Raw genomic sequence first — 65311 nt, forward strand, 5'->3', positions numbered from 1 at the left:
CCTTTACATGCTGGCAATAACAAGAAGCCACAGTTGTACTCATAACATTTACCCAACAAAATCAGCCCTTCTCACCCTTTGTACTGCTTCTACCAGGAGTGCTCAGGGTTTAGATAATTTACAGGCAAACCACTGTTGAGTTATCTACTCATTATAGATTTTTTTTTTCAAGTCTGAGCTCAGTATTACCCATTGCTTTGAAACAGGACACATGGGCTTGCTATCCCTTTATATGTGCCTTCCCTGGTGCATGTTTCAGGTCTGGTACGTATGTTAGGCTTTCTTATGGTCTTCATAAACCCTCTTCTTTTTACATGCTTTTTTACACATTAGGTAATCTAATGTTGACTTCATCTTCGGTGTCTCGGTTTCCACCCACTGAGACAATAGAACAGTTTGCACTTCAAAGCTGTTCTTTGTAATAAATATAAACTGTGGAATAACTGACAAGTGCGTGCAAGTCATCCATTCTGGTTTCAGTGGAGAGGAAATAATGGTGAAAAAGATAACAACCACCTGTTTTCTTCACAAAAGCAATTAAAAGAAAAATCTGGTCCTCTCATACCACTTCCTCTGAATGACTACCTCTCTCGGTGGGAGAGTTGTGTCTGTGGTAGATCTGCAGGTGAGGACAAAAGAATCCTTGCCGTTGGGCACTGGGAGGACTGCAGGTATGCACGGTGGAGGGGAGAGATGGAAAACTGGAGCTAAGTAATTTGTAGTACAGCATATGGGGGAACACACATTTTATTATATAGGAAGGGAATATTAGATATCAGGCCACTGCAGGAAAGCAAGGACTAGCAGCCAGAGAGAAATAGCAGTAGTTTAATTCTCTAGACAGGCTCACTGGGGTGAGAGGAGAGCCAGCTGATCTCCCTTTTGCTGTGCTGTATATCTGCAGCCTAAGAGATGGAAACACTTTGGAAAGGGTAAGGTGAGAAAAGAATCTGTATAAAGTGCAATAGAATTGTTGTGAGGAAAGACGAGTTCCTACAAAAATAGTTTCTGTTATTGCCGCAGTGGTGCATTGTTTGCTAATACAAAACATACCGTAGAAAATTCTGTCATCTTTGGTTTGGCTTTAACGCTCTGTTCAGCAATACAGAAATCACTGCAGTTTGCTGAAGCGTAATTTCTCAGCCTGGAATTTGACTAGGAAATTGGTTGCAACTTTATATAGGTAAGACGCCATACTGACCATCATGCAAAATCCTTCATCTTCCAAGTACTCCATCAGAAAAATAAAGGAAATTACGCTTATCCCAACTGAGAAAGTTGAAACAACTATTTCTTGTTTATGGCATGGACACATTAATGAAGCAATAGTCAAAAAATGCTGATAACTTAGGTAGGCTGCCTCGTTCATGAGAAACAATTATCTCTGTCAGCTTTTCTGTAACTTCATTTTCCAACATTGAGGTTTAATTTGAAACCATAATACAAAACTTCAGTATTAGATTAGTCATCCACTAAAGGAACAAAAGAAAGTTCCAGGTCATACTAATGAGAAATAACTATTTTTCAAAGTACTTGATTTTGCATGAAGTAATAAACAGTTCCTGGTTTGGGGCTTTCCCTTTTAGATAACTGCTATCACACAGATACTTTAAATGAAGCCCCCCTGAATACCTCTGAAGGCTTTATGAAATGGCTTCATTAGAATGTGGAACTGTGTATGAGGAAAGAAACAAACCAGTTACAAACGAAAAAGAAGAGAGAAATGCGGGCAAGCTGACAGGAAAGAAACAAGTTCTTCAGAATGATACTTCAGGAACTAAGAGTTTCTTGCCATTGAAATCCAAAAATTACTTTCCTAGGCGGTATGATACTCTACCAATGTAAGTAATTAATAAACATAATAATTTGGTATTAAATGTTTTTATATTTCTGTAGACTGTGTATTTTATAAAGATATTTATGTAAAATATATTTAATACCAAATTTTGTATTTTATTTCAGTATTTTATATTGATATAGACTGTTCTTTTTAGCAAATCTTATTGGATATATCTGATGGCGCTGGATATGCCTGTGTCCCGCTGGCTCTGGACTTGCCCTAAACCTGTACCTTGATTCTGTATCGTGTAATGAACCAGGCTCACTTAGTCCTCTCTCTCTCTCTCTCTACTCACCAGTAATTTCCTGGGAAGGGAAACCCCAGGCTAAGAGGTGCTGCACCGTATTCCAGCAGGTCTGCTCAGGGAATCCTGAACTTCTACCAAAGTTCCAGTTAACTGTCTTTAGGAAGTCTTAATTAACATGAAGATTTTTTTTTGTCTGGTGTCAATGAAAATCAGCTGTGACTATTATAGTAGTTTCCTCAGATAATTTTATTTTTTTTTTATCTTTTGCTGGTTTAGATAAATAGTTGTTTTCGTGAGTTTCATTTTGGAATTTGAACTATCAGGGAAATCTTTTTCTCCCTCTTCTCCCCCAGCACTTTTTCTTCTTTAATTTTAAACTTCCACTGGGTGGCATAGTTTCTCCCATATAAAATCCAGTACATGTGATTCTGCGGTAAATTTGGAGCTTTGAGCTTCCCTACCTCTTGTACAACTATGGTTATCACACTAATGGCATAGATGGTAAGGGAACGCTCCCTCTGTAGTATGTTCCTTCTGTTTATGGCAGTCTGCAGATGGTCTGTGCCTTGAGTTTTTCAAGACTGTGCTGAGAAGAATTGCTAGGTAGGTTTCTTTTGTTTTCTCCTTTTATATCCCAGATATCTGGGGAAAACAGCACACCTCAACATAACTTTATCTGTGTAAGACAGATTGTATTTATGAAGCTTCCTCTGGAGATGACAGTATTAGTGAAAATGGAAACAAAGAAATCTTGGGGGAAACAAATGTAAGAATTGTGCCGTACAAGGACCAAACAATAGACATTTGACTCTCTTTCTAATAGAATCACAGATCACAGCTGGTTGCAGAATGCAATAAAAAAACCTTGCAGCCATGCTGGAAGAATTTTTAGAATCTCAAATGGGAAGTAAAGTCTTTAATCATCACCCACAGAAAGAATATTCACAAAAGAAAAAAAATTTAAATTTAACTAAGTGAGTAGCAAGGGTCTTCTGCCTTGAATTGTCTGTAGAACTTGAAACTAAATTCTGCAAATGTATCTGTCGCTTCATCAATTAGAGCAAGTAACCTTCTGTACCTAAATCTAGCTTTTGTGAATATTCTTAACCTGAGAATTAAGAATTGATCCTAACTTTATGCCTAACTTTCTACAAAGTAACGAGGCAATCTTTTTGACATGAAGTTCCTACCCAGGCACAAAAATGTTGGTGAGAAGCAACTGAAATTTTTAAAAGTCCCCTGTTAGCATGTGCCAGTGTGGCATGCTGTCTGTCATGGGACACGTACTGTCCTAACTCTCTTCAAAAGCCAACAATTGTCTAAAAGTTGTTTGAGTGTCAAATGTTCCTCTAAATTCATCAGTGGAAACTAGTGAAGTGATACTTGACATTGTGCACAGCTAGGAATCTGATATTTCCTGGTTTGCTTCCAGGTCTTTGGATGCCTCACTTGCCAAACTCTTTTAACACACAAGACGGCAATTCCTGGCATGGAGTTTTTGAGTGGCATCCATCATCTCATTTCTAATTATTAATGATCCTTTCTTTCTCCGTACTTTCTGGTTAGTAGTGACATGCTCTGTGTCCACTCCCCCTCTTCTCCCCGAGTGTTTCCAGTGTTTTATCCAAATTTATTGTACGGGCAACAAGTCCCTTTCTCCAAACCAAGAGATGTAAATATTCAGACAATGTAAAAAAAAAAGACAAAACCAAAACAAAGACAAAACAAAAACAAAAACAAAAACAAAAACAAACCCAAAACTCTTGCGAATTTTCTTTATTACATATAGCACCATTCTGCCTGAAAATCAGAAGGAACTAAGTTTTAATTTGATATATACTTCCCAATTGATACATCCTTTAGACTGTAGCTGTTTATGTCTCGATGAGATGGGTAGAAAAACAATGAACCTTTGTTAAACATTAGCTGCTTGGAAACTAAATTAGTCCTTAAGTGTTGCACAGTGATGATGTCAAATAGCCATTTTATTTCCAAATAATTAGGTTGTATCTTTGAGCTGAAAACTTCTTAAGAAACAATCTATTTAGTGGATAACTTCTTTATCTATCTTCTACAATTAAGCAGAAAATGCAGCAGGATTTGCAGAAAAATGCCACAATATGCAAAACAACTCTGAAACTTGATGAAATGTTGCTGAAACTTGAAAGCCATTTAGACCTTTTAAGAACTGTCAAAGATTTCCCCCTAAATTTAGCTGATTAGGAAGACAATGTGTTTGTCTCCTTTAACACGCAGTGCCAAAATTGTGAGGAAACAAATATGCCAAGTTTCACTGTATGGATGTCAGTCTTTGGAGGGAAAAAAAATGAAGCTCGCTTCTGATTTCTGAAGAAGTCTGTAGGACCTGCAGGTGCTCGTCATTTTTAAAATCCAGACAAGTTTATGTAACAAATCCGTGGATGATAAACATGTTTGCTAAGCATTTTTATTGAATGAATGATTTAGAAATGTGGTGGTACTTCTGAGGACAGTAAACAATGATTATATTATAGGACCCAGGAAGGAACATTGATGTGATACATAAAGAATATGAAAAGCGTAGTAAATTAGTCTAAATTTCATTCATGTATAATATTACAGTGATAAAAGGTTAGCAGAAGGGATTGCTCCACAAAACACCTAGATTATTTTTAACACATTAGTACAAAATGAAATGCTGAATTTGTGGAACAGAGATCTGAAGGACATCCCAAATTTAGGCACAGGCTGAATTTTTGAAGTGACTGGATAATGTGCTGACTAGAAAGCCTTGTAACTAGGTAAATTAATGTTGAGGAGATAAATTTTTGCTTCTCCCTGAAGTACTAGATGTCAACTACTCTCAAAAGAAGGAATTGTGGTGAATAAATCCATAGGTCTTGCCCAGCCCAGAAGTTACATTTTGCTTGCTAAATCATTGTTCCATAGTAAAGTCAGAAAGTATATGTTTATTCCATTTCAGGTCATCATCTGTGGGTCATGGAAGTGAATGGAACAGGTAAAACTATGTAAATTAAGCTGATCACACATAAATGATGCTGTGATACCTTGCCAACTGTTATATAAATGTCCATACAATCTGTTCTTTCTATCTTATTATTACAATGAAACATATTCAGGAATCAGGCTGTGAACCTTCTACCCTTCTCTGAGAGAGTGTCGTCATGACTCAGCTGTTAAAGCTGTGGGGTTTTTTTCTTTTTATGTATTTTTCTTTCCTCTTGCAATGTAGCTAAATGGAATACTTATGGGTGATTTTCAAAATTAGCCTTAGGAAAGTTTTGCCAATAAAAGGAATTGACTGGCTAACCAGGCCTCAGTTTTATAATTTGAAAAACCTGTATTGTATTGCTTTAATTTTTTATCAACTGCCTCATGTATCTCAAGGTTTTTATGTACTTTCAGCTGGTTTTGTTTCAAAGAGGGTGAATCTTCCAAGTGGATATGGTCATTCTCTAACATGTTGAATTTTACTTGTGTCAGTCTTTGACAAGATTTTTTTTTTTCTGCTCGCCTAGATTGCTATAAGTTTTCATGACATTTTAGTTTTGATGTCTTGCCAATGTGTTGTATGCATAATAAACTCTATTCTGTTTCATACAGTATTTCCTCAATAACTAATTGTTCTGTCTAGTTAAGTTAAAATGAGAAAACCAGTTGTTTCGTGACAGTTCATCACAACTTTGTCTGGTCAGCACTGTTTTCAGGGGCCTTATCAAAAATTTTGTTAGCTTGTAAAATTGTAGTTGAAGAACATGTCTGTCTGAATCCAAGGACTTGAATGAAGATGCTGAACTGGTGCTCAAAGGGTCTTAAAATTGAAAGACATATTCTTCTCTCTTTATTGTTTTCATAGTGAACTCTTCCTTGCATTTAACTGAGTTTAACTAACTCTCTCTGCCAGCTAAAATCCAAAACACCAATTGAAATATAGATAGTTGCATTAGGCTATGCTCCAGTCCAAGTCAAATATATTCTGTTTAAAGTTTTCCACTAATGATTCTTTGGGATTTGAATGTGTGACTTCACAGACCTTCACAGAATGAACCTTCACAGGTTCAGAAAAATCCTGAATATGTAACCGATCTTTGAACATATGGCCCATGATATCATTTTGTTGCAGCAATAAAAGGATGCTGCTTATGATATATTTCGTTCAGAGAGATAGAACTGTTCTTTCCTTTAGCTGAATTATTTATCATTTCGCTCTGGCTTTTCTGAATTTCGGGCATATAGCTAGTCATCCTCACCTTCATCATGCTGTTCAACTGCAATATCCTGCAGTCTTCTCAGGAATTTGGACCACAGTTGGGCCATCTTATGGATACTGAGAACTGTCTCCTTTTTGAAACACTTTCTTGCCATTCGATATGGCCATAGTTATCAAACAGAGGTGCAGAAATCATTTACCCTTAATGCTACTCCTGATCCCCAGTCTAAATCTGCATAAGTCTAAACCTGAATTAAGACAATCAGCCAGGATGTCAGTGGTCCCCTCCTTCTGCACTCTTTTCAGCCCATTGGACTGTTTTCTGCACTTGTGTGTCTTCACTTTATTTCACAATATCAGCCCAACAGTTCTGACGTCTGTGGCAGAGCTCCCTGAACCGGGGAATGCAGCTGGTTGCACTTGAGTGTTCTGCCCTGGGCTGGACCCTTCAGCTGTTTTCCTGTGACAAATAACTTTGTTCTAGGAATCTTTCTTAGGATTTCTAGGATACAAATATCCAATATTGTATAACTATCCCTAATCTTTAAAATCCTGAATACCCAGGAACATATTTATCTCGTTAGTTTGTTAGCCGAGACAAGCTGGAAAGCTCTTCTTCTGGGTCCCATGGCTAAAAGCTCCAAAGCCTTTATGAAGGCCTGAACACCTAGAACTTTTTCTTGGTCATTTCATCAGAAGCAATTTAGTTTTATTATTGTAAAAGCCTTTTCCGTACTTATTTGGATTAGTCTTTGTAGAGTTTAGTTCTGATAGATTGAATTTGATGCATAAAATGGTGGTTTTAATGCTGCCAGTTGGGTGGTTTCGCATAATTAAAATCTGTTGGCTTTTTAATTTAAATAGTTGCTATTATGTAATCATTATAGACAATGTGGGGAAAAAAAAAAGATTTTTTTTTCCTACCTTTCTTGCTGGAATCTGGAAAATTGCGTAGCACAATTCTGAACAGCTGGTTCTGAATATGTCAAGTTTTGGTTGATTGAATTACTGTTAAATAATATTGAAATAAAAGGCTTATCTCAAAGAAACAAAGCAATAAAATGCCTTATTTGGTAAACAGTCTTGAGACTTTGAAAGCTAGAATTAGATTCAGCCTTAAAATAAATATTTAAGACTCCAACAGCATTTTTAATTATTTTAGTTTTAGAATATGCTCAGAGCTCTCATGCTGATTCTTTTGTTTGAAGACCACTAGCTCTAGCTTCATGCATAAGTGCTGTGGCATGTCTCTTCTGCTTTTTGCTAAACAAGGACAATCTAGAATTGATAGACAATACATTAATATCCAAAAATAACTTTTCCTTGTCATTACGTAGGATTTTGAATTGATCTATATTAGGCAAGGCGTTTCTTTATGTTTTAAAAAGCTTAATACATTTTAACTGATAAAAATCTGATCAAGTTCAGCCTATCAGTTTTCCTGAATCTGTGCCAGTTGTGTGAACTGAATAATTCTATTTTGAGTTATTCCCAAATAAATAACTGGCAACAGCATTTAGATTTAGTTGGATAAGTAAGCCAGTGAAAGTGCTTTAGAAAGACATTAATACATCGCTCTTCAAAGCTCCACTTAAGACTCATAGTTTATGTCACTAAAGAGAGAGCAGCATGTGTGAATGGATGAAAGGTAGGAAAAGACGCAAAAAAAAAACAAACCTTGAAATTTTCACTCCCAAGTTTAGAATGTGAGGGAGGGAATACCCAAGATGGATGATCTTTGGGGAAAGTGTATTTAGATGATGATCTCGTGACAAACCATCCTGAACTGCTTTGGTTTGGTCTTCATGGGTGTAGGGAAAGACATCAGCTTGTGTGTCCCTAATAAGGGTTTTCTGTTTGCTTTAAATGAAAATTATTTCGTTGTAAAAAAAATTTTTAAAGAACTGTTGGCCTTCCATTTGAATCAAATATTACTTGAAATATTTTTGAATCCTATAGGGAAAAAGGATTAAAAAATATGGAGTTTCTTTTTCATTGCTTTGCAGTTTCTTTCCTCCTACTATTTTTGGGGTTTTTTTTAATAAGCAAAATAACACACTTCTACCTGGTTATCCTTTGTTGCCTGTCTTTCACTTTCTTCCATCATAACTGTTTTCTGTCAGGGTCATTTTTTTCCTTTCCATCTACTGATATGTATTGTTCATATACAATAGCTAGGTAAAGTCTGTCTTACAAGCTCTCATTAAATGAAACTTCTTGCAAAGAACAGTATGGGGCAATAGCAGGATATTGTCTTGTCTCTGGAGCTCCAGGGATTAACCTGTTGAAAACCTGCCCTAGCAGCAGCATAGCCATGCTAATACACTTCTGTCCTTAGTTAATAAATCCTGGTAGCTTCAACGAGTCTGGCACTTGTCTATGGTAGAGTTAATCTACAACCCAGAGAGACTACTCAAAGATAATTAAGAGGTGACTTGACATATATATTCATTCTTTCTTGCCATACCTGTATAGAGCTGACCTCACTGTGCCTTGCTTTTGCAGATGACACTTGGTGGTCTCTCCTAGAACATGCAAGTCTTGAGTTCTTTTGGCTTTGTACATTTTGCACGCATAAACTTCAGTGAAACACCAGTAATATTTTAAAGCTCATCATAAAAAAATATGCAGTACTCATCGCTAAACTCAGCCTTCAGTTGTCAAGGTTATTTGTGGTACAGATTTTAACCATGTCCCATATGCAGAGACGGTGTCATTAAGAGCCAGCCTACTTCTGGCCGTGCTTAATGGTGCAGCACTCACATGAACTAATATAGTTTTTTGTCTTTCAGCACCATTGTGGTTACAAATTTAGCCTAGCTGTCCCTTGAGCTGGTTCCATACACAGCCATAGAAGAAAACTGCAAGAGGCAGGCTTTATCAGTGCCAAAAGGTTCTGCATGAGTCCAGTTTGGTTGCGCTGGGCTGTAACAGGTCAGTCTCAGCATCACCCCTGCTGGACTTTCAGGTGAGAGTCATTCTGCAAGAGATCTCTGTGCTCATCTCCTTTGGTCTTTACGTTCCCAGCATAAACCAATAAATCTTCCCTGGAGTACTGGGGAGCACGAGATAGAGCCAGCAGGGCTTCTGTACATCTACTCCCAAGTGGCAATGTTAAGCCAGAGATAACGCTAAAAAGATCAGCTCAGCTTGAAACACCTCCAGCAGAGCTACTCAGAGGCATTCATGTCCTGCTATCCATAACCTCTCTCTTGGATACCATATTTGCCTTATTACTTTAGATGCCCAGTGGTCATTGTACGTCTCAGTACAAAAATGTCAAATTTGCCATTTTTTAGGAGTATTTTGTAAATACGGAATATTTCCTGTGTAAAGTAATGCAGTTTTTAAAAGAAAACACTGAATCAGCAAAAGGAGTTAACCTGATTCCACTGAGGGAGAATCTGCCTGTGAGAAATCTCTACAGCAGACTGAAATCTAGCTGCTGTTAGTTTATTTGCTGGAAGAAAACCAGACCATCATTTTGCCCGCTTCCCAGAAGAGACTGTCTGTGTGTGTTCTCTTTTCTTTCTCACCAGTAATAGACGAAATCTTGCAATAAGACCTGACTGCTAGAAAGGCTACCTCAAGCAAACTATTGTCATGGAAAACACTGACATCAGTCCAAGATCTCTGTTGTTGCTCTTGCACCCTTCCTGTGGCGCAACATTGGTAAAGAATCAGTTGCTTATTTCTTGGAACAAGACATACAGCAAGAATTACTTAAGCTAGCTCTAATGCTTTGCTGGATTGTTTTGCTTGCTTAGAGCCTTCTTTATCCTAACCTCTAATTACATTTCTCTTGTGTAAATATGGATAGGAGGAAAAAAATGTTTACAAATACTGAGATCTCCAGGAACATGTGGTGTGAAGATGATGGGAAGTGGCTTCTCCTACTTGTTCTTGTGTGTCCCAAAATAAAGTATTCCTCTGTTTTGGAAAGAGGCGTTTACAATGTATATTATTGCTTTATCCCATAGGACAGGGAGCCAGCAGAGACCGCACAGCACTGTGGTCTCGCGTGCTAAAGGAAACCTGGATTCATGAGTCTTTGTAACATTCATTATAGTAGCTGGATAACTGACATTAGCAAGTAAATGCATTCTGTTCCCATCTTTGGACTGTTATGAATCCATTAAGAAAAAAAAACACAATCTAAACTGGGTTTCTATTCCCTCTACAGTTCATTCTGCTTCCTACAGGTAGAAAAGGCCAACTTCAAAGGATCATTGCGATAAATCCTTGGGAAGTTGTCCACTTTCAGCTTTTAGTTGGTTTTCACTGCCCACCATCTGGAGCATCTGGAGGTCACTGTCTCTGCAGGTTCCTACAAAAGTAGGTGTAAGAGTGCTCCTTACTCCCCTGGCAAAGTCAAGTAGGTTAGCTGAAACCACCTTCGCTGATGGATTAAACAGAACTGGTCCACTTTGCCTGAAAGTGATAAAGGTTTACTTACTTCTTTGTATCAGCAGACTTAGGAGGTTGGTGACAAATACTAGTGTACCACTATTTTCATCTGCCCCAATGTCACAAAGCAGTTATCCTTCTGGGTACTTTGATACAACCTTACCCCTCCATCCGTGAAGGCTGTGTTCCTAAAAAGTGCAGTGGTTAGCAAGTCAGCAGACAGCAAAGCAATTTTTCCTGCAAGAATGAATGTAATAGAAGGGAGATGCATACAGGGACTTAAGTACAAGTTAAATACACAAGGACAGTGTATATGGGGTGGAAGGTGAAGAGTCAGAAGCAGGATCATCAACTGGAGGAGATGCTGGATTTCTGGCAGCTGAGATGTTTCGGTATGATCTGGCACAGATTGCTAACTGTCACCATCACCTCCTTTTTCCTTCCTTCGTCCTTAATAGATAACTCAAATTCACTCAAGTTAGAGAAAGATGATGGCAATGATGAAAATGTAACCACTCAGAAAAAGGCAGCAAGAAGGCAGAGAAGATTAAGGTCAGGCTTTCAGCCTCATAAAAGCAACCAAATTTGACAGACACAAAGCCATGAATGCTAGCCCCCAGAAAGCCAGCATCTCCTCCAGCTGACAAGCCTGATGATCTTACTGCCTCCTTTTGAATAGTTATGCTTTCATCACTGTCATCATCTTCCTCAGATGAATTAAGGCCATTAAAGCATGAAGGATGGAAAAACGACTGGGGAAATGGTGGTGAGCAGGGAAGGCTGTTAAACAATTAGTGATGTGACTCTGAAATGACAGCCAAAAAGGCGACAGCGCGGGGTGTTGCTGTGCTGTATATTGAGGAAGTGGTATGAGACTCTGGGGCTGCTCTGCATTCAGCAGAAAGGCAAAAACTTTCCTGATGATAACAGTGGTGGGAAGTTTATGTCTAGCTTAAGCTCTCCATAATGTAACTAATGCTAGAGTTTATATCATGGAAATCATGTTCTTTCTTCACTGACCCTTAGAATAAGCCATAGTGTCATTGTATTGTCACAGGCTTTTTATTCAGCAGCACCCCTGCCTCCTTCGGTGCATCAGATGACCGATGCTCACTTAATGAACAGCAATTCAGTACTGTTTTCCCTTTGTTACTCAGTGTGTGGCCCTCAAAGTGATTTATTACATATTGTTCTGAAGACAGAGCTATGAATTCTCCTAGGAGTTTTCCTCATTACAGTGCATGCATGTGTCTCACAAAGTAAGTTGTTTTACTGTTGTTGTAGATGAGGGGCTGCTCCACACAGAGAGTACATTTCAAATGCTTGATGATTTTGGTTGCCTAATCTGAGGCATTCTGGACCTAATTTGTTCAAAATACTTGTAACGAATAGTCTTTCATATGCAAAACTGCAGATCCCATCACTCTTAATGTGAGTTCTCAAGGCTTTTGCAAGTAATAGCCTGAGATCTCTAGCCAGGCACATAGAAAATTAGGAAACATGCAGTTGCAACCATTTAAACTCAGTGGAATTAAATTCTTCACAGTAGTACAAACTGAGACCTCTTTTCTCTCCCAGCATCCCTGTATCTTACTCACGGTAATTAAACTTCAGCAGTAAACCACATAGTGATTCTGAAAACAAAAGTGTCCTTGCCTACACAAACTCTGTTCATTCCTAGAGGCAAGGGCTATGAACAGACTAGAGGGATGAGAAGACACAGGAAAAAGGAGCAGGAGGCCACACAGCAGAAATCTGAGGTCCCTTTGACACACAATGCCAAGCCACTACATGTAGTCATGTAATGAAGACTAACACAGTTGCAATCAAGCTATATTTGTGAGGCGACTGTCTAAAGTCATGTGCATAATGCGATCTGTCTCCCTAGTATGGGAAGTTGAAGCTATGTGATGCATTTGTGAGAAGCCCACCTCCGGACAGAACTTGGAAGGAGGATGCAGTCATACAGGTCCCAGGCTGCAAAGAGTGCTGGGTGCTCCTCCCTGACAACACAGCTGGGGCTACAGCAGTGTCACCTTCTGGAAATGGGCCCTGGTCAAGTCACGAGGTGATTGACCAGCTGAAGGAACAACAGAGGAGCTGAGCATATAGTAGCATCAGAGAGGATGAACAGAAAATAGGACCTTTGCAAAGAGAGACAAAAGTCCAGGCTGCACATTGTGCGGAAAGAGGCATAAGCTATGCTTCTGGTAGAAGATGGGATGAATTCTGGTGACTTCCACAGCAAGAAGCTGTGGTGGCCGGTCACCAGTGGTGTCGCTCAGGGGTCAGTTTTGGGGCCAGTTTTGTTTAATATCTTTATCACTGATGTGGATGAGGGGACTGAATGCACCCTCAGTAAGTTTGCAGATGACACCAAACTAGGTGGGAGTGTTGATCTGCTCGAGGGTAGGAAGGCTCTACAGAGGGACCTGGACAGGCTGGATCGATGGGCCAAGGCCAACTGTATGCGGTTTAATAAGGCCAAGTGCTGGGTCCTTCATTTTGGTCACAACAACCCCAAGCAACGCTACAGGCTTGGGGAAGAGTGGCTGGAAAGCTGCCCGGCAGAAAAGGACCTGGGGGTGCTGGTGGACGGCCAGCTTAACATGAGCCAGCAGTGTGCCCACGTGGCCAAGAAGGCCAACAGCATTCTGATTTGTATCAGGAATAGTGTGGCCAGCAGGAGCAGGGAAGTGATCGTGCCTCTGTACTGGGCACTGGTGAGGCCTCACCTCGAGTCCTGTGTTCGGTTCTGGGCCCCTCTGTACAAGAGGGACATTGAAGTGCTGGAGCGTGTCCAGAGGAGAGCTACCAGGCTGGTGAGGGGTCTGGAGACCAAGTCGTATGAGGAGAGGCTGAGGGAGCTGGGCATGTTTAGCCTGGAGAAGAGGAGGCTGAGGGGAGACCTCATTGCCCTCTACAACTACCTGAAAGGAGGTTGCAGAGAGGTGGGTGTTGGCCTCTTCTCCCAGGTGAATAATGACAGGACCAGAGGAAATGGTCTGAAGTTGCAGCAGGGGAGGTTTAGATTAGATGTTGTGAAGAATGACTTTACTGAAAGAGTGGTCAGGCACTGGAACAGCCTGCCCAGGGAGGTGGTTGAGTCACCATCCCTAGAGGTATTTAAGAAACGTCTAGATTTGGCACTTCAGGGCATGCTCTAGTGACAGAGATTGTAGGGGGTTTTTTGTGTGTGTATGGTTGGACTCGATGATCTCAAAGGTCCTTTCCAACCATGAAGATTCTATGATAGAGCTCTTTTTCCAGCTGCAGCTGTTCAGTTGGAGAGCAATGACAGGGCCCTGAGAAGAGGAGGACCAAACTCTGACAGAAGAGGCACCTGGGCCAGCCATGACTGACTGACAGATGGGAACCAAGGTTAAAAAGGGAAGCAATGGATGATAGTGCTTGGAGATTGCCTTCTGTGGGAGACAGAAGCACCCATCTGTTGCATGGAGCTGCTGTCTCAAGAGGGTTGCTGCTTGCCCAGCACCCGGATTTGGGACACTGTGGATAAATTGCTGAGTAATCTGGTCTTTGGGATATTATGCTTTGCTGCTATTCCACATGGGCACTAATGGTACTATACTACTAGTGCAGACCTTGAGGAGACTACTACAGTCCTCTGGGAGCAAGGGTGAAGGGTATGGAGCTCCAGATGGCATTCCTCTCGACCCTGATGATCAAGGGGAACAGTTAAGCCATGAGTGGAAATGCAGCTTAGTATCTGTCTGCTCAGCCAGTCTCATCAGAAGAGTTTTGACCTCTATGTCCATGAGTCTGAAGAACGAAAAATGCCAAAGAAAGACAGGATCCACCTGAAAAAGTGGGGCAAGGACATATTTGCCAACAGACCTGCTACCCTAATGAGGAGGGCTTTAAACTAGACTTAAGAAGCATTTCTTCAGAAAAAGATGCTAGGGTCCTGCATAAGCCCACCAGTGTGTTCTTGCAGTGGTGAAGGCTAGTTGCGTACTCACCTATGTTAGCTACAACATGGCAAGTAGACTGAAGAAACGGATTATTTCCCTCTATCTAACGCTGGTGAAGCTACATCTGGAGTACCATGTCCGGTTTTGGGCCTCCCAAGAGATATGTCAAAACTGAGAAAATCTAGTGGCCAGTAAGGTATGAGGGGGATGGCACATATGTGGTGAGAGACTGAAGGAACTGGGTTTGTTTAGCCTGGAGAAAAGAAGGCTAAAGGAGAAGAGAGAGAGGATCAAATTGCAATCTTGAAATACCTAAATGGAGTTTAGAGAGAAGATGGAACCAGACTCCATCATGATGGAGGTGCACAGCAAGAGGAACAATAGGCAACTGCCATAAGCTGAAAGAGGGAAAATTAGTTACATGAGAGTAATTGCATATAATGAAGAAAGGCTGTAGCATCTCCATCCCTGGAGAATTTCAAAACTCAAGGGACAAGGCTCTGAGCAGCCTGACCTAACTTTGAAGTTACTGTACTTTGAGCAGGTGATTGACTTCAAGAGTTCCCTTCCAACCTATTTTTTTTTTCATTATTCATCTCTATTAGTTATCCAAGTTCACATTTACTTTAAAGTTAGCTCCTTGACACTAGAGAGAACACTTTTCTGTTCACATAAATCACATTTCATTGTTGCTCTGAGGCTAGAGATAAAGTTCCACTATTCGACGTTTCACTATGAATGTTTATCTGGCTCTTGGTGCTTTGCCAGGGATCATAGAGGAATATCGTGGTAAAACTAGAGCTGCCACGTCACCTAGTGCAGTTATCCGCATTGAACAGCAGATAATGGCAAAGACACTCTCTGCATACATTAACCAGATTTACCTCATTCTCTCTTTGCAGGTCCCTACGATAGGAATAAATCACTGAAGCAGAGTGTAGGCTTATTACCTTGACAGAGTTCCCATAATTGCTTTCGTATTTTTTGTCTAATGGACACCTTTCATCAGCAACAGACTGAGCACAGACAGTTCCTGCCCTGCAACTGAGTCTGCAGAGAGATGGACACACTTGCTGCTCTTCCATCAGCCACGTTACTAGTCAGTATCATCTACTAATTGGGGCAAAAAGTTTCTGGGTCACTCAGCATGAGTATTGCTGTCTGAAAAGTGGAGTTATCTCATGCAATGAAGTCAGAAATAAAATGGTGTTGGATCTTTGACCGAGAAACCAAGGGTTACTTGTAGTCTCTGCAAGAGCCATTGCTGAGGATCAGTTGCAGCATCACAGGGGCAGTTACCATGAATTACTGCAAGCTTGGTTCCATGCAAGGTAATGCTCAGGGTTCTCAACTTGCTTCACTGGGTATTCTGCAGTACCTGTGATTACAGTCACTGCTGGGATCTTATCCTTTCGCCAAGGTAGAAGGCAATTGTGAGGCCGGGAGCATCCACACGACACCATGAGCTCTAAGCAGTTGTTCAGGGACAGTGCAGAAAGCTGTATTTTTGAGAGCTGTAGTCTTCTCTTAGTCTTAACACGGTATGGCACAAACTCATGATCTCACTACATTTTGTTACAGGATTGGCTGGAAAGGTGTTGTTCTACCGAGCAGCTACCTTCAGCTCCAGTGAGACAGCAGGATAGAGGAGGTTCTGTGCTAAAAAGGACCTTGATAGCTCATAAAGTTGGTTTTAATTTGATCCATATTGACATAGATGCTTTTCTACTCTTCCAGATAACAGCAGTTACCATTGTGAGTCTGTGAAACCACACGTTTCTATAAGGTTGTATGAAGGGAAAATGAAAGCAAAAGCAACTTCAGTCTCTCTACTACGATATGGTCTACATTATGGAAATAATTAGGAATAACATATAAAACTAATCAAGGGTTATTTTTACTCAGTGTTATAATTGCACTCTGCAATTTCTTTTCTCAAGGAAAAGAAGGATTTCAAGCATTGGTCTATCCCAAACTATCAATAAGCACTTCAGGCAACAGCGTTGTTGGGATCCTTAAACCTGTGCATATAACACAGCTGGCAAGTGCTTTTCTAAAACAGCGGGCAGGTAAATGACTGGCAAACCAGACATAAATACATAATACACGCCAAATACATAAATACACACCAAACACATAAATACACACCATAAATACAGCACCGAAAGGGAGCACGTGTGACTGGCACTCTTCAATGTTGACAATTCAGGAAATCATTAATGTTAAGGTAGATATTGGAGGATGCACCATGAGATTGTTATACTGATTTTGTATATGTAATGGATGCACAGGTGCAGATTTACTCCAAGTTAGGGGATTCTAGCATTCCGTTAGCCATTAATGTGTAATAAAATGCCCCAATAGGCAATTGTTTACACTAGGAGCACTGCAATTCTTCAGGCTTTAAACCCTAAAATAAACTCAGTAAGGAACCTCAGTGGTTTTCAGGTGGATATAAAGATCTGTTATGGAATTAGATGTTTTCTCATAGCTGCAGTAGAAAACCTTCAGGTTATTTCTTTGTCTGCAAAACTCATACATTAGATCTGTTTTGGCTCCATCTAGAGATTAATTTACAAATTGACTGTGGTACAGTCATCTGCCGTGTCCCTACAGGCTTTATATAAGACACCAAAAGGTACATGAAGTTGAGTACGTACAACTATTCTTAATGCTTAGATGACTACTGGTTCTAAAGCATGTGCCCTGTCTTTCCCAGCCATTCCTAGAATGTGGACCCCACAAAGCATGCATGCTTAAAAGGGACTCTTTTTGTCTAAGTGAACTTTCAGAAAGTGACCAAAACTTTCTACAGAAATTAAAGCCTGATGTGCGCTCTGACACAACCTACTTCATAGGTACTAAGCAGCATCCAAACCCATAAACTGATTGCAGGAACTGTACTTCACTTGTGAAGGCTCCAGCTGGATAATGGGCGGCTTTTGGACTGGGAGCTATTTTCTCTTCCCATCCGAAGTCTGCTGTGGATGCAATTCTAATGAAATCTCATGTAACTAATAGTAGTATTGTTGGATCTCAGTCTAAGCACAATTGCTCGAAATAAACCAGTTTCAACATACTAGAGCAATTGACTCTTTGTAGCCTTCAGCTATGTGTAGCTTTGTACAGGGGTGTTACCAGGAGGAACATCTCCACAGCATGTTACTGCAGCAGGAGCCTTTCTGTCTGATAGAGCTGTCAGCGCCATTAACTTTGGCATCTTGATAGGATCCTGAAGGTCTTAAAGACCCAGAAGCTGCTCATAGTACTTCTGTACCACGACTACACAGGTTTAAGTTCAGCACTTCAAGAGGAGACACTGCAGATGGTTAAGTAACGGGAGTCCTTGGGAAAAATAATCTGTGGAGGGAGAACTTCATCATCCTGATTCCCAGCTGGAGAAAAGCCCTGCTTATCTTCAGGGATACACAGACTTTTCCTACAGATTTCCTTCCCTTTCCCATGTAGAAGAACTGCTACCCACACACATTTATCTATACTGTTAAAAAACATCATATAAAAAATAGGAAGAAAAATTTAGTATCTTCACTTTTTTTTCAGAAGTGACAGCTTATCATTGAAAAAAAAAAATCTATATTCACTTGGAAAGGTCAGCTTCTAAACAAAAAGTTAAGAGAAGTTTATTCCCATTTTGAAATCTTGGTTCAGGAACACTCAGATTAGATACACTTTAAGAAACTAAATACTAGAATCTAAATTTGCATTCTGAAAAGCATAATTCAGGCAGAAATAGCCCCTTCTGCTCAAGCACATATGTTTTGTGGGATCTAATTTCTAAGAAAAGAAAGAGACAAGGGCACGACCAAAAGCAATAATAAAGCAGGCATTTAATAAAAAGTACACTTAAATCTAACTACACATCAATGTTTTCAGTGTAACATGGTTCACTAAGATTATATTTTAAATCATATTATATGTATGTGCCATCACTTGATTTACAGGCTCTATTCATTTTAGTGTATAGATTCCTCAGGACAACAGCAGCCTTCCAGAAAATGCTAGTACAGCATCCAGAATGCAAACTCAAAATTTATCTCAGGTCTCGGCTCGCTACTCCAACACGACTGATTACTAATCTAGGTTACCTGTACAGTGGAGAATCAGTGGGTTTGGAGAAAAGAAGCATGTTAAGGGAAGGGACAGAAATTGAAGTGTTGCTGCATTCTCATTCCCTGTTTTTTCACAGCTTCAGTTTTCACAGAACCCAGGCATAAAAAAATGTAAGAAGCCAATTTAAATGAAAAGACACCAGTTGTGAACAACTGTCAAAAGAGGGCCTTGCTTATTTGAATATATGAAAAAGAGCAGACCTCAGAGGGTGTGGTCCAAGGATGTTGCCCCTCTGCCGGTCCAGCCAACCCTCACTCCATCTGAAAACTCTGCTGGCTCAGACCTGGCTCGGGACCCAGCTCCCTTTGCAGATAGGCACCCATACTGGTATTTAAAGCATACGTACAAGCTTGGTCCTGCAGGACTACAGGAGCCAAAATTGTCTCCTAAAATTCTCCTACTGTGGCTATCCAGAGTAATGAACATTTTGGCAGGACAAAGAATCTCTGTATTTATATCAAGTCTAAATTTATTTAACATCCACGATAGATGTCTACAGACCAAAAGATACTTGAGCCAGTAGGATAACTCAGACCATATGTACCGCTGAGTTCAAAAGAAAGCACAGCCATTACTCAGAAAAACTCAGTTTCTAAAAAGTGTAGGTCATTTTTGCTGCAGACTGATAGTCGTGAATTTGAACCCATCTTAGTCACAGAAGATTACTGAGTACACACAGACAACCTCTTCCCAGGTAAGCGTGCTAGACTAAACTGCTAGAAAGAGCACAGACTATTACTACCTTTCCAGGTACCTCTGAAAACCTGAGTCAGGGATTGATGTTCAAGAAGACAAAATCCAGGAGAGGATTCTGGACAGGAGTCCCAGTCCTGCCTGCAAGGATAGCTCAGCTGGGGAGCTGTGGGGAGGGAGACAGCAATCACAGTTTTGTAACTAGTTTCTCAGGTACATCTCCCCCCATTTGTGAGTGTAGCGACCTGGCTTCAGAGCGTTCCCTGGTCACAGCACACCGGCTGGCACAAATCCTATTCCCAGCCACAGCCACCGCCTCCCTGACACCGCTCAGAGGCTTCCTTCCAGGCTGTAGCTTCCCCTCCCCTTCCTGCGGGCTAGGCCTTGGCTCGGCTACCAGTCTGCCAGGTAAACCTTGGCAAGTCCTGTTCGTGTCAGTCTGTTCTCCCAGCAGAAAGAAAAGTGTAGCACTGATGTCAGCGGTGAAAATACTTCAAAGTCTGCTAAGAAGAATGCTGTTACACAAAGGCTTCAGAAATGGAAGCTGTAGAACAGTAGTTAGAAATGTTTAGCCCTCATTTGGGAAAGGCAGGGATTGCAATCCAAGAGAGGAAAAATGAACACCATTGACAGCAGAAAGCCACATGTCAGGACAGAGAGGCTAGAAGGCAATTAACTCAGTCCTTCTTCACAAGGTACTGGAAACAAGCTAGCCTGGAAGTACTGTTCAAAATACATATTCCCTGGAGTCATTCATTCACTTCATTCTACATTGAGCCAGCTAAATTTTAGTTTTATACAGTAAGTAAAAGCAAATAAAGGATTAAAGGAGTGTTGTGGGGTTTTTTTCTAAGACTTTTGTCTACCAAGTTCCATGTCCTCAAAACACTTACTTGAGTGCAAAAGTTTCAGAGATAGCCACGAGAAGTAAACCAGCAAAGATCATGCAGAAGCTTCAAAGAACAACCGGGCTCTAAACTGACAAAGCAATCATCAAAACTAAGCCAGAATAATAATAAAAGTAACATCATCTACCAGTTAAGACTGTACTCAAGTCAGAGCTAAACCTCCCTCACCTTCAACACTTTGGGTTATAAATAAATGCAACATTTACACCCTGGCTGCTTTAGTCTTCTAGAGTAAAGAATCTTATAGAGCCAGACACTAGTACATAATTACTCTAATTTCCTCTTAACACATAATTAACACTTCCTATGCCTAACTAAAACCAACTAAACCCGTCACCCACTATGCTGCTTACAATCCCGATGGCCTCTCTCATAAGGGCGGATGCCTGTATATTAGTAGACCATTTGTATAAAGAAAAGCTTCAGCCAATTTTTCTTTCTACTTTCACAAAAATGTATTTCAGTAGTAGGAGGGAATAGCAAAGAAAAAAAAATCAGGTTAAGAAAAGGTTGTTAAAATTATAAAATCAGGATTGGCACAAAAAAGCGCCAGTATTAAATCTACTAAACTTATTCTCTTACAGTCCAGATGCGTTAAATAATACCTGGCAAAAGAAGTTAAACAAAAAAAAAGAGTCTATCTGTTTCTCAAACTAAAACTAGAGATGCTTAGAGCCTTCTTTGAATCCCATTTTCCTACTTGCCTTGACTCACTGTGTCTTATTTCTTTCTATCTTGGAGGCCTCATTATAATGATGTGTGATATACAGTATTACTATCAAAAATTTAAACATGCATTGTGCTGAAATTATTAGGTACTACTGTGATATTCTATACATGAGATATTCAGAGTCACCCGGACTTGAAAACTTCAACTTGATTTTATTGTGCAATAAAAAAAAAAAAAAAGAGCATAAAATTGTGGATAAACAGACACCATCAGATATGTCGGAGTGTGGAAATCCTCGCATCGCTCCTAACAATGTGCAGCGGGAGTGGAAATGTCCCTGAGGCGGCTGCAGGGCCTGGGCAGCACACGTTCACCCACCGACGGCCAGCACTCCAGGCAGACTCCAAAGCCTAGTTAAATGGTACAGAACCCCTCTGGCTGCCGGAGCAACCGGGGACAGGAAGCATGCAAAGCATGTGGCATGCTGGCTAGTGAAACTGGATTTACAGCCTCTCGGCGCTGCCAAAACAGTGCTAAGCAAGTGAAGAGTAACACTGCTGCTTACACCTCCCGCTGCTCCCTTCCCCTCCTCTACCCTAGATTTTACTTTGCATGTGGCTTATTCCCCACATACACCCCACGGCCCTACGACTGTACACTCCCTAATTTCTCATCTTCCTCCAACCAAGCACCTACTTATTTCATAATAAAAGATATTTGGTGCAATGAGCATGAAGAAATACTTAGCAGATAAAAAACTGCTTTTGTGGAGTTTTTTTATCTTCGGAAAAATAATTCAGGGAAAATTTCTTACAGCTCTGAACTTTAAAAATTTGCTTTTATTTGCAGTATGACCAAGGTCACAAGTACTTCAAACAAGAAGTTACCTGAAAACAATCATGGATAAAGCTGGTGTGATCACTTACATACAGACTGGAAAATGATGGGAGCTTTGTGCAGAAAACGGTTTCTGAATGTCCTTGTTCTTTCCTAGCACTTGCAATTCATGAGCTTAGTACTTGATTTTTCAGACTCTTCAGTCACGAAAAACTGCACCATGTAAGAGCCTCCTCACATCTAAACCCATAATTAGGCAGGGTGAAAATATTTTCGGCATCCTAGATGCCTGCAGTAGTCTGGTATGGTACAAAAGCTTTTAGGAAAAACAAGTATGCAAAGAAGAGTGTGAACTTCACCAAAGAGAACTGGCACAATCACGTTAAAAGATCCCTGAAGACAAAGAAATTACCACTGTAACTTAACAGCTAATGAAACTAGTTGAGCCGAACATTTTGACTGGGATTTGGGAAATTAAAATTTTGTTTGCTTCTAAGCTTAACTGTTTTCAGATTCCTATTCCCTGTCTGCTCTGCAGTTTCCTAATCTAAACTAAAATCGGGATCTTCTCCCTGCCTTAGACTTTGGCACAGCTTCAGTAAGGAGCAACGTGCAGAGATTTTCTCACCTACAGTTCTGTGAAAAGGAGAGTCTTCGGGAAACGCGAGATGAAAGGAACAGTTTGAACAAAACCCGTGCATCCAGCTCCCTAGGCATGAGCAAACCAGTTGTGCAAAGCAGGGATACCACTTTGCTCAGAACTGACAGTAAGCCCTACCTAATTATACAAAAAACACATGGGTCCCAGTCCTCAGGAGAGCTGAGATCCAGATGCCAAACAGGCAGAAGCAGTGGAGTCCACAAAAGGTGTGTGAAGTCCTACCATCCCTCTACCTGAGCACTTTTTCTGCTAAGGTTAGGTGACTTGCCATTTCGTGTGCTGCATTAGTCCAAGTTCCCTTGTGAAACACATAACACCCACCAACACCATTCTCAATTTCACTCTGGGTGGCCAGATGTCTTTAAACAAGGCGTACCTGAAGCGCCTGCATGTAGTAACTTCTGCTGAGTTACAGAGGCTCCAGAACTGCCCTCAACAAATCTCTCACACAGTACAGCATATGCTTTAAAGGAAGAAAAAACCCCAAACCTCAATTTAGAAATGACCACTGACAAAGAATCTGGCACACCACTGGTTAAATATTCCAGTGTCTAATTATCTTCTATTAAAATTGTTTGCTTAAAGCCAAAATTTATCTGGCTTCAATTTCAAGACACTTCATCCTATTATAGCTTTCTTAGATCAAAGAATTCTCTATTATCAAACTACATTTCTCCATGGAGGTAATTATAGGTAGATACTAATTTCGTAACCATGTCTGCCTTTAAACTGAGTAAGTTACGCTCTCTGAGTATTATAAGGCATGTGCTTGATTTTTGGCACGAGAACTGGATACTGCATTTGGCACTAGTGTAAGCACTACTGGAACAAAAGTAGTATTACCTCCCCCATACCATTTGATATTCCCTTTTTAATGCATCCAAGAATTGCATTTGGCCAAGTGGGAGCTTATGTTCAGCTCAGCTGACCATCCATCACGTCTCCTAACTTTCTCTCAAAACACTGACTCTTGGGATAGGCTCCCATTCCCTTTCCAGATGTATGACTTTACACTTGGTGACAGTGAAACAGGCTGTATGAGCAAAAAAACGGAATACCAATTAACTGTAAAGCCTATAAACCTTAGCATGCCTGAAAACTTGTTAGCGTTTCAAAGCATCTCCTGTTGCTTCTCCAATAGCTATTAGGTAAAGCTTCTGGCTGCAGTTCTGAGGAAAAAAAGGAAGATGTTGGTCATTCTGAAAGAGGATAAGAGTTCATAGAAATTTTGTTCCAGCATGTGTCAGCAGCTGGCAGTTATGGACAGTAAGAAAATAACAGCATGTTTGCAAAAACCTGAACTTTATCATAGAATGTTGACAAAGGATCTGCATTATTTATTGTTTAGAGACCAACTGATTGTCTTCATCAGTACATTTTTAACTCAAATTACCTCATAAATGCTCCAGAATGTACTATTCATTTATTGAATAAATGGATCGTGCCTCTTTTCCAGTGCAAATTTTGACCCTAACTATCAGATCATGAGCTGTTTCTGTAATTGCCTACTATGGGACACGCCTGAAGAGCGTGTGTGACTGTGAAGAGCGTGTGCGAGAGTGAAGAGCAAATCCTGAAAGCTATGTTTAGTATAGAAGGTGACCAACTACGCAGAATTACCAGCTTAAACACAGCTACACTTCAATATTAGTTGGCACACTATGTATTAACATCTTGCAGCTGTTATCTGAAAGTATTTCAGAGGCAGGTAAGACAAGTACCATGAAAACCAAATTAACTAAATTCTCCTCACTAACACTTTAGTGCATGTATTCCTTTAAACAGAATCTGTGACTTTTGGGGCATCCTTATCAGATAAAAAAGGTCCTAAGCACTAATTACCTTCATGAGTTAATCTTTTATTCTCTATACCTACCATAGAAAGTTTGCTATCCATTTGCACGGCTTCATTATACACAACATGCTTTTCTGTTAAGAATATACTAGAACATGCGTATGAACCAATAACCGAAAACCTTGTAGCAAAGTAATGGAAGAACTCTACCAATGGAAAAAAAAAAACAAACCAGGATACTTAAGTCAACAAAACTCTCCTCACGTACGTCCCCCTGATATCTGAATTTCATTGCCCACTGGTGGTTTTAAACTGAAAAGAGTCAGATTGTACTCTTACAAGATCAGGAACTGAGGTTTCCCATTAATAGTGCAAAGTGATTATTATAATTTTCACCATAGGATTTTTTTCCTTTCCATCCAGCAACTTTATGAAAAATTCTTTTTCCTTGAAAATCATACTGCTTATCACTTTACAAAGATGCCTAACAAATGAAGTACGTTTATGGTTTTCACCTCATTCACTCATTAAACCCTTTTCAAGCATGTATCAGTAGTCTAATTACTTGCACTGAACAGCTGTAAAGAACTGCTAAGCTCTTCTGATTTAGTGCAGTTATTAGCTTAAATGGACAAAGGTGTTGGTACTTTCATATTTACACATAAGAAGCTGTGTTACTAGGTTTTGGAGCTCAATGTACAATAGGGGAATTGCCACTTTAGGTTTCAGAACTCTGGAAACATGGACCAATCTGACACTCGGCTCTTTTGCCAATGTCCTAACCCATGAACAAACAAAAGCACACAACAATTTTCCATTAAGCCATTATCATAATTTCCTGAGTTATTTAAAAACAAAACTAGTTTTTGATAAACTAGCATCGCTGTTAAAAAGTTGTTTTAAACTAAAGTCCAGAAATAAGCTTTTGTACAAATTGGAAAAAAAATAATCAATGCCAGTGATTTTTAAATGGTGAAGTTGGTGACGTATGTAAACACAGCTTGCCTGTTACAGAGAAAGGCATTTCAGTCAGAGCAGATGTGACTTGATCTATTGTGCCAAATGTCTCAGCAGGCTAAGGCTCCTTCAGTGAAGTGCTCGCAAGACAAGTCGACAATCTGAAGGTAAGCTGAGTTACGCATTTTACCAGTCCCTGGGCTTCTAATCTGTGCTCTGCTAGACCTACACATTATCAACAATTGTTCACATCCTCATGAATCCTGTGGTCTCCACTTCTATAAGTATCTGAAATAGAACACTGCAAACAAATTACACAGAGCTGAGTAGTTATCTAGAATGTGGAAAACAATTTGCTATTTTGTGAAGTATTTCATGTTTCCTTTGGTAAAAAGTACCTGAAGGTGTTCAGAGCTGGAAGTAATTATTATGATTTTCAAACGAGGATCTTAAAATGTTAAGAACCAATTTACCCTTATCTCTTCTTTACACAGAAAAATCTCCTCACACAGCTTTCTGGTGCGCTACAACTGAGTTGGAATCCTGTCATTCAACAGCATACAGCTCAGTTTGTCATTTACTGTCCCTTTAATCACAACAAAAACAAATAATTATTGCCACTCAAAAACTAATCTGCTACCTGCACGAATCCTTCCAAACGTTCTTCCTCCAACTGAAGGTGAAACAGTGTTATATATATGCTGCTATTTCAAACTATACATGGGTCTTTCAAACAGGTTACTCCAAAGTTAACTTGACAACCACCACCACTAGAGAAGAGGACCCCAAAGAGACCAATTGAGATGACACACTGTTTTGTGCAAGACGGCTTTATTACCAGACCAGAGTTTGAAAGATTGCAGCTGAGCATCTGAATCTGAAAGAGGAAAAAAAAAAGAGTATCATTAGCTAGGTGTAGATCTGAAACTTTGGCCACCCAAAGAATTAATATATTCCTACAGTTTATTATTTGGGTTGCAAATACTAATATTTTACTTCAGCAGATTTAAGACTTCAGTAGTCTTGCACACAATAATTAGCTTCTATATTAACATCTCTTTACTCAAAACACAGATTTAAAGTGCAGATTTAACTGGATAAACATTTCTACATTGAACTATTGGCACCTATTTTCCTATTTGTCTAAAAGTGTATTGGGGAAAGCTTCACGTTTAAAGACATACTGAGCCATTGTGCACATTCTAAGTTTTGCTGTAGTAACTCTATTTTCAGCACATTTCAGGGACTGTTTACAAAAATGAGAGCAAAAAGAAGACTTGAGACCAGTTTTACAGTTCCTGTAAAATTTGCTTGAGAGCTAGTGAAATTCAGTATCTTGCCAATACTGAATTGTCAAAATGCAATATTGAGTACTATGCTCTTTTCCCCCAATCTATACATGAAGGAATCGGTACTGGAAGTCTTTTTTTTTTTTTTTTCAAAAATTTATTTGAGATTACCACTTAAGTAATAAGAAATAAAGACAAATGGTAGGAAACCTATATATAGGGAAGAGGAATAAATATTAATCTTCAGATACACAGCCCTTCAGAATGACAGGACTTAAAGAGTACTGCCAATATCTCACCTGAACTCACTGCTCTAGTAGCCCATTACTTCAGCAGAAACTTCAACATTATTCTATTTTCTACACGTAGGTTACTTGCATTTTAAACATGCACTCTATTCAGAGCAGTAGGAAAGCAGCAGAAATAAAAAGTGCAGGAGATGAGAACAATCAGTTATTTTAGCTTTACACCAGAGGTTTGTTTGAAGTCCAAGCAGAATAACTAACTGCTTATAAGCATAAAATAAGAAACTAGAAGGTCAATTCCTAAACTGAAAGATGGAGTAAAGTCCTGACGTCTGCTACCTACATGGGATGCTGAGCTAGAAGTCCCATGAAAAACACGAGCAACCAGCTGAATACTCCTAGTTTCTCTGCCAATATACAACTCCTCACAGGCATTTATAGCCACTGCAACAGTGAACTGGAAGCTTCTCTTCTGTAGGATGGCTCCTGAAAACTCAAGACCACCAGTATGCTTCTAATGTTTGTCAGTGAAGATGGAGGAGAAAGGATCTCCACTGACAGCAAAGCTGCAGGTTTTCAATTAAAAACAGCAGTTTCCATCTTATGCTCAGAAACCAGATTGGAGCATAAAATAAAAGTAGTTCTGTTTAATCTTGGTTATGAAGCCTTATGCACTAACTTAAGGGGAACATCTGCCAGTACTGAACCTGTAACAGTTTGTGCCATGAGCAGCAAAATTTCTACAAGAATGCTAGTATATTATAACATCACCCCAGGCACCAAACATTACCGCAATTTTGCTCCTGAAAGTTAACCACTTCTTCCCATAGCTGGGCTAAAAAGCTTTAGAACACTGTCCTCGGTATGCAATGATTTTCCTAAAGTGCATGTTTCCACATGCCAATGCTTTAAAACTCCGCTGCTTCACAGCTGAAGACAACACAGCAACATGCAAGAAGTTTGGAGGAGTGGAAACTGAGGAAGAACAGCCTACAAAAAAGCTTCAAGAAAATAAAGCTGTCAGTCAAATGGAAAGATATTTCATAGGTCTCCTTTAGCTCCTTGGACAGACAGCAGAGCTCCACGAGCTCAACTTACTCTGCCTTCTTGGCTATAAAACATTTTTACAAGGTTTAAAAAAAAAAAAAAAAAAGAGAGACTTCTCTCCCTCCAGAAAGTTCATAAAGTCACATCACTACTCACTATTTTTTTTATGAACCAATCCTCTGAAAGTTAGGAATTCCTACGTAAAGCACACATACGATTACTTAAAAAAAAAAACAGAAAAAAATAAACCCAACAAAAAACCCGAAACAGACAAACCAAAAAAACCTTCTTGTCTTTGGAGGAATCAGTTTGGGGAAAACTGGGTCTTTGCCTGTTATTCTTTCCAAGCACCCTAACGCAATGAAGTTTTCTAAAATTCCGGCATATTTATCATACCAAAAAGGCATTTATCCTTGACTGAAAAGAAGATACAGGCAACACCAAAGCTAGTTTAGTGTGTAAAAAAGGTGAAAAATGCAATGGGAAGTACAACTACTCTGAAAAAACAGTTTTGGCTTTAAATGGCAGAGACTTCTCATCAAAGCAGAAACAGCAGAGTAACTACAACAGATGATAAAACAGATTGTCTGAACTAAGATACTAACTTCAGGGCACAGCTGTCACTGACAAACTGCTTTAAGTGTTAATAAAGTTTCCCATTTCTAAAGGATGGACTATTCAAATGGGCAAAGCAGTCTTTCAGAGTTACCATCTTGGTCATGTTAATGTTAAAATGGTCTAAATTGATAATTTAGTTTCTCACAATCCTAAACAGGCTTTTATAGCAGAAATCAGACAATCTGAAAAAACACTGCACTTGCAATCACAAGACTTTGATCATACTGAGAATTCATTTATAAGGGCTGAAAATTTTAACCAAGATCTCAGCTCTTCCCATCATAAAACCCAAATAAGGTTTTAAAACAAGTTATTGGTAAATTCAAAATAAGTTATCGATAAATGTTTATACTTCCTAAACATATTAGCTATAATTAAGATTTAATTTCTTCACAAACATTTTAGTTTTAGTAAGACCTTAAAAATAAAATCAGAACACTGTATTGTCCGAGTAGCTTAATACTGTAGGCATCACCCGAGCATGAGTGAATATATATTAAACATGAAAGTTCAACCAATAATGGCAGCGGCCTACATAGCAGAGAGAGAACAGCGCACAGTATTAACTGATGGTAATATCTCACCATTAGTTCATTCTCCTTATGAGCCTGTTGATCTGATCTTCCCTGTTACCAGCATCCCCACCTTCCACAAAGTGGATTGTTTTCTTCTTCATTCCACCTCGAGGAGAGGATAACTTGAAAGGCCAGAGGAAGTTGTTCACAACTTTGAAGTTCTTGCCAACAGTGTAAATTTCATGGATCACATCTTCCATGCAGATGATGCCAAACTTTCCTAAAATTCAGAAATGTTTTCAGAAGGGCTACAGAGCCACTGGTCAATGAGAAGCTAAAAATTATCAAGTTATTATTGTCATACCTACTAATTTTGATAAACTGAGGGAAGTCAGAAAGCACCCACTCTGTCACGACAGCCAATGACTGTCTTTTTCAATTAAAATGGATTAGCTGCAGATAACTCAACATTATTTAGGTGTTACATCTGACAACAGGAATCAGTTTCGGATGTTGAATATTTGTAGCCAGTAATGACGAACAATAAAAAAAACCCAAATCCCACTTAGTGAATCTTAGGAAATAGACAGTGTTCTCTGAAGAAAAGCTAGGCTAAATAAACTTAAAACCTAGTTATGTGTAGCTCAGGGAAATTCACTGTATTTATGCTGCTATGACTGGAAAAGGAGGAGCCTCCTAGAACAGTGTATTTCCTCCCAGCTGACCACCACGCTTTGTTTTCACTAAACACACTAACAGCTTTTAATAGCTAGTTCTTCTGACAGGAAGTTTAAAACTATGTACAATAAGCTTCTTTCCTGATGCAGCACCTTTTCATTACGGAAAAAATCTACTGACACATTAAAGATCAAGGAGTTTACATTTAAAATTACAAATTTAAAATGCTCAAATTTTACTCTTTACACTGGTGTTCAATACTTTATAACGGAAGTTACTTCCACCTTGCTTTGTATTAAGCTATTAAAACAGAAGTAGAGATTATTAACCAATCACTACTATTCTCCAGACACAAATAAGGATAGCTGTCCAGCTTAGCATTAACCATCCAAATGCAACAAGTTGGTTTCTTGTTTTGTTACGCAGAGCAGTATTTACCAAGGCGTTTCTCAATCAGGGAATTATCAGTAAGAGCAATGCGCTGCTTGTTGATCTTGCCATAACCACGCTTGTAGATCAACTCATGCACAGACTTCAGATTGGGATAACTGAAATAGTCAAGTAAAAAAAAAAATAAAAATAAATGAGTCTTTGCACGCCACATTCCAAGTTAACATCACGAAATGAAACTTCCATAACAAACAATTTCAGGTCATTTCAGCACATCCCAACTGTAAATACAAAAGCAACCGAGAAGCAAATCATACCGAGTTCCCAGCAACACTAATATGAGAATGCCATCATATCTAGCAAGTATCGCCTTTTAAAGCGCTGCCTTAATCATGTTTTCAGTTCAAAGTAGGGAAAGCACACAGAAGATAGAAAAACATTTTTAACACAAAGGAAACCTCTAAGTCTAGTGTAGCAAAACACACTCAATGTTTTCAACTGGATTTGCTAAAACTGGCCATTTCACTCACCCCCATGCAATATAGGGTTCAACAATCCGCAACATGTTGATAGAAGCTTTGTTGAGTTTTACAAACGTGCCATTAAAAATCTGACGCAGGCGAAGAAGCTGCAACACCTTGCGGACCTTAGGGCTGACACCATTGGTACTAGAAAACACAGGAAAAAAGCCTCAATTATCTACATCCCAGAAAACACTGAGTATCAACTAAAAAAACCCCACATAGTATTATTCCCATATGAAATGCATCATTATTTTACCAATTACACAATGCAAGCTTAATAAATTATTTACTATATATTTTAGTATTAAGTTAAAACAGATCTATTTCCATGAAAATAACTGAAATAAGTATTATACTGAGACAATGCTTCCAATCACACCTTTCATTAGTTTTCTATAGCACTTTACAAAAGGAGTGTTAAACAAACATTTCAAATAAAGCTTAGTCAAATGTCAGGGAATACTGGCACATAATTTTATCGAGATTAAGGTGAAACAGAACAACTGTCTACACGTATTTGTAGCCTTGCCACCTTCTTCACAGGAGAGGGCTGGAGCACCTCTCCTACGAAGACAGGCAGAGAGGGTTGGGGTTGTTCAGCCTGGAGAAGAGAAGGCTCCAGGGAGACCTTATAGCAGCTTTTCAGTACCTAAAGAGGACCTACAGGAAAGACGGTGACTCTATGAGGCAGTATAGTGACGGGATGAGGAGTAATGGTTTTAAACTGAAAGAGGGGAAATTTAGATTAGATATGAGGAAGAAATTATGTCCTCTGAGGGTGGTGAGACACTGGAGCAGGTTGCTCAGGCAAGCTGTGGATGCCCCATCCCTCGAAGTGTTCAAGACCAGGCTGGATGGGGCTTTGGTCTAGTGGGAACTTTCCCTACCCATGGCACGGGGGTTGGAACTAGACGATCTTTAAAGTGCCTTCCAACCCAAACCATTCTATGATTGTTAGAAAACAGGGATTCCTAAAGACAGCAGACACAGCCAGCAAAATGATTTTGCGCTACATTAAATAAGCCTCTGGTGGATGTACAACATTACTATCAACAACTTTGCAAGACAACAGCGGAAGGCTTAATTTTATTTATATACTTAAGCTTTAAACAAGTAACAGGAAAGCCAATTTCAGTGCTTTTGAACATAGAATTGTTTACATCTGTATTCAATCTTACCCTCTTATCCTGATCACAAATGCCAGTTTCGGTTCCGCTGGAACGTAGTAATTGCCAGCTTTTCGGGCCATCCTGGCCATACGGATCTCCTGCCTATACATGTGCCTGTACTCCTTGTGGTACGCTTGGGCTCTTGCATAGATGAGCTTTCTTTGTGTCTTACGGTACTGAAATCAATTTAACATCATATAACGTCTTTTAAAACATGAAGATCACCTTCAAATAACAAAGCATATTCTAGAGCTTCCCACAAACAACACAGATGGTAGGAACATCTGCCCACATTGTGGAGTTTATACTCTCAGTGATGTTCTAGAGAATCTGGAAGATGTTATGCAGCAGTGCTGCTTTACCCTGAACAACGTTACCACGCATCAAGCTTATAACTTCTCGCTTTGTAGAAGACTAACTTTAATCTTATAGACAACTGTATACTCTGCCCAGAACTGGTTTGTTATTGCCCCCACCCACCAAAAAAAAATCTATTTCAGTCCAAAGCATTAAAAAAATACCAACGTGCCAGACCCAAATATTGTAAACTTCCGTATTGTGTTACATAAGCATATAGCCCATATTGCAACAGACAAGCAATTCAACTTAAGGAATCATAAAGTATTCACCTTTTTTATAGCCAATATCTTCTTCTGACGTTTGGCTTTCATAGCCGCATAAGCCTGCCGCTTTTTCAGCAGGCTTTCTGGTACAGATGGCACCTTCTTTGCTCTAAATTAAAAGAGGAAAAAACTCTTTTAGCTAATAGGAAAAAACTGGGGTTTAAAGTTACACATCACAAACATCAATGCAAACTCCTAACACAACGTGTATGCAGGTCTCACTGCCTCGGGACAGTCCACTGAGGCATCTTCCTTGTTCCTACTGTCACTAGGCCTGGATGTGGCCTGACCATATCACTTTTTATGCTAGAAAAAGCAACTTGACAGACTGGCTGCAGAGCTGCAAACAACCTATGTACACAACCTTAAAGACTGAGACCACCCGAACGTTTTTACCCTACTTTACCATGGTCCTATTTGTAATAAATTAAAGTCTGTTTCCAGCACACCACTTTCAAATTAAAAAACATTTCAAGGCGTGCTTTAAGAGAAAAACTAGTTTAGCAGTATTCTTAAGTTTATTTCACAGGACTTTAAGCTTACTCAGACTTTAAGCTCTTAAACGTGACAAAACTTGCAAGAATAGTGTTTATAGAGCCGTAATTACCCGGGCGAGCTCCTACCCTAACCGTACCCGGCCACAACTCCCTACTCCAGCCGCACACCGCCCGCCCAGCCGGGACACACTCTACCGCCCCAGGTCCCTCACGCACAGAGACGGCGCTCAGTGGCCTGCTCTCCCTCCCTACCTCACCCAGGCCCGGCGGGGCACCAGCCGCCGCCCGCGGAAGGGACGGGACCGGCGGCGGCTGCGCCCCCACCGCGCTAGGCCCTATCCATCCTCCCGCCCCTCCCGGCCCCAGGACACTCATGCCCCCTCCACGCGTCGCCGACGGTCGGAGGTGCGGCGGGCAGCGCCCCGGCCCTGGGGGCAGGCAGCAGGCACCACCGCAGCTGCCGATGGCGGCGGATTGTGCCGGGGAGGGTCGGCCACTTACTCCTTCTCCGCCATGGTCAGCGCCGGAAGAGAGAGGGCGCGCGCCTGCGCAGGTCCGACGTAACCCCTCTGCCGGCGCAAGCAGGCCCTCCGCGCCGGCAGGACCCGGGGGTGTGGCGTCCGCGGCGGTGCCTGACCACGGTGAGGGCGAGAGGGTGGCTTGGGAGCGCCTGAGGTGAGAGTGGCGGGAGCCGCCCTCCGCCCGGCGGCACCGCGACCGGGTGCGGCTATATCCCGAGCAGGGAGCGGGAGCGAGATTGGGGCTGGGGCCGGCTGTATCCCGGGCCTGGCGGGAGCCGCTCCGCCGTCAGACCCGCCCCGCCCCGTGCTGTGTGGTGAACGCTATGGGTTCGAGTCACGGCTGTATCGACGTTGATTTTTGTAAAATAGTGCCACTTGACGCTAACACGGAAGCTTGCGCTACTCGATCTCATTAAAACCCACTTATTATAAAAGGGGGTAATTAAGACGAGCACGCAAACGTGCAATGAAACGCCTGCCTCAAGATGGCGCCCCGGCGGGCGGGCCGCAGCGCACCCTGGGACATGTAGTCCCCCACCGCCGGGGAGGCGGGGTCCGCAGGGAGCCGCCCGCCCCTCAGCGCCGCGCAGCACCGGCCGGGCCCGCCGCCGCCGCCGCCGCCGCCGGAGAGGGGCCCCTCCCCCGGTGGGGCGGGGCTAGGAGGGGCCGCGGCGGGGGCGGGGGGTCCCGGGAATGCGGGGCGGGCCGGGCCGGCCCGGGGGAGGGCTGGGGAGCCCGGGGGAGGGGCCCGGCCCGCCGTATATAGGGGGGCCGAGCGAGCAAGATGCTTACTGCCAGTAGTGGGGCCGCGGGCGTGAGGGAACGGGGAGGTGGTGGCGGGTAGGTAGCGCCGTGTCCGGGCTCCGTCCTTAGAGTGTGTGACTGAGGCGGGGCGCGGAGCCCGGGTGCGAGCGGCGCGGAGAGGGGGAGCCGGGATCCCCGGGAGCGGGACTCCTTCCCTGCCCGCCCGCAGCGGGAGGTCCCGGGCAGGGGCGGCCCCAGGTGTGGGAGCCGGGCGGCCTCCGCCGCCGGGGAGGCTCTGCGCCGCGCCGGTGTCCGTCCCCTCCGGCTCCGTGGGCGGCCGTGCCGGGTCCGGTGCCGTCCCCCTCAGCGCCGTCGGGGTCCGGCAGCATGAACATCCTGCTGGAGCTCTTCGTGGTGACTTTCCGAGTGCTGTGGGCGTTCGTGCTGGCCGCCGCCAAGTGGCTGGTGCGGCCCAAGGAGAAGAGCGTGGCCGGGCAGGTGTGCCTGATCACCGGGGCGGGCAGCGGCCTGGGCCGCCTCTTCGCCCTGGAGTTTGCCCGGCGCCGGGCTCTGCTGGTGCTGTGGGACATCAACACCCAGAGCAACGAGGAGACGGCGGGCATGGTGCGACACATCTACCGGGAAATGGCTGAGGCCGCCGCCACCTCCAGAGGTAAGCGGTAGCCTGCCGGGGCCGGCTACCCGGGCTGCAACTCGCCACTCACTTGCCCGGCCCCGGGACTAAGTTATTCGAGGCTGCTTGCCTGGGGGTCTCCAGCCCGGAGCCGCTCTCGCCTGCCGCAGGTGAGACAGCTCCGAGCTGGAGACCCCGGGCACAGGGGCATCAAATGCCCCGTAACTTGACTATTTAATAACAAAATACAAGTAGAAAATCTGTCTCCCCCCCCCTCCTCCTTTTGTCTGTATTCCTTAGTAGCTGGAGACGGAGAAAAAGATGCCCTGCCCCACTGCGACTTGCAGGTTTACACATACACCTGCGATGTGGGCAAAAGAGAAAACGTCTATTCCACAGCTGAGAGGGTCCGCAAGGAGGTGGGCGAGGTGTCTGTCCTGGTGAACAACGCTGGTGTGGTCTCTGGCCACCATCTCCTGGAGTGTCCTGACGAGCTTATTGAGAGGACCATGATGGTCAACTGTCATGCGCACTTCTGGGTAACTATAAACTCCTTTCTGATGCCCTTTTTGGCAGTTAATTTTGGGAATTTAACTGCTGTTGCCTAACTCCTGTCTCCTTGAGTTTTATGCTTGCTCCCTTTCATTTGCAAGCTCACCACTTTGTGGGTTTCTCATTTTTAGCCTGCTGTTCTGTTTAACAGGAATGGTGGGTATTAAAATTATCAACAAACAGTTTTAAAACAACTATATCTGCTTAGAATCCAGAGTTCTAAATCTCGTGCCCTTTTCTGTAGCCCCGGATATGAAATCCTTTGCGAGCATAACCTCTGAATCTGTTTAAAGGCTGTTACTGTTAATGAATGACTTCTCAGACTTCTGGCTAGTCTTATGCCAGCATGTTAGCAGCTTTAAGATGCTGGTTTAATGATGGCTACAATAGCAAACTTGCACATTTCTGGAAAAAAATACTGAAAACCCCTGCTGGAAATGTTGCTTGAGTTGCCTTGGAGGCAAATTGCTCCTTTTGAAGGCTGGGAGGAAAGGCGAAAAAGATCTCTCAAGAAATCAAGCCAAGAACACTTTTTCAGGAATCCTGCGTATTTGTCCTCATAGCTTTCTCTGGGGGCTGCCAGTGGAAGGAAGAAAATCTTTAATATGGTTTCTGGGGTGATATTGTCTCCATAACTAGCAGATGCTAATCAAGGAGAACAAGCTGTGTGATCTTGCTCTTTTTGTCTATCTAAACCTTGTTTTCCTGTGTGTTTTTTATTTTTAAACCCACAGTAGTGTGGAGTTACATAAATTGGAGTGTCGAAGGAGGACATGATGCACACTTGGGTTAGCATTAGCTGTCAGACTGAGCCTATTGTTAGTATTAAAACTGTTCTTTGGTTCTTCAAATAAGGTTATGAAATACACTTGCATAACAATCAAAGGATTAAGCAATCTGAAATATACTTAAACTTAAGGCTTCTTTGGCTGGGCTTACCTCTTCATAATAAAACTTTGCAAAATGCCTCATCTTCAAAACTTGGTCCTCCCAAACCAAACTTTTTTTAACATGGAAGTGAAATGCTGTTTCATAACCCTAAAGGAGCCCCTTCAAATCTGTGCTGTGAAACACTTAATGGCAGAGCAGTCTTTTCCCAATGTATTGTAAAGCTTGCAGAGAAAGTGCTTAAACTTCAGTGTGCAGGAGATAGCGTATTTAGAAAGTCTGTTAAACTGTGAAAGTATACTTTAAGGCAATTTGAAAAGTTCTGAGAAAGTTCATATGACTTCTTACAACTAAGAGCTCTGCGTGTTCCCCTTCATAAAAGTTAAACTGATGCTTAAGCAAACAGGGATGTGCACTAAATTTAATGACTGTTATTGATGTGGTTTAAATGCCGAATTGACAAAGTTTCCAAGAACTCTAAATTATGACATCACCATGAATTAAAATATGGGAGGATCCTAAATTCTCCAGCTGTTCTTCCTTCAGGCCTAAGTCATACTCTTATTTATAATATTGTTTCAGAGACCTTTTTAAAGCACCCTCTGTGTGTTCTGAGTCTCTTGCAGTAATAGAAAATTAATTTTGGAGTTTAGTGTTGCTATGATTGGGTTTCCATACAGTTTCATTCATGTCTAAATGTCAGTGCAAAGTGACTTCAAAATTAAGAAGGGGGGGAAAAAAAAAACACTGCCAAGAAGGTATAGTTAGATCTGAACTATGGAACTTGAGATCTTGGCTTAAGCTTCTAAGGAGCAGTCAACACCCTTTATATTTAATTGAAGATCTGTTCATATGTACACTTCCTGCAGATCTTGTGTCCTGCTTTGATTTTCCTTTTATTTTTTGCTGTTGGCAAAGCTTTTTTTCCTTGTTTTCCCCTTCACAATCCCAGAAAAGGTTGGCTTGACCAGCAGTGGGTGGACTTCTATTAAACTAATAGTACTTAATTTGTAAGATATCATCTGAATCAGCTGATTTGAAGCCAACTTTTTTGATGCAAGTCAATGATGACTTAAATAGAACAATGTGTCTAGATGTGTGAAGTCTTATATAGCTAGTCTTTTCTGTGTCAGCTAAACTGGTGGTCCAAAAGCAAAGCTAATACTCTGGAGCATTATGTAGACTTTTAACTATTCTTGGAGGGTGTTTCATCCAAAAAGCTGTAAATGGATTTTATAAAGACATGGATCTTCCTTTTATTAATATTGCTTCAGTAGTTAAATGTCTGCACGTTTTGGGGTTTTGTTGGGATTTTGTGGTTGTTGGTTTTTTTTTTAATGTGTGACAGGGGAAATTCTTCCTTGTTCCTTGATCATTAATCAAGCCTCAGTCTGCTTCCATAAAAAAAGCTGAAATGGGGCTCTCCTACTGTCCCCTTGAAACCTCTGAAATAAGATTGATTGCCTGCTCTCCGTGCTGAATGCAGGTGATCTGAGCTTGCTTTACGTTAGCAGCTACAATCTGAAGGCTGCCCAACTTCTGCAGTAGGCAGTGACATGAAAGTCTGTCACTGGCTTGCTGTAGTGACTCCAACTGGGCTGTGTACCATATCACAAACTGGCAGTCAAGAGAGCCTTAGCAGCATGCCACAGCCTAAACAGATGCTTTCCATTTTGCTGACATTCATGATTTGTATAATCCTTCCTATGAGTGTTCTATATAAACATGTCACCACTGCATCATGTAGCAATTTCCACAGCATAAAATCCACTGCAGTATTAAAAACCTGTTATTTCATGCTGTGATAACTTGAATGCTTCTGATATTGAAAACACAGGGACAAAATCCATTCCTGGTTTGAAACAAGCCAGCTCTGGTTTACTATAATTTGCAGATGCATAAAACTGTAGCAGGAGTGTAACACTATCTTTCCTGCCAGTCTGTTGCAAGAACTTGGCTGCACTTGTCAATTACTGGAACTAAACTTCTGCGAACTAGGAAATTTTATTCCTGTGATCTGTCAGGATTCAGATTTGAAAAATGTTAAATCACAGTATAAGATAAAGCTGGTGCTTAATCAGCTTTAAGCAAATATAGGAATAACACTTTTTTTTGTGGTTTTACAGTAAAGCTTAAGTGAAGTATCAAAATACTGTGTCTTAGATCATGGAACTGTATTTAATAAAACTACTGTACAAACTTTTATTTCAGGACAACGTGGTGGTCTTGTACCTACTCTAACACTTTTCTGGAAGAATAATGCTATTGCTGGATAAGTAGTTATTAATATTGTACATCTGCATAGTACCCGGGAAATCCTTCTAGATTTGGTTGTTGAACGGGACTCATGGAGGGACAGGGGCAAGGCGATGATCAGGGTCTATAAAGTTCCATGACATGAAGGTCCCTTTGTACAGCAGATCTTCTGCATTCAGCTTTGAGAGAAGAGCGATCTACGTTTCCCTGTCATGTGGATCCTCCAAAGCTTTCAGCTTAAAGCTCTCCTAGAGGAGCTCTCTTCGACTTGCCAAAAGGGGGAAGCAAAAGCATTCAGCTCCAGCTCTGTCATATTTATAGAAAAAAAAAAAATATCCATGTGGTGAGAGACTAGGGCCCAGAGTTTGAAGACTTGTGTACTGCTGTCTTAACCGCACTGGTTATGTTCATTTGCTTACAAACTACTTGATTTTTTTTTAAGTTATGCAGGTATATTTGTCGAAATTGAATAAATCTTAGGTGGCCTGACATTAATACAGGAAGAGAGAAATACTGAGTGAAGAGGGAAATACTACTCAAGTAATTGGAACATTCATAAATAATCTAAATCTTAATGTACCTTGGAAAGAAAGTTAATGCAGAGTTACTAAATCAAATACCTATTTATGCAGCTGCTGTATTTGTCAGTCTAATTAGAGTGCCAAAGCCTTGGAAAATAACAGTGGCTTATAGTTATCTATAATGTATCAATACTTATGTATTGTTCTAGACTCTTCAAGCTCCGTGGTGTTAAATAAAGCTCACTTATGCCTATAGTTTGTTTAGTTTAAATATGGAAGTGTTGCACTTAGTGTGCACACTGGATCTTCTACAGAAGAAAAGACAGCTTCAGTTATGTTGTTTGGAAACTATACCAGGCTGAGTCTTTTGTGGCCTCTTGGCATAGCAGTTTGATTTTTGTTGCATTCATCTCTAGAATTCTAGTGTCTGTGATCAAATATAGACACAGTGTTCCACTGACAGGCCAGCTAACTATATTTAGCATGTTGGATGATTGGAATTAGCTGCTTTAATTGATTTAGTTTTAATTTCATGATAACATAATCCAAGATGCGTAAGTTTACTTACAAAGTTTAATGTACAAGGTCTTGCCTTTTTTCTTTGAAAAATGGGTTGGATCAAGTTCAAGCAACACATGTGCATGTGATCCAAAAAGTGTCATCAAAACTAACTCTTCCCTTGCAAAATGATTCCAACTACATGCCACCAGTAAATTACCCTGGACAGCACATGTGTTTTATATACTGTGGTAGCATGCTGGGCAGTGAATATGAAGCAAAAAGCAGTCAAGACTTTGCTACGGAAACAGTCGTATTAGTCGTACTTAAAACTTTTAAGTGCTTCGGTATGGTTCTGTGGTTCATATGTTCTTGGGTTTATTTCTCAAGAAAATAGAGGGAATCTATCAGTTGAGAAAATACTGCATTCCAGATGCTATAGAAAACTGCACTTTCCCATTTTGTAGAGGGATGTACTTAACACAAGTTTTAGAAAATAAATGGGTGTATGTATATTTCTGGAGCTTGAGTGGGCACAAGGCTACTGGCTCAGAGCTTTCCTCACAGATTTATTTTATGGTCTGCTAGGAGCTTGTCTACCATTGTGTCAATCACAGCTGTTATGAGCATGCAATCTTCTAATTTTGTAACATGTATCTTGCAATCTATATGTATCTGTAATCTAGCCTTGTTGCATACAACATTTTAGCTGTAGTGTCCATTTTAAAAAAAAAAATCAGTCTTTTATTGAAGTTTTTTTCAATTTTATGATCCTTTGGGAGGGAGGGGGAATAAAAAAAATAAAACCACCCAAACCAAACTATTTAGTTAGGTAGCTAGATGTCTAAGCTTTGCCTGTAGAAGGGATCTTGTATCAGTTTTGGAGTAGACACAAGTGAGGCTAAAAATGATTCTTCAGATAATGTACTGATCCGAAGAGTCAACAAGCATGATTAAGCAGGTGAGGATGGGGTGATAGATGGGTTTTAGTTTTATGCAAAAAGCCACCTTCGTTCATAGGAATTGTACAAATTCAAGCACCCATAATTGGGATTCCAGAATACTGCCCACCAAACTGTACATGTTCCACAAGTTACTCAACTCTAGTCCTTGAGGTTTCTTCGGGCTGTTCAATTATGGTTACCGTTGTCTACTGTATCTTGATGATAAACAAGTAACTGCATATCAAAGAGTGTGAACAAAACATCTCATAGCACTCTTGACTTGCTTAATTAGCATCACTTCCATCAGGGCAGTGGAAAAAGCTTATCGAAGACTCTTTGAACACATTGCTTACAACACCAACTTTCCTACGTATACTTTCTGTGCTAGAGCATCTTGCTTGTGTGGTGGAGAATGCTGACCTCTTGTTCAAACAGCAGCTGAATTCATGACTTTCCCTTCCATCTCTTTAATGATGTAAGTTATTTGATTTTCATCTTAGTCAGCTAACAAATCTGAAATGACCATTCAGAATGTTTTCCTTAAACTGCTTCAGTTACACCTGAGCTTTTGCGGTGGCTAGTCTCAGGCATACTTTGGAAATGAATTTGCTGCATCATTTGAAAAGTGCATGAAACTTGGACTCTCAAATCACAGAGAACACAGATTCTCATATCATGATTGTTTGTTGATTGTAGATCGGTATCGAAGATGGTAGCATAAGGTGTGATTAGCCACTTACTTGCATGCAGTAATATATTTCACAGAAAAGTGGTGTGGAAGTGCCATTAAGGAAAGGGAAAGTTGTCCTGAAGAGAACATGCCAAGACTTCTCAAAATACTTGAAACGTATTTGAAGTATTAATCAATTATTAGTGGCTTGCAACGCTACAGCCTTCTAAAATTAAGCTGGGGTTGCGGTGTAGCTTGTAGAGGTAAGGCCCTTGGGACTGTGACTTTTTCTGAGGGTCAGAGACTTGTCAGCAAACCCTGTGAATACTTTCAAAATCACTAATCCACTCTGAAGAAATGGTTCTGGATCAGCGATCGTTGTGTTGATTAAATTCCTGCTTCTTATGGAATGAGATAGATCAGCTGAATAAGCAAAAACTTCTGCACTGGCTTTGGTCTGATATTGTGGTGTTACTTGTGAAGGATCTGGGGGGACAGGAAAACCTTGAACGGAATGATAGCCTTTGCCAGCGTGGTGTCTAACCTCACTAGAAGTGGGGAGAGTAACTCTTCACTGTTTCAGTGAAATACTCAGTCTAAAAGATTATGCCTTTCCTGTCCTGTGGAGGTTAGGAAAGCAGTGGAGTTTAAAGTTCTAGATTCTTCTGTCTACAAGTAACATCGACTTTTATTTTATGAAAGGCAACTAAGCTGATGAGATCTTATTTCGGTAATAACCAAGCAACTGTAGCACGCTTCTAGAAGACAGGGATGTCCACGTGCTCATGAAAACGGTGGAAAAAAGCAATCCCAATTACGGTGTTGCTAAGTGTCCTGCTAACCCAGCGTTTGCATCACTGCCGAAGACCTGTCTTAACTGATCTGTGTGGGTAAGGAGTCCTTTTCTGTAGCTCTCGGTGTCATCAATTACTCTGAATAGACAGGTTGAAGAAAGATGAACGTTGCGTTTTCTAGCATTATCCCTGCCATTTTAGCACTGCACTTTTAAAATCTTTTCTACTTTTATCTTTATCAGCTGTGAAGCATTATTCTTTCCCTGTCCTCCCCATGCTTTGATTTCACTTCTGTGTTTTTTTTGGGGGGAGGGAAGGTTTTTGTTATGTATCTCTAGTACTAAACCTTTCCACAGTCCTCTGTATGTAAAAGCCAGAGCATCACTCTCTTGATAAACCTTGCTCCCTGACCTTTGAGGTTTTCTGGCTATTCACAGTGATGGTAAAACTGAGTTATTGATACCTGTCTGCCTTTTGTGAAATATGGTAGAGGTCTTTCTGCAAAGGCAAGCTGAAGCTGATTTATGTGCAATGCTATATTCTTTTACCTGGGGTCTTAGGCTTCTTAGTCTGTTAAAAAAAAGTTAAAGTCTTTCAAAATGTAGTTACAGTGTAGATGAGTAGGCACAGACTGGTAGAATCTCAGTTTCTGATGTTTTAGTTTGAAAGAAGATAATGTCACAAATGGGGGAGAGATTTACATCTGTGCTTACACTTCTGAATGAACACTTTGTTCTTGTAAACAATTATAGTAGTATAATGATTTATATGCCAGTCAAATTAACACTTGGCATGAGTGAGTTATCACAACCGGGATGGGAGGGCACAGTAGGCCAAGGAACACCGGAACAGCTGTGGAGCCGAGGTGGCTGCCTTGGTGTGAGCCTTTTGAAATTCAAGTTTGTTTGGCTGTTGAATTCTACACCTAAATGTGCCCTGGTTCTGGTCACTTCTGCCATCTGTTTGAACTTGTGTGACAGCTTCTCGAGCACTCCCCTTTCAGTGTTGGTTTGGAAAAGTGCTTTGAGCATATCTTAAAAGTAACTTGTCTGAAATTTCTGTTGACTTAGGATGAACCTTCAAGGCAGCTTAGTGGTTGCAAGATGTCACGTGGGACCACCCCTTGAATCTGCATCTTACCTTGCCCTAGTTTTGGGATTCATCTGATCCTTGGGTGAGCCAGTTCAGCTCACTAACCTGTCTGGAGGGCAGGGAGGAAAGCTGTTCATTTTCTTGGCCAAGTTGATTAATTTTTCTATTTAGAGAGTAGAATCACCTCATCAACATTTCAGACTTGGACTAGCCAGCGTGTGGTGGGGGGTGTGTTGAGGAAAGGGTGAGGAGGAATAGGGTAAAACCACGTAGCTGCGAACAGGACCTCTGCGGCTGTCTGATGAAACCTCATTCTTGGAGAGATTTTCTAGAATAGGATTTACAGGCTCTAAATAGTTAAGTAGTCATAAATGGTTCCAAGCTATAGCAAATCCGCCACTGGCATAACAGTCTGAATGTAACAACTCAACTTCTAAAGAGATTGCAGTATTTTAATTACACACTATTAAAACCCCTTAGATAAAGGTAAGTTAGTTTTCTGAATGCATCAAATAATGTTGTGTTAACAGGTCTAGCTTATTTGCCTTTCACCGATACTATGATTGCTGTTGTGTACCATCAAGAGCAATGATCTTTGTGCCTACTGCACTGTTTGACTTCTGGAAATCGGTTGTGCTAACGCTGTTTGAATGTGGAAAAAACAGGCTAGAGCCATGTTTCAGCTTGTGGGAAACAAGCATAGTTTCCACAGGCAGGCAAAGGAAGGAAGTATCTCTCTGTCTTTAAAAACTCACCCCCTAAGAAAGTGAGCAGTTTGCTGGTGTTTGGTTAAAATGCCTGTGCAAGTACAATCTCTGAAGATTGCATTAGGCGCTGTTTTGATCACTGTGTTAGCTGGAGTTTTTTTGTCATTTTAGCCTTTGTTGGCTTATTAGGCAAAAGTTTACGTGCTAAGGCTTTGTTTTTTTCTGCAGACCCTTTTTTGGGAGGTTGGGGAGAAGTATGAAACAGAAGTGCCTCGATTTTTAAAAACCTCTAGGCTCCATGCGTTTAAAAAATGTTACTTCTCATTCAGTGAGTTACTTCATAAGAAGTTGGAGCCTTCTGGGGCCTTACTGTTTCCTAAACAAACTTTGAAGCTAAATTTCCATTCAGCTATAGTATTTTCTTCATTTTTCTGTTTCTGCTAAGTAAGACTGCTACATGAAGAGGGGAGCTTTCCTTCTGATCTTGTTCCTCTCGTGAGGTACTCAGTAATGGCATAATCACTTTCCTTTTTATAAAGTAATTGATTCAAAACAATGACTTAGTGACTGAGTTGGGAGGATGAGTAAAGTGACTCAGCTTTCATCTGCATGCAAGTACTATAGCAATTGCAGTGCTATGGAGGTACTGGCCTTAAGGTATCTATAAAATGTGAGACAGTCTTTTTCTGTTTAGCCACTGCTACATAAATTGTAAAACATGAGTGATGACTTCATATTTTCCGTAAGTAGTTCTGACAGTGCTGTCCTCTAGTAATTTTTTGGAAACATGCAGACTAAAATACCAAGTTTTACTAAATATTCCAGAGGATGACTAAGCTTATGGCAAGCTGGAGAAAAATGTGTATTTAAAAGTTGGATTGTGTTCTTGTTCACTGAACAGAATATTCTAAGCTCTTATCTAATAGTTGTTCTAAAATGAATTTGTTATGTGTATTTTTCACTGACTCATAGGGGCATGTTTTCATTTTTGTCAAGATTATCAAATAGCTGGCAATAAATAACTGCTCTCCAAATGGTTGGACATTTGCTGCAAACTTGTGCTAACGAAGGTGAGGGACTAATGTGTTTGTTACACTAATGTCAACATAGCTCTGAAACACTACAAATCCTTTGACATGGCCATTTGTCAGTATATAAACAAAGTAGAATTTCTGGTCGCTTGACTTCAACAGGGCTTAAACCAGCTTTTGTGGAAAGGAGTAGCCAAGTGTTAACTTCTTGTATCCCTTGACCAGCAAACTCTAAAGTAATTTCAAATTGACATTTGAATAAATGAAGGTAGGTTGTCTTTACTGATAGATCTGCCCATGGAAGAATACAAGGATGGTGATGCTACCCACTCGGGTTGTAACTTAAGTTCCTGAATTTACAGGAGTGCAACTGGGCTGTCACAACCGTGTTGGAGCTCTGTGTTAGTCCTGGGTGTATGGAGAGCTCAAATGCTGACATGGTAGATCTGAGCAGAAGGATTCGCTTTCTCTAAATTGCATGTTACTTTTCAGTGGCTGCTGCCAACTGTGTAATGCTTGCCTTAAATTGAGTAGTAATTGTGGTTTGGTAGCTATGATAGTCTGAGAGTATAATGAGTTAATATTTGTGGAGAATAAATATCAACTTGTCTAATAAGATGCCTTTGGGCAGGAGGGAAGAGGTCAGCTTTTTGTGCATCACTTTGAAAGCTTCAGTTCTCATGCTTGGTTATGCCTTAAGTGTGTGCCGGCTGGAGAAGTCTGCACGTATATGTGTGTTCCCAAGTTCTACTTCAGTCTAGACTTGTATCTTGCTTTTTTTGCTGTGTAAGACAGACTAAACACATATCTGGGCCTCCAACGGCTCCTTACCATGCCATCTTGCCTACTACTAACCCTTTTAGTTTGGCATTTGAAATCCACAACAAACATCATCGTCAACTTATGTTCTGCATTTCTACACTGCTTAAGCGTAGATACTGTCTTTCTCCCTGTTCGCTGCTAGCTGTTGAGAATTCAATGTGATGGCTCTGTCCAAGCTTTAAAAGCCATTAAAATTGAAAGCAGGCAGAATTGTCTGCGAGGGCTTAAGAAACTGGCAAGGGAAACTGATAACCCTTAAGAAACTGGCAAGGGAGTGTTGTTACTGGAGGGCATCTAATAGCGGGGGGACATAATTAGTTTTTGAAAATAGTATGGTATGTGTATGTTCTGGACTCAGCTGAAATATGTTAATTCCACAAGAAACTCCTCTAGATGCTCTGCACTGCTTCATTGGACCCTCTCTCCAGCTGGAAGGACTTGAGACCAAAGGAGAAGGAGAAATGGAAGTAGAACAGACACTGTTTCAGACAGAGCAGGATAATTTATTACAGACGAGCTCCTGTAGGGGAGATACAGGAGACAGATGGCAGAGCAATTGTCATCCTTTCCAGTTAAGATTTTGTGTTGATAAACCTGCAGTTATCATAGGGACAAAGAGTGCAAGGTCTCTGCTGGCTTATGAACACCTTCCTCTGTGAGAGGAAGAGGAATATGTTGTTGACCAGGGACTTGGTATACTTAAGTGGAGAATCACAGACTGTTTGAGGTTGGAAGGGACCTCTGGAGGTCATCAGGTCCAACCCCCCTTCTCAAGCAGGGCCACCTAGAGCTGGTGGTCCAGGACTGTGTCCAGACGCCTTTTGGATATCTAAGGATGGAGATTTCCACAGCCTCTCTGCACAACCTGTGAGAAGGTGCTGCATTTTTTCATAGCCATGTAAAATCAAAGATTTGCAAAAACTGGAGGGAAGAGGTCTAAATATACAATCAGTGATTTAAACAATTATATATTCTGATGCATATATATGAAGCAATTATACCTCAACAAAACAATACCTGCAAGTACAGATGAAAGTAGACAAGTTGGTGTGCGTGTATGGTAGTATATACATAAGCATGACCGTTAAAGGCAGCTGGATGCTTCCACAGAAATGATTGGTGGCATATAGTCATTAGAAAGATCAGGCACGTTAAAGGACAGGCCTTACATCTGAGTGTGGAAATAATTTAAAGAGCATGTAAATCTAAAATCTGATTCCTCTTAGGAAGAAAGAATAGAGAAGTTTTCAGGAGCAGAAAGATGGAGACTGCATACAATAACATAACGGCTCTTAACTTCCACTTGCTGGTATAGAAATAACAAGGGTACTTCAGCTTGAATACCTGAACTTTCTCATGCCCAGAAAGCATATAAAGTAGTGGTGTCTCTAAACAGAAGTGAAATGTTCTTAAGGAGAAATCAGGGCCACCTTTGGCTATGTTATATGTACCTAAACCCCTGCCCTAGGTAAAGGTGCACTCAAAATCTAGAGTGGTGCAATGGTGAGGGATGCGGAAAAGCTTTGTGTAAGAGAGCTGGGAGTTTGATTAGCAGCAGACCACTGTAAACCTTAGGTAACAATACCTCTTCCACTATGAGTCTCAAGTAGAAAGTTTCTGAAGCAAAAGTTGTATTTATTAGGTAGTTAACCTACAGTTCAGATGAGAGGGAGAGAAAACCCGTTTTCTATTCCAGTCTTAGTTACCCAATTTGGGGTAAGAGCACGGGAAATGAAGCCCTTAAAAGAAACGGGAGGAGGAAACAACGTAGTGACATGATAAGGCAACAGTAACAAAAGTTTCTGTTGCGATGTCCTTCCCTAAGCACTTTTCATATCCCACTCTCTGTAGACACAACCCTTTTTCAACTAAGCTTTGTTAACAAACTATACAAAAGGCAATTTAGCCAGGTAATGTTCAGTTGCCCTAGGCATGCCATAATTAGGTCTAGTAGGAAAGAGTGGAAATCAATGATTAATGTTTGAGAGATAACTAGTGGTATTAGTTTCCTGTGATTTTTTTTTTTTTAATAGCATTACTTATCTTATCTTTACTGTCTACCCATTGTAAACAGCTTTGTGGCACTAAGTTCTGATTAAGGAAACTACTTAATTCAGTTTCAGCTTTCTTCTGATATACTCAACATGAGTTAACTCCATGTAAGAGGAACCACTACAATAACTGAACCCTTCACAGGAAATAGTGGTAACTATTGGCTTTGAAAATTGAAGACATTTTGTAACTGGACCCTAAATACTACAAATGCTAAACAAGGTAGTAATGTAAATATGGACTGTAGCATACTTGTTCTTTAGCAAATGGCGTGACAGATGTTTGTTACTCCTAACAAACCCACTTACAAACATCAGTAAATAAGATGTAACCTAGTTTTGTACAACTTTGGTGCTTCTCAGCTGATTAAATATGTCTGTTGAGAAGCTGGGGATTTTATGTGTATGAATCAGTCACAAGGGTGGAGAAAACAGGAAAGTCAATTACTGACATGAATTAATAATGAATTAAAAACCAAAAAGTGATTCAAGTAATAGCTTCTGGTTTTACTAAGCTAATACTTCATGTACTTCAAAGCGGTATTTCATGCAGAGTTGGAGAGAGGAAAAAAGATGCTTATTTATCTGTAAATCAAATACAGTTTTAAATTAACCGATGCTACTTTTCATTGTGACTTAATTCTTCAGGGTATTATTTTGTTACCTTCACCTCTTAACCCGGGTAGATCTTATCTGTAGTTTCACTCTGTCTGCAAATGTAGGATATGCAAAGTATTGGGGGGGGTGTGCTTGGCTTTCCTTTCTTGTTACTCATCATCATTATAAACTGTTTAAGTCTATCTTGTTCTTTCATGAGCTTCTGGTTGCAAGGCAACTGTAACATTATTACTGTGCATGTATGTTAAGCATTAACTGCTGTTGCAGCTCAATATTAAAGGAATCCCCATGGCCCCAAAACAGTGGGTTTTTATGTGAAGGACAAATAAAGCTTTAGTGAGAAATTGAAGGTTCTATTGCCTGCCAGGAGCTAAATAACTAAGGGACTCCTTTTGAGATGAAATATTGAAAGGTCTAGCTTTTTTGTTTTGAACGCAGGGTCTGCTCAAGGCAATCCTTAAATAGTTTCCTTTCATGCTTTTAATACAACTATCTATGGGAGCTTGGCTTAAAGATGTCATATGTTATCTCCTGATCCTTTTTGCTCCATAAGGATCTGGGTAGACCCATCAACAATCCAGAGAAATCTGTGACTTTCTTTTTAAATTCATTACGTTAGGAAGACACTGTAACTCTGGCATATTTATCGTTTCTTGAGAACAGAAACTGAAGATCAAAAATAGCAGTAATTTCCACAGCTATTCAAATATTTACTTAGACAGTGGCTAATTATCCAGAAGGAGCCCAGCACTTCTTGCAAACAGTCAGCAGAGACATCTGAGCTCCTTTAAAGCACAGCTCTGGTCCCTTAATGTTAGCAAGGTCAACAGTAGTCATAGACTTCCATCTACCTTCTGTATTCGGCCTGTTGCTGGCAGAGCCATATCCTTTGTGCTGTGAGGTCTCTCTAGTGTTCAACTCTACTTGGTATTTTCGTGTAGTCTTAGCACAGTTAGTGATCTCATCTCAATCTAATATTTCAGAGATGCTTGTGTAAAGGAATTTAAGAAGGATGTGGAGGTAACATGGGAAAAATAATTGAGATGATAGTGCAAATGACAAGTAATTACTCTCAGTTCTTATTGGAATGAAATAAAAAAGCTAGAAGGAAAATAAATGGTTAAATCTAGGCTCGTAACTGTGTGCTTTGGTGCGTGAGAAGGAATTTTGGATATTGCAGCCTCTAACTTGAATAAATTCTCCTTTGAGAGTTATACAGTTCTAGGGTATACTTTCTAAAACTATTAGGTGATGACTTTTGCTGTACTCCTGTAAGTGAAGTTTTACCCTGTGTTTATAAAATGTATATGAAGTGGTTGTCTTTTGAAATAAGCTGGGCTGTGCGGCTGTAGCTGAAAATAACTTCAGTCTATTTACTGATAAGCATGCCATGGGTTTTTTCTGCCTTTCAGGCACCTTTCTTTCCTTTTTAACATACAGTAGTGCATTAGCGCTATACTACCCGGTTTGGACAGACCTACTTTAAGGCAAAGCTGCCACAGCCTGTCTGCAGAACAGTTAGAGGTGCTCTTTTGTCAGACCTTTGTGCCTTCCTTCTCAGCTACTGGAATGGAAAGAGAAATCGGGGCATGTGGAAATCTCTGGATTTCAGTCTGTGGTGGAGTGAGCGGCCCCATTGTGTCCTGCATGGGAGTAGGAGAACCTGCAGTGTCCCCGGCTGTGGTCCATGAAGAAGAACGGGAAGAAAAGAAGGCAAAGAAGGCTGAACATCCATGCTGAGAGGGAGAGAGGATATAATGTTTAGTTTAAACAAAAACTTGGAACAACATTTTCTTGTAACTGGCTCTGTTGCTTCACGATAATAGTTATAGGATTAGCTAACACGCATGTCAGTAACCTGTTAAAATCTCTGGTACCTTAGTTCTCAGAGTCATCTGGATGAGTCCTTGACTAGTCACGCCAGCGTTGCTTCTTGGGTCTGGCCAAATAGTGTTTAACATGAAGATGAAACAATACATTTACGCAAATATTGCACTCGCTTGCACTGTTACCCAGCTGTCCTGGCAGTCAGGAATAGCTGTGGCTTGGGAGGAAGTGTCTGTTGTACCGGTACAGCACTGTTGTGGATGACTATAGTGATGTAAAAACTCACCTGTTTTGATCAGCCCCAGAAAAATAATCACGCTCCGTCCTCCTTACCTGAAGGGGCTGCATGGAAAATGAGCTATTCCTGTGGCATAAAGGAATTTCTGCCTTACAGTAAAGCAGTTTGTTTATGCCATCAAAATAGTTTAAAAGGGCTGTTGAACATTGACAGAAGGCAGAAAGTATGAAAAAAATTATTGTATTGAAAAATAGAAACTTAAAGGCCCTTACATGTTGGTACCTGCTTTCTTTCTTTCTTTGATATAAAGACAATTCTCTAAACATGAGATAGCACATACTTCTCTACTTTGGTGTGCTTTCTGCGTTTGGTATCCATTGTCCTGAGCTGCATACAGCTAACATTGTTTTCTGTGGATCCTTGCTTTCTTCTTTAAGAATAATTAATCCAAAATTTAATTAAAAAAATCACTTTCCCAAACAGAGTATTTCTTCATATTCTCATTTGCTGTATTTAGACTAATTTGTCTTGACATTGCAGCTGTGCTGTTCTTTGTGTTGCACAATCTTTTGAGTTTTGTTTCATTAAGAATGGAACTAAAGAATTTGGGGAAGGGGAGGGAAGAAGTGCTAGACTGTTGGAAGTTAATTTGCCGTAAACCAAAATGTTGAGAACGGATTACGAAAGCTATGAAGTGACATGTAAATGCTTGTTCAGTTTCACACTTGTGAGAAATAAGTCATTAAAGCTCTGTGCGCATGAAATAGATGTTTGGTTACTGCTACTGGGAATAGTTTGTTCTTACTGGTATATTCGTAAGCATAGAGGAAAATGCTTAGAAGATTAGGAATTGATCTCTAGACTCCAAAAAAACTTACAGGTTAAACTAGCTCAAAAAACTAGCTCTACTCTCTGTTCAGAACAGTTTCATATGTTCTATCTATCCTACCTAGTTGCTGTATCTAAACTAAACTGCAGGTTAGAAAATGCATGTTTGCACTATGATTTTGGAGTTTTTCATTTTTTCCTTAAAAAAAAAATAAAAGAAAAGCTAATTCTGAATGAAGAGGATGCTTAATTTAAATTTCTTATGTTGAACACGACATAATTTCCCTGATTCCTCACCCTGATGCATTACAATACAATTCCTTTCATCCACTATATTCTACTTACTGGTTTCTCCTCAGTGTTGAAAAGTGTGTTATGTTTGCAATTAATAAAAGACCCAGCTCTGACTTTAAGTACTTAAATGTTTTGGTTAAATGTCTTCCTCTGCAGCTGTGAGAGGTAAAACGGAAACCTAAAGGATCAAACCAGAAGGCATATAGTTTGATTAAATCACTTGAGTTGATTTGAATTATTTTGGGGGCCTGGTTCATGACCTCTAATGCCATGAACAAAACACATTTCTTGCTTGGTATCTTCTAATACTTTTTTTTTTTTTTTTATGGAGGATTAGCATGTCTATGCATCACCTCGGAAGACTAATGTGGGCTGTGCTACCTGTTCAGACAAACTCCAGATGGAAGGGCCACCCAGGAGGCATCTTGCCCCGAACCGGTCAAACTCTTAACTAGTTTCTCAGCAGCACAACAAGCGCACAGAAGACTTCAGGTCTGGTAGGCAGATGTAGCTGAAGCCGAAAGAAACTAGAAACAAGAAACTAGGTTGATCTGGTTTATGTAATAGGCAGAAAAACTGGGGACCAGAGTATGGAGGAAGCTGCTTTGATCAAGGAAGTGGGCTGTGCCAGAAGCTCAGTAAGAACACTGATTTATTTGGGGATTGCTTTATACCACGAAAGAGAATAACTTCACTTTGGGATTGTTTTTCCCAGCAAGAGGAGGCTGGGAGGAGCAGTGGGCAAGCCTTTACTCTGAGACTGGAAATGTGTCCCCCCATAGGGTGTGTCTGCCTCTGACAGCGCTTGTTTTCAATCCTGACTCCCAGCTGTAGCAGATGGCTGGAGGATGGCAGCAACCGAGGTGGCTTTCTCTGATATCCATTTAGCTGAGACACTGATGGTTGACTGCTAAGTTTTCTACATGGGATAGTTGTGCTATCTTTGTAGACTGCCTCAGCTTCAGGTTTTAAATGGTTTTGCAGGATGATGTCCCATGACAAAGTACAGGGGTCTGCTCTGAAGAGGCTGTTTCAGAACACTGAGGTCTCACGCAAAGATTTCCATGAATTGCTAATTGTCTTCAGAGCAGGGGAGCTGTGCTTTTTGCTATGTGGCCATAAATGGCCTTTTAAGAGGTGACTTACATGAAGTGATTGTAGTTCTGCTGCTGGGAGTTGTTCGGTCTGCACTTGAATTGCTGAAGACATCACCCAAAAGTGTCCTCAATGGGGTTTACTTGTCATATGCCAATTTCCTCTTGGTTGCAAATGGGTTACTTTAGCCAAAAGCTCTGAAAACTCAGTCTTTGTAATCTTTATGCTTTGAAGGAATGTAGCATAGTTGAGTGGGCTTTCTGAAATTTACTTCTCTGAAGTTGTTCTGGTTATTTCCCATATCTATATGTGCATCTGTGAAAATTGTCTTCTTCAGCTGTAGATATAGACATATATGACCACCTAGTTACAGTTTATCATATTAAAAAAAAAACAACAACAACAACAAAAAAGCAGTGCCATAGTAAAGATAATACAAAAGCTATTGGTGCACTTGCCTGTTGTTTATCTCTTGGAAGAAACAATGATTGGTTCGTGCTTTGAAAGTGGTAGGAAAAATATCTATTACTGCTTCTTTCTCTCCCCCAAGACAATCTCCAAGGCGAGTGCCCCTTCCTTTCTGTAGTTATGTGGTTTGCAGCCAGAGCTTCAGTCTGCATTATCAAGCTTTCTGGCAATGGGAGGTGGCAATCAGTCATTCCGATGTGATGTGGACAGATAACTGAGACGTAAGTGGAAACTGCTGATGGAGCTGACTAATGCTCCGGAGGGGAGTAAATTGTTAGCAGGACTGAGTTGGGAGCATGGATCTCTTACAGGGATAGCATAGAGGATCAGGGCTAGCGTACACACTGTCGGTGTTGGGGTGCATAAGGCAGGCTGCAGATAAATAACACTGTAAAACTTCAGCGCAGTCCAAGCGAAGCCTCTTACCTTTTCAGACAGCGCTGCCCTGTGATGACTGGGATTTGTTGCCATGCAACATGGGAAGAGAGGCTGAAACTTTGTGTGCCTGGCACAGATTAGTTTAACAGCAAACTAAATTCTTGTCCAAGGCTCTATATAAGAGGTTTAGAGATCCCTGCCACGAGGAAAGAAACAATGCAAGGCAGCTTGCTCTCAGATTATTTTTTATAATTAGCTTCGTTATGCAGTTATGACAGAATCTAGGAGTTGCATGAATCAACAGTAGAAAAGGCAAGGAGTCAGGAGGTCTGTTAATCTTCTATCATCTGCCAGCTGTCCAGTGAAAACAGTCTTTTGTGTGGTGTTAGAAGGTCTGGATTAGTCATTTAACACCTGCAGGCAAAAATGTTGTACAAGAACATGTGAAAATCATTAGAGCAAAACTGTCCTGACGTCTGTGATTGGAAAATGCAGACAGCATAAGAATGGAATTAGATGGATTCAGCTGTAGCTTGCACGTCTTTTTAAGAATGCAGCTGACACAACTCAGACCTACAATTAAGCAAGTAGCAAATACTTAAGGGGCATTTGCATGCTCTGAGTTTGGATACAAATTACGTGGGAAGACCAGGTTTCTGGAAGGACTAAGTATTTGTGGTACTGAGCAAATTAGAATAGAATAATAGCTCTGTCATTAATAGATTTATCTATTAACTAGGCATGTTTGTGATTAAAAAGCATTGTCTGAAGTTCTTTGGCAATTTAAAAGTGATCTCATATAGCATACTGACAACCTAGAGCTGAAGTCAGTCATACACATACTGTTATACTACTTCATTGATTTCTTTTTTATTTAGCATATATGGTGCTCTGCTTAATACTTATTTAAAAATGCAAAGTGTTGAGTGAGTTTCAGAAAGCAGATATGACAAAAGTAGGTATTCCATCAGGAGCAATCTAATAAATGCCTTTAATGTATTGCTTACAATTTAATTTTTTAACAGTGTTAACTCTGACTTGGGTTTTTAAACAGAAAGAAACTTTGGTTGCAATCAAAGGTTGATCTTGAGACTTGCTTTTGTTTTATTTTGAAATTCTTAAAATAAGGAATTGATACTAGAAATGTATATCATGTCTTTTTAGTTAGAGCAATGCTTATGGATACTAATGAAGATGGAAAGTAATTTAGACCAGCAGATATTTACTGTATTGTATGTAAAAAGTAACATCAGCAAAAGCTCTGCCTCTAGTATTTCTTTTAATGTAAAATGCCCAAGTTGATAAGTTAATTGGATAAAACTAGCCATATCTAACTTACAAAACACACTGTCAATAGTTAGAACTGATAATGGGCGCTGGTCTTAACACAGATGTGCTGGATGGTGTAATTAAACACTTTGCATTCCTTTTTCTGTCTTAAAAAAATGTGACTTCCATTTTAGGGTCAAATTATCTCTTTCTGATAACTAGTCTCTTGCAGAAAAATAAACATGTCTGAGCTCAATTGATCCTTTAACCTTAGGACTTCTGGAGATATAATCCTTGCTGCCTTGCTGTCCGAATTCACAAACAAGCTGTAGATTTTCTGTTGGCATTTGACAAACTCAGAAGTTCAAAACCTGTACAGTGATTGTACTTCTATATTCTTGATAATAAACCCAGATAAAGGTTTTGAACACTTATCACTAACGTAGTACATTTGTGGTGTGGTTTTTTATTTTGATTTTTTTTTTTTTTTTTTACTTTGTAGACTACTAAAGCATTCCTTCCCAAGATGCTGGAAATGAATCATGGACACATTGTGACAGTTGCAAGTTCCTTGGGATTGTTCAGTACTGCTGGAGTGGAGGTTTGTTAGACTATAATTAACAATAAGTTTGTCAATTCTTGGTTAGGATAAGCTTTTTTTATATTATCAGCTAGAGAAAATAAAGTCAAATCTTCAAAGATACTTGGAAGCTATGGTGCTGAGTACCATACCAACACATGGCTCCCCGTAAATGGGATCCACAGGACTTGGGCAGACACCATCTGTTCACCTGCTTTGCAGGTGGACTTGCCACTTAGAGTAAAAGCCTAGGATGGTTAAGGATTTCAGAATGCTAAATGATCTTTGAATTACCTGATAAATTTAGGAACCTGAAAGGTGCCAACCTACCTGTTCCTGTCAAGATCTTCAGTGCTAAGCTTGAAGCCAAAGGCAAGGATTTTCAAAAGTGATGTTTTCTATTTCTGTGAGGAAATGGCTGCCAGCCTTCCTTCTAGAATATATGGCTCACCTGCTTTACTAAGCTCCCAGTTATAAGCAGTAGGTTGTCTAGTTGCTAGGAGCTGATTGTGAGACTTATACACAAAACTAAGTTAGGTTTAGAGCCTGTTATCTTGCTTTTGGGGTCATTAGCACAAACGCAAGTGTGAACAAAAAGCATTCGGTTAGTGAAAATGAATGAATGAATGTGTCTAATGGAATAACGGTCATACTACCCCATAAGCACAGGCTTCTTTGCATGTAGGTAAGGCTCAGTCCAGGACCTTAAACTGCCTTGTTTCATAACAGAAATGAATGAAGCTGGTGTTACTTAAGGCTTTTTAGAGTATTTACTGTCTTGAGAAAACTACAAAGAATTTCCTAGACTGTGAGTGTGACCACCAGCAGAGGTGGACACATCCAATGGAAACCTCAAATGCTACTGCTGTCTATGCAATTAGTTTTTGATGTTGCTGAACTTAGTATTTTTGTGAGATATACAAGCTATATTGTCTTCTGAAAATTAAATAATACACCCAGATCTCCATTATATCTTCTGTTGAAACTAACCTTAAAAATAAAGCATTTAAGATTTTTACACCTATGCCCTGACAACTCCCCAGGCTTTTTCAAATCTGACCCAAGGTAGTATTAGGTATCTCAGTCCTTTGTTGTAACATTTAATATTAAGCAAAATGGTAATTGGAGTAGCTTGCCACTTGAGCCTGCCTGATTCAAAGACTTGAATCCAAGGTAATATCCTCCTACATTCAGCTTTCCAGCTTTCATGATTCTGTGCTAATTGCCTTGAAAGTAAAGTGATAAATGAGTTGATGTGATGCTCTATTCAGTGGCTGTCTTTTGTTGTTGTTTTGAAAATCTGTGCAGAATCACCTCAGATACGCTTTGGCTTTGAACATGATTCATATCTGTCCTTTTTAAGTTGCCTTTTTTTTTGCTTTGTTCGCTGCCAACACAGGATTATTGCGCCAGCAAATTTGGAGCTGTAGGTTTCCATGAGTCTTTGAGCCATGAATTGAAGGCTGCTGAAAAGGACGGAATTAAAACAACTTTAGTCTGCCCTTATCTTGTAGATACAGGAATGTTTAGAGGGTGCAGGATCAGGTGAGTAAAATTTTCCTTCTGCCCTGTGTTTGTAGTGTCATAAAAGTACTTGAAGGTAACTAAACTGTTACCACAAAAAAAATAAAATAAGTATTATATCTGCTTTAGTATATGTTAGACTCAAAAAAGAGAATTTCTGAATTCATTGAGTGACTTCTGTTCTTTTGTACTTGGGCAACACAAGTTTTGAGCTATAGTCTTTGTAACTTAACAGTGAATATAAAAACAAGAAATTGAAGTCTTTGTCCCTGCTGAGGCACTCCAAAGAAAGTGAGTTAATGAACTCTTCGCTGAGGTCTACGGTCCTTTATGTATCCTATTAATTTGTCTTAATCAAATATTTCAGAAAAGAAATTGAGCCTTTCCTTCCACCCTTGAAACCAGAATACTGTGTGAAGCAGGCTATGAGAGCTATCCTTACAGACCAGCCAATGATCTGCACACCTCGCCTCATGTATATGGTCACCTTCATGAAAAGGTAAGAGCTGAAATGCCAGTTTGTTGGCAGTACAGTCTACAGAATACAAGTGAAATACACGAGCATGTCCACTTTCTGGACATAAACACTCTCCTGCCCACACAGGCCAAAGGTGTTGCTTTGTTGGAATTCATAAGTCTCTTTCTTGGCTTGCATGAGTGTAGGTTGTGTGTTTGGGAAGCTCCCTAAAACTGACATCCCATGTATTATGCATCCTTGTTTTACCATTTGGTTATCTTCCGTACTCCACAGATTCCTATTTTCTTTTCAACAGACTTTTATTTCTATTGTTTTGGTTCCTCCTTAGAAATGGTACATGAGGCAGCTTCCAGCAAAGAAAACTCTAGCTTTTTATCTGTAGAACCAGTGGGTAGGAGGACCTGCCTGCAGACTATCTAGGACTTGCACAGATATAATAGATAAACTGAAAATCTGCACATTCAGAACCAATTTTCAGAGTCTAAGTTGGGAGGAAGGGCTACTTAAAGGAATTACCTCCTTTCTCCTGCCTAACACACTACAGTTTTTGGATGGGAACTCTGTTTAGTCTGTAACCAGGCTGACATTTCAATGATGCAGGGTAATAGAGGAGTTGGCTCAATTCCACTGATGCAACATCACTTGCATTCTAGTTTATAGAGAACAGCTTCACAGCTGTGGTTGTTTGTTGTTGTTTTTGTTTTTTTTTAAATCTGTAGTGTGTAGGAGGAACCTTTAAAATATAGCATTGTCATATTTTCGTTCTGTGAGGGACAGTTGAAACTGAGAAGCTTGGTGACTTTTTTTCCACTTGGAAGGCAGTGGTTCTCCTCTGCCTCAAGTCTCTCATGGTGGACAGGCTCACCAAAGCCTAGAGGAGCCTTCACCGCTCTCCTCTTTCTTGGAAGAGAGTATGTATGTGTCTCTTCCACCAACAAATCAAGGCCACTGTCAGCATCTTTAAGAACTAGCTTCTTTAACCAGAAGCTCAGAGGGTGCTTCAGTGCTCTCTGCACGAGCAGTGCCTTATGCAGCATCAGTCACATCAAAGGCCCTTCGGGTTGTCTTGGTTCAACACTTTAGCTTCCAACAGGGAGATCAAAGCTTCTGCGTAATCCGTGCCTCAGGCAGCAGCACTTAGATCAAAGGCCCTCCAGTCACCGCTGCACAAGCAGTACTACTGGCAGTGAGGACACCTCTACCAGTGACATCTACTTCTCAGTGCTTCAGTGGTCGTTACTCCTAATGGCTCGGTTCTGTGCACTGCTTTCCACTGAATGTCTGCAGCTATTTCCAGGGGCTGAGGAACTCCCATCTTAGTCCTTCTTTAGGGCCCCTGAGCAGTTGTAATAAAAGTAATATTTTGTGGATGTGGGAAGGAGGGGGGGAAGGGTCTGTAGCCAGGTACGCATCACATAGTCACCTCTTGGAATTTTATCTGGAGGGGGAAAAAGGAAATTGCTCTCTTTACTCCGGACCTCTCTTTTTGAGGATGGATGATTGAGTTTAGAATATAAGTCAAGGTTGTTAGACATCTGGTGATCAAAGAATGGCATTAACTAACACTAATCCCACATTAAAGAATATCTTAAATGTCTGATGACCTCTGCTGATGTGGCTTTGAGCAGATGCTTTGCTTTTAGTAGGCCTGTGATGCCCTTGCCCCCCTACCTCCTTTAAAACAAGCTATCACACTGCTTGTAAAAAGCAGTAGAAAATCTGGAGGCGTGTGAATAAGTAGCTTCTTCCTCCTTTCTGCTTGCCTGTGTGGTTGGGACTCCAGAATTTCAATTCTCACTGTAAGTATCCCTGTGAAATACAAATCTTTTTAGCCTCTTAAGAAGCCTCTCCAATAGTTATTATGTTACTTTTAAAGAGACCAAGTATATAGTGTAAGCAGAGGTTTTGTTTTATGCTGTCTTCTGACAATTTTATAACTTCTTTTTCACAGTATTCTGCCCTTTGAAGCAGTCGTATGCATGTACCGATTTTTGGGAGCAGACAAGTGCATGTACCCTTTCATCGCTCAAAGGAAACAGGCTACAAACAACAATGAAGCAAAAAATGGAATTTAACACTGTTTTGGATGGACTAACATTTATGGGTGAATATGATAATGTTACATGACTGAATTGCGAAGTGCACTTGCATCTAACAGATGCAAATGTCAACATCTTACTGTGGCATTCTCTTGGGTCCTAAACCTGTGTATTGAACTCTAAAAATCAATGGGGTTTTTTATATACTGTAAATAAAACTGACTAGAGTACTTGGAAAATGTGATAGGTAAGCAAAGTGAATTTACAATGTAGCTGCCACCGTTGTCCTTTAGAATATCACTGTATGTACAGTAAACTAGTCATACTACTTGTTGTAGGGCTGCACTGTGTGGTCTCTCTTGTTCAGCCTGCAAAGGCTTATGAGAGCTGTCTCCAGCTAGAAGATGCATCGGTTCAGAAATTGATTGTCTTTCCCTTTGTTATTTGGGAAGGGGGAGGGAGGGAGGGAAATCCTGAGGTGGAAGCTACTGCTCATGACCTTGTAGCAAATTCAAGGACAGTTTCTGAAAGCATCTCTTCACTTGTTCACCCAAGCTCTCTAAAGGACACATGGCCAAATTACGGTGTAATTCTCTTTTGTAGCAACTGTGTGTGTTCTATTTAAACAAAGATAAAAAGAAATTTGTAAATCTCTGCCGATTCAAAGGCAAGTGAATGTCTCAAATACTCTCAGAGCAAACTTGTACTGGGCATCTGGTTTTCTAGGAATTCAGTCAGTGACTTAAACTGACTTTTTTCAAGTCACTTGATTTGAAATACGCTCTCTTCTGTTCCCCTCTATATGTCAGAGTCCAATCTGCCATTACGGACTATATGTTTCTTTTCTTCCTCCTCATTCTTACTTCCGACAGAGTTCTCCCACCCCCTGAGGAAGCTGTTGTATTAAATTTCTGTAACTGGACTTGTGCCTAAAAGACAAAGCAACTCAGCTGAGATACAAACTGTTTATGTAAGTGCTGGTCATATGCCAATTATTAGCAAAGGAAAAATAGGATAATGCCTAATGCAACTCTACATGCAGAATATGGAAGGGTGTAAAGATTTTTTGTTTTTTGAGTTGTACTCACATTGTAGAACAGCAAATGACATTTTTACAGTATTTTTTGTAAAGCAAACAATTTTGTGCCTTGAATTTGGTAATCTGTATTAGTGAAGCATTGTAAAAGTGAACTTCTACCTCTGTATCTTAATGTATACCATCCACTTGTAAACTACTATCGGACAAATTGTGATTACTTTTTTAGAATGTCTTGTTAAATAGTGACCAATGCCTGTGGTTATTAAAGTGAGCCACCTTTTCCTTAAAACAGTGATTGGAATGCTTCCTTTGAAGACTGAACTAATGCAAACTACTCGTGCCTGTTCCGTAGCTCTTTAGTATCAACACAGTTCAAATATTTATTGCTCAATTCCTGCATCCACTTTGTCAGCTACATGGTTTAGGGTGCAATCTCTTAAGTCTAGCAGTAAGTACTGTGAAATTAGGCTTTAGGAACTGACAGTTTTCTCTAGTTTCTAAACTCATTGATAAAGTAACCGGTCAAAGATCTTTTGAAGAATATTCCTTCTTATTTTTTCTATGGAGCTTCATTTAGATCTACATAAAAATGATCCGGTGTGGATGCAGTTTTAGTGAATTAAAAAGTAAATGCAGTTTCAGTACAGCTGTAGTTACTACTGCATATATATATATATATATATAGCATACATATAAAATAAAAAGAATTGGTATCTGTGTGGAGAATAGTGTTGTTAACTAAGGCTGTTTAGAAATTAATCTAAAGTAGAAGAAACTGTTTACATTAACCCTTACTCCAAATTCCATGCTCTTTTGAAAAAGCCTCTTAATGACTTCCCCAGGGCCAAATTAACTCCCATGTTCTTGCAGCAAAGTCACTAAAAGCAAGTACAGCAATTTTCATTCTATTACATAGCATCGTTTTAATTCACATTTGTTTTTCTAAGATGTCTCAATGTATAGTGCTGTCTCGGACTAAGAAGCAACTTTTAAAGTTTGATATATTGATACTGCAGATCCTTAATAGCTTGACAGAAAATGAAAAATAAGAAGCTGACCAGTAATACCAAGTTTCTCTAGAGCATCATGCCAATTTACAATGGTTACAGACTTACTTAAAAAGCAAGTTTCAGGGCTTGTAGAGTTCCACTTTAATTATTGAATACATTGTCGTCCTGGTTTCTCTGAGTTTACTACCATTCCAGAAGTATCACGGTCTGTCTCAGTTCTTGAACTGTGTGGCTGAGGGGTGGCTCGTGACTGGTGCACTCTGTCAGCCTGTTTCTAAAACTTGTTCAGACCCTTAACTTTTAATCTCCTATTTAAAAGTCAATTAGGTGCATATAGAGCAAGGGTCCACCAGATACCTTGTAGATATGGTGAGAATTGCTTAAGTGCCTGTGGGGAGGATCTTTGAGGCTAATTTTATGTTATTCTGGTTTGTCAAGTAATATCAAAGTTACTGCAATCCCTGGAGACCGCCATGGCTCCAAACTTAGCAAGATGTGTAGTGCTTGTCTTGAAAAATGGGAGACTGAGCTTAAATTCAGTTCAAGCCTCCAGAGAAACAAATAATTCAAAGTGTTAGTTTTTCCTGATACAGATGAACTGTTTTAGAAACAATCCTGAAACTTCTGTCACCTCTAGTCACACCTTAAAAAAAAAAAAAACAGCAGGTAAAGAAGCTGGTGACCTGTCCAAGAGGGTTTTCTGTTGACTTGATGGCTTCCCAGCTGCACAGGTGACTCCCACGAAGCAGGAAGAGAAGATTTGTGACTGAGAATGGAGTGCGAACTGGGGTTTCCCCTATTTAGATTACTCTAAATTGCTGCAAATACCATGTGATGCTGAGAGTTTCCTTTAACACCATGATCAGAAACTACAAGAATTACTGTGTCTTTTCAGGGTTGTGGCTAACTGATAACCTGCATCATTTCAGCACAAAGCCAGGGTAGTTTAAGTAGCTCAGGTAAAAGTTTTAAATTAATACTTTAAACTAGTAACTTGGTGTAGGAATATTTTCCTTCATTCTGTAGGATGATGCCAAAGTTTACTGTTAAACCCAGATGAGCCAATATGGGTGCGCTTCTTGATATCGTCCTGTCTTTGTCTTGCTGTAACGACCAGATGGGATAGGCAGCTGACGAAAGTTTTCTTGGAAAGCTCCTATCTTAATGGTGCTAAGCTTATAGTCATGTAAACAAGGTGTTTGAGGATCATTTTATAGCACTGTACTTCCCAGCAAGCAGGACAAATCACATCCTTGATGTGTCTCCAGTAGTGCTCTAGGGTTAACAGTCAGTGGAGAGAGATAGGTGCTACCAGATTTACAGACTTGGGGGTTTTTGGCGGGTTTTAGTTGTGTTTCTATCTGACAGATACTTTCACAACACAGAAGCTGGCTGCTTCCTCGCTACAGAAGATGTCTGGATGATTAGTTCAGACATTACCATGTGTGCTTGGTCAGAGGAATGGTACCTTAAGGGTTGACATGTGTTCTGTTCCAACCAATGCTCAGAAGGTTTGAGATAACTTTCTCCTCTCTGAGGAATAAAAATCCTCGCATTTGCTCCATGGTAAGTATGTGTGCACCGGCACCTGCTGCAATGTAACTGGTATATCAGAAGTGTGTTCACAACCGGCTTACCTTGTGGCAGCTTCCTCCTGGGCTTACACTTTGAGAGTCTGTCTGTGTAATTCCCAAGTAAATGTCTACACAAACAGTATTTTAAAGCCAGGCTCTTCCCAGTGGTGCCCAGTGCCAGGATCAGAGACAATGGGCACAAACTGAAAAGCAGGATGTTCCCTCTGAACACCACAAAACACTTTTTCAGTGTGAGAATGACCAAGCACTGGCACAGGTTGCCCAGGGAGGTTGTGGAGTCTCCATCCTTGGAGATATTCAAAAGTCATCTGGACACGGTCCTGGGCAACTGGCTCTAGGTGGCCCTGCATGAGCAGGGGGGTTGGACAAGATGACCTCCAGAGGTCACTTCAAACCTCAGCCATGCTGGGATTGTGTGATTCTTTTAAAAAAAAAGGGAGCCTGGTTTCTGGTTATTTGGCATGCTGTGAAAGTGAATTGGTGTCTCTTAAAAGCTTGACTGTGTAGGAAGGAAATGTAGAGTAATCTGAACTCACACCTCCTACCTCAGCCTCCTGTATGGACAGTCCCAATGGGTAATAGAGCCTGGATTAATCTCATTAACTTTATATAGCTAAATAGGAACCTGTAATCCTAGACTTGCTCTCTGTCCCATATGACAGAAGCGTCTGGGGGAACAAACTTACCTCTGTAAAATTTAAGCTGTTCTCAAAGTGAGTCTTCCTTCTCTTCCACTCCCTAGTCTTTAAAAGGAATCTGGGGTTCCCAGGTTTCTAAACCGGGTGTACCCATTAAGTAATTGGAGTGAGATGAGGCAAGTTTGGGCTTCAGGTGTCTTTGCTTTTGGTGTTAGTAGTTTCCTGTACCGTGTACTTGTTGGTTATTTTAGGTATTAATGTAGTTGCAGCTTGGAGCACCTTAAGCTAGATGCCCAATATAGTATAAATTGTTCTTTCCCCCACACCCCGTTAGGCCTGTTTGGGTGGTGTATGTGGAGTTGTTAACACACAATAAGTGCCTACTTTAGCTTACATCATAATGACTTGTGCAGAAAACCTCTAAGTGAGGTAAGCTAATCGGGAACAATACCCTTTTGCTTCATAATGAATAAATAATTCATTGAGGAGCAAGCATTATTCTTTACATTCAGACACCATCATAGTCTGTCGTAACTTTAGCGTGTAGACAAACTCTGATGAAGCCTTGTCTTCAGGAGCAACTTGGGAAACTTCAGAGGAATCAAAGCTGTATAGGGAACACGCATAAATTAAAGGAGTAAGTTATGGCCCACAATGGTTCTGAAAGTGTGCATCTGCGTGAGAGTTTAATGCATATCAAAGCACTAACTTAACCTCTGAATTTGATTCCTAATTTTTCGCCTTGTCTCTGAGCAGACAAGTCCTAAGCATCTGTTCAACAAAACCAGATGATCATAATGCAAATGGTAATCCAATCAGTATTTAGCCTCAGAGTCTGTTTCTGTCCATTAATGCTTTAAACCCAAGTTTTCCAAAACTGTCTCTCACAGAGATAAGGTCTTCTAACAGCCCCTGAAACAGTGGGTTAGGCAGAACTGGTTGATGAGGGCACCTGATTTAAGGTTTACTTTGTCATGAAGCTCCTAACCCTAAATTCCAGGTATTTAGTCACACTCTTCTTCCTTGCAAAAAAAGTTGGGAAATCTAGGGACGCTCCCCAACAAAGTTAGAAATGTAGCTACATAAAACCCCCAAACCTGGTATCCTAATTAGCCTGTCATGTTTCAGCCTGGCCATTAAATACTGATGAATGTAATGACAGAAAGGATGGCTTTACCGTGCCATCAAAGAAATGAAGAAATTCATACTAACTTTATTTAAACATAGTTTAAGTGGACAACCCAAATATTTAAAATAACTTTAGAAATAACATTCCCGCTTACATACTTATCTATCTGCTTAATGCTGACAATACACAAACAATTCATTTCTTCCACAAAAAAAAAGGCTTTTGAGCTGAATGATGAATATGCAGAAGTCGGGATCAAGTGTTTGGTGTTTGTGCGTAAGTTAAATTGTCGGGATGTTTGTTTCCCTCTTCCTAAACAGGGCAGTTGTAGCTCTTAGCCAAGGAGCCGCAACGTATTTTGCAAAAATGAAACCTTTAAACACATCCCTGCCCACACGGCCTGACCAAACCGCCTTCAAAACATTGGCCTGTTCTCATTGAGAACATTTTGGCAAACGATGTGCCTGGGCCAGTGTCTATGGCACTGGGATAACTGGAGCCTTTCTTTCCTAATCCAATTATCGATAAAAGCTGCTGTGTCAGTGCGACCCAGGGAACAGCTAGAGCTGAGCCATCAGGAAAGCTAGTAGCTGTATCCGGGGACAGCTTTTTAGTGGGAGAGGAAGGATAGGGTGCTAAGATGGCCCTGGGGA

At 40.5% G+C, this 65311-nt stretch overlaps 2 protein-coding genes across 3 annotated transcripts; one reads left to right on the forward strand and one right to left on the reverse strand.

The window, feature by feature from the left end:
• Positions 1-26105: 26105 nt before the first annotated feature.
• Positions 26106-34029, reverse strand: RPL7 (ribosomal protein L7). The gene is made up of 7 exons (XM_074577278.1): positions 33388-34029; positions 32396-32498; positions 31776-31942; positions 30604-30741; positions 30122-30231; positions 29075-29285; positions 26106-26168 (listed from the first exon to the last, which is right to left on the reverse strand). The coding sequence occupies exons 1-6, from the start codon at positions 33399-33401 to the stop codon at positions 29077-29079; spliced, it is 741 nt and encodes a 246-aa protein (XP_074433379.1). The 5' UTR covers positions 33402-34029; the 3' UTR covers positions 26106-26168; positions 29075-29076.
• Positions 33972-60669, forward strand: RDH10 (retinol dehydrogenase 10). 2 transcript variants are annotated; one of them, XM_074577277.1, is made up of 6 exons: positions 33972-34824; positions 35089-35324; positions 55129-55227; positions 56606-56751; positions 57098-57229; positions 59160-60669. In XM_074577277.1, the coding sequence occupies exons 1-6, from the start codon at positions 34539-34541 to the stop codon at positions 59281-59283; spliced, it is 1023 nt and encodes a 340-aa protein (XP_074433378.1). In that variant the 5' UTR covers positions 33972-34538; the 3' UTR covers positions 59284-60669. The 2 variants fall into 2 exon arrangements, with proteins under 2 accessions (XP_074433378.1, XP_074433377.1); XM_074577276.1 differs by having other exon boundaries at positions 35086-35324; positions 59160-60667.
• Positions 60670-65311: the final 4642 nt, after the last annotated feature.

The sequence above is a fragment of the Larus michahellis genome, chromosome 2 (assembly GCF_964199755.1).
Source record: "Larus michahellis chromosome 2, bLarMic1.1, whole genome shotgun sequence".
Taxonomy (NCBI): Eukaryota; Metazoa; Chordata; class Aves; order Charadriiformes; family Laridae; genus Larus; species Larus michahellis.

Bases quoted from the DNA above. Each gene is read 5' to 3' on its own strand.
- RPL7 (XM_074577278.1), bottom strand. The intron at 31,943-32,395 runs GTGAATACTTTA...AATTGATTTCAG, and splicing joins AGATATTGGCTATAAAAAAG to TACCGTAAGACACAAAGAAA. The intron at 30,232-30,603 runs GTGAGTGAAATG...TGACTATTTCAG, and splicing joins GAACCCTATATTGCATGGGG to TTATCCCAATCTGAAGTCTG.
- RDH10 (XM_074577276.1), top strand. From the start codon at position 34,539: ATGAACATCCTGCTGGAGCTCTTCGTGGTGACTTTCCGAGTGCTGTGG. The intron at 55,228-56,605 runs GTTTGTTAGACT...CTGCCAACACAG, and splicing joins TCAGTACTGCTGGAGTGGAG to GATTATTGCGCCAGCAAATT. The intron at 57,230-59,159 runs GTAAGAGCTGAA...TCTTTTTCACAG, and splicing joins ATGGTCACCTTCATGAAAAG to TATTCTGCCCTTTGAAGCAG.